The following is a 72089-nucleotide window of genomic DNA, read 5'->3' as shown; positions in this document are numbered from 1 at the left end:
CCTCTCCCATCTCTCCTTTACAGACATCTGTTTAAGCACAACCATGATCCCAAAGATCCTAGTGAACATCCAAGCACAGAGTCAGAGCATCACTTTTACAGGCTGCATCACCCAGATCTGCTTTGTTCTGACTTTTGTCTGTTGGGAAAATTTTCTCCTTTTAGTAATGGCCTATGACCGCTATGTGGCTATATGTCACCCACTGAAGTACACAGTCATCATGAACCCTTGCCTCTGTGTTCAGCTGATTCTACTCTCCTTGTTTATCAGCATTGCGGACGCCTTGCTCCACAGTCTGATGGTGTTGCGACTGTCCTTCTGCACAGACCTGGAAATCCCCCTCTTCTTCTGTGAAGTTGTTCAGGTCATCAAACTTGCCTGTTCTGACACCCTCATCAATAACATCCTGATATATTTTGTGGCTAGCTTATTTGCTGGTGTTCCTCTTTTTGGAATCATTTTCTCTTATATTCAAATTGTTTCCTCCATTTTGAAAATGTCATCATCAGGCAGAAAGTATAAAGCTTTTTCTACCTGTGGGTCTCACCTCTCAGTTGTCACCTTGTTCTATGGGACAGCTTTTGGGGTGTATATTAGTTCTGCAGTTACTGATTCTTCCAGGAAGACTGCAGTGGCTTCGTTGATGTACACTGTGGTCACTCCCGTGATGAACCCCTTCATCTACAGCCTGAGGAACAGAGACATGAAGGGAGCTTTGAGGAAACTCATTGGTAGGGTACATTCTGTTCTGTGATGTGTCATTGGGTTTGGGATGGGTTCACTATAATGAATCAAAGTAAAGGGAATGCTAATGAGATAGAAAGCCTGACTTTTTCATCACCAGGTTCTTAAATGAATAGATAATATGATAGCTAAGTGCATTTTAACTTAGGGTTAATACCCGACTTGCTCTTTTTTTTAGCACTGATTTTTTTAAAATTTATTTTGTATTTCAGTATAGCCGATTAACAATGTTGTGATAGTTTACAGTGAAGGGACTCAGCCATACATATACATGTATCCATTCTCCCCCACACTTCCTTCCCATCCAAGCTGCCACCTAACTAAGGAGAGTTCCATGTGCTATACAGTAGGTCCTTGTTGGTTACCCATTTTAAATATAGCAGTGTGTACGTGTCCATCCCAAACTCCCTAACTATCCCTTCTCCCCATCCTTTCCCCAGCAACCATAAGTTTGTTCTCTAAATGTAGCACTGTGATTTTTGACAGATGATTTCTATTCTCTAAGATAAATTTCTCCAGTTAGGGTACATGGAAGCTGAATCTGAGGCAGATATTCTTGGTATGGTCATTTCATGGGGAATGTTCTCAGCACAAAGAAAGTGGGGGAAAATATTAATTTATCTTTATTATAGAAAGTGGGAAAGGACTTAAATCTGTGGTCATGCAGAGATGTATCCTGCCTGATTCCATGGACAGCACCATATGAATTGAACCTTAGATGTAAGCCTACTGTGAGGCATAGTGGCTGATCTTTTATACCCCGGTTCAGGAGTTCCTGAGACTGTACTGGTATATTGGACATATGTGATCCAATATTTACATCCAGAATATTCAGCTTCATCAGTTGTAAAAAATTGCTATGGTTAGCTTATCTCAGTAGTTTGAAATGATGGTGAGGTTTTTGAACTTGATCTGTGGGGAAGCCTTTCTTTAAATAGGGAAAGAAATACTGACTCTAACATGCCCAAACTATAGTTATCTCTCATGACAAAAACTTCACAGGCAGAAAATGTGCAGGAGCAGAAAAGTAGAGATTCATTCATTCCTCCATGAAGTGGCTTCGTGCCAGGGTTGATTCCCATCATGGGCCCAGATGCCTGCATCAGATGCAGGCATCATATCTAGGCATGGTTCCCAGAGGAAGAACCCCACTGTCCTTCCCTGAGTCTGTTGTTGACCAAGGCTTTATTTATAATAGATACGTTGATGGCATCATCCACAAGATTGTGCATGCTAAGTTGCTTCAGTCGACCAAGTTGCTCTTGGTGACCCTATGGACTGTAGCCACCGAGCTCCTCTGTCCATGGGATTCTCCAGGGAAGGATACTGGAGTGGATTGCTATGCCCTCTTTGAGGGGATCTTCCCAACCAGGGATCAAACTCAAATCTCCTGCTTCTCCTGCATTGTAGGCAGATTATTTGCCGCTGAGCCACTGGGGAAACCCCCACAAGATATTACCTTCTATCTTATCACTGAGACTATGATCATAAGTCACCTCCTTAACTAATTCCTGATATGGGGAAAGTAATTCCATTGTATGTATACAATACATTTTGTTTATCTTTTCATCCTTTGATGGACACTGCTCCTACCTCTTGGTTATTGTAAATTGTGTTACTATGAATAAAAGTATGTAAAAACACCAGATGTTTTATTAAATTTGCTTTTAGAATTGTTATTATTATCATTATTTTTGGCTGCACTGCTTGGCTTGTAGGATCTTTGTTCCCTGATCAAGGATCAAATCCAGGCCCCCCACAGTTGAAGCTCAGAGTCCTAACCACTGGACCACCAGGGAATTCCCTAGAATTGTTCTTTTTTAACTACACACCTTCCTGTCTCTCTTTGAAAATGCTATCTATACTCACGACTTAATCTTTCAAAAATTTAGTTTTAAAATGATCATACAGCAGAATGCCCTTTTTGTGTGCTTCTCTCTGTATTATAAGACATTCTTTGATGCTTAAAACCACCGCCACAGTCAATATACAGAGAAGTTACATCATCTGCCAACAAATTGCCTTGGACTAGATGGTAGGCACACGGTCCTCTGTGTTTGAGAACCACTGTGAGCCACTAATCTGCTTTTTAGTCTGACTTTTCTGTGCTTTTCATGATATCATATAAATGAAATCATACATCACCTCAAGCATGAATACTTGGAGTAGTTCTACTCAGAATTGCCCAAGACAAAATCAACTCACATGTATTTCTTTGGATATGCATAAGTAAACTGTGGTTGCAGTTATATCATTATAATAGAAACATCAGTAAAGAAGAATGAATAACTGAGACAGGCAGCAACTTGGATGATTCTCAGTGGCATTATGCTGACTGAAAGAAGCCCCATGCAAAAATCAAACGTTTATTTAAAAAATCTTATCCTGGAGCAAATTGATGATCTGATTCTTGGTTTGGTAGGTTAAACATTTTAGGGTCATGTTCTTCCTGGTATTTAAAATTCGAATTGTAGATTCATTTTACTTGCTAGGTTTTTCCTCCCTCCCCTTCCATTTTTGTATTCGTACATGATCACCTAACAGATTCACAGTTGCCCTCGGCAATTACCAGCCCTCTAGCCTTGAATTCAGACTGATAACTAGTCCCTGATACTCAGTGATTTTGAGAACATCACCAAATTCAGCTACCAAACCACTGACTGACTTGATTCAGTTCTGCCCTGGGGGCTTCTTTTGAAACTTTCTGCTGTTCTAAGTCCAAAGTTGTAGTCCTAGAAAGAGTCCCCAACTCTTGTGTTCACTCCCATTTCTCAGTAACAAACCTCCACAAATGTCTTTGGCTTTTTAAATTCAATATTTCTAAGTCTTCTGTATTTTCTATTATTTTATGTGTTCAAAGCAAATGACATTAAGATAGTAAGGGATGACAATACAAGGCTAGCCTGTCTCATATTGGTTTTAAAATATCAAGAAACTTGTATATTCACAAGTTCATACAATAGCAGTGAACAGTGAAAGGAGTTAATTGACAAACAGATGAAAGAAGTACCATGCCAACCTGTTAGATAATAGATTAAATGTACTGAGATTATGCTTGACCACTGTTGTCTTGGGATGGCATTGTAACCCCTTACAGCTTTATGAAAAGTTAAGAGATGAACGTGAGCTGGTACACATGCAGAAAAGTCCACTTGGCCTCATGGGGTCAGAAAAGCAACTATCTTGAATTTCTCCCATGTAGAGTCTTGATCTTAAGGATTTGCACTGTCCTGGGATCACAGTGACAATGAATTGCCTGGCTAATGAGGAGCTTTGGAAATTGAATCTCCAGGGTTCAAGACTGTGATCTGCCTGTGACTACCTCAATCAACTATACCTTTTCTAGGAAAGTAGTAGCACACCTGAGACTCTTTCCCATAAATGATCTCTCCTGCCCAGGAGCTGGTGACTCACTCAGACCTTCTGTTCTTCCTAAGGACAGCTGTTCTGTATGGTACATAAGAGATGTCGAGCATCTTTCCACTGTGATACCAGCCAGGTAACCTATTCCTTTAGTGAATATTTGGTGTTTTGGTATAGGTTCATACAGGGGAAGCTGTGAAAACAGTATATACATCAGATGATTAGAACCAGGTCTCTCTGCCTAACATATGACATCTTTACCTTTTTTAAATTATATTTTGCACCAATATTTGTAAGCATTTTTGATTTACTAATATGAAACTCTCTATATGACCTTGCACTTCTTTCTGATTAGAAATCTTCCTGTTCAGATACAGGGTGACTCTTAAAGAATTGTCCAACATTTCTTTTTTTTTTTTTTTTTTTTAGTTGGAGGCTAATTACTTCACAACATTTCAGTGGGTTTTGTCATACATTGATATGAATCAGCCATAGAGTTACACGTATTCCCCATCCCGGTCCCCCCTCCCACCTACCTCTCCACCCGACTCCTCTGTGTCTTCCCAGTGCACCAGGCCCGAGCACTTGTCTCATGCATCCCACTTGGGCTGGTGATCTGTTTCACCATAGATAGTATACATGCTGTTCTTTTGAAACATCCCACCCTCACCTTCTCCCACAGAGTTCAAAAGTCTGTTCTGTATTTCTGTGTCTCTTTTTCTGTTTTGCATATAGGGTTATTGTTACCATCTTTCTAAATTCCATATATATGTGTTAGTATGCTGTAATGTTCTTTATCTTTCTGGCTTACTTCACTCTGTATAATGGGCTCCAGTTTCATCCATCTCATTAGGACTGATTCAAATGAATTCTTTTTAACGGCTGAGTAATATTCCATGGTGTATATGTACCACAGCTTCCTTATCCATTCATCTGCTGATGGGCATCTAGGTTGCTTCCATGTCCTGGCTATTATATTGTCCAACATTTCTTTGTACATCTGTCATTGTATGGGAGGGGAGAAAAGTTGATGAGCTTCATCCTGTCTTTCCATTCTTGGTTCTTGACATGTCTATGTATTATTTCTTTTCCCTGGCCCGGAGGTCACTGGGGATCCGGACAGAATTTTCAATGGCCTCCCTCATCTGTTTCTCTTTATAAAATTACTTTTTTTTTAATTTGGCTGCACCAGGTCTTAATTGTAGCATATGGGATCTAGTTCCCTGACCAGGGATCAAACCCAGGCTCTCTACATTGGAAACACAGTGTCTTAGCTACTGGACCATCAGGGAAGTCCCCTAATGTCTCAAATAATCAGAAGAGTACAGATAGTTTATAAAAGAACCATGTCTTTATCCTTTCTAGAATTAACTGCTCATGCTCTGAAATACCAACTCTGGATATTTTTTTTAAGAACAGAAAAATATGCATGCAGAAGGCATTGCTTTCCCCCTCCCTTCATTAATCTCCTTCCCTTTCCAAGATGGTGTGGATCTCTTGTGATACTCCTGATGCTCATCTAGGGACCACAGATTTCCATGTCTTTTTTAACCACATCTTTTTCATCAGATCATCAACAACATGGAATCCAGAAATCACACAGATGTTTCAGAATTCCTTCTCATGAGACTGACAGAGGACCCAGAACTGAAGACCATTTTCTTCAGCCTGTTCCTGTCCATGTACCTGGTCACTGTCCTGGGAAACCTGCTCATCATCCTGGCTGTCACCTATGACTCCCACCTCCACACCCCCATGTACTTCTTCCTCTCCAGTCTGTCCTTTACTGATATCTGTTTAAGCACCACCATGATCCCAAAGATTCTAGTGAATGTCCAGACACAGAATCAGAGCATCACTTACACAGGCTGCATCACCCAGATCTGCTTCGTCCTGATTTTTGTTAGCTGTGAAAATTTCCTCCTTGGAGCAATGCCCTACGACCGCTATGTGGCCATTTGTCACCCCCTGAGATACACTGTCATCATGAACCCCCACCTCTGTGCTGTGCTGATTCTCATCTCATTATCCATCAGCATTGTGGATGCCCTGCTCCACAGTCTGATGGTATTGCGACTGTCCTTCTGCACAGACTTGGAAATCTCCCTCTTCTTCTGTGAAGCTGTTCAGGTCATCAAGCTTGCCTGCTCTGACACCCTCATTAATAATATTGTTCTGTATTTTGCAGTTAGCATATTAGGTGGCATTCCTCTTTCTGGAATCCTTTTCTCTTATACTCAAATTATTTCCTCTATTTTGAGGATGCCATCATCAGGCAGAAAGTATAAAGCTTTTTCTACCTGTGGGTCTCACCTCTCAGTTGTTACCTTGCTCTATGGAACAGGTTTTGGACTGTATATTTGTTCAGCCATTTCTGAATCCTCTGGGAAAACTGCAGTGACTTCATTGATGTACACTGCGGTCACTCCCATGATGAACCCCTTCATCTATAGCCTGAGGAACAGAGACATGAAAGGAGCTTTGAGAAAACTCATTGATGACGTCCTTTCTTTTCTCCGATGTGTCATTGAATTTGAGATAAGGCTACTAGAATAAGGCCAAATTAGAAGATTACTGATGAGCTAGACTGCCTGACTCTTTCATCACCAGGTTCTTAAATGAATAACATAACATGATGGCTAAGTGCATTTTAATTTAGGGTTTAAACCCAACTTATTCTTTGTCTAGCTCTGTGATGTTTGACACAAAATCTCAGTTCCCTAAGATAAGGTTTTTGGTTAGGGCCAAGAGAAGCTGAGTCTGAGGCAGAGGTTTGTGGTATAGTAATTTCACTGGGGAATGTTCTCAGCATAAAGGATATCAGAGAAGGTGAAGGAAAGCATTTAAACAAGTTTGTGGTCATGCAAAGATAGATTCTGCCTGACTCCCTGTTTAGCACTATATGAACTGAACTCTAGAGTTAAGGCTATATGACACATGCTGGCTGATCTTTCACACCCCAGTTCAGGAGTTCCTGGGGTTGTTCACTGGTAAATGGGACATGTGTAAGCTGATATCTGCATCCACAATACTCAGCTTCATCATCTGTAAAGTTACCATGGTTAGATTATCTCAGTCATTTGAAAAGATTGTGAAGTATTTGAACTTGATTAGTGAGGAGGACTTTCTAATGGCAGGCTATAGTCCATAGGGTCGCACAGAGTCGGACATGACTGAATCAGCTTAGCACACAGCACATCCATCCTTGCTCTAATATGTTCAAACAATAAAGATAGTTATCCTCATTACAGGAATTTCAGAGGCAGAAAATGTGCAGGCACGAGAGAGTAGAGATTCATTCATTCCTCCATGGAGAGGCTTCATGCTACGGCTGATTCCTCTCGTGGATTCATACGGCTGCATTAGATGGAGGCATCATATCTAGAGGTGATTCCCAGAAGCCAAGACAACCGGCTGTCTTTCTCTGGGTCTGTTGTTAATTGAGGGTCTATTTTTAGTAGCTATTTCCATGGTGTCATATTACCTTCAGTTGGAAAAAGTTGGTACTGAAGTTCTACAAAAGAAATAATATGCCTCCTGTATTCTCGTTTTACTTTTTAAAAACTGTGGTAAAATGTAAAATGTAAGAATTGCAATTGTAATGTGTTTCAAATGTGCCATTTTGAGTCGTATTTGCCTCCACACTGCTGTGCAGTCATCACCACATTCTGTTTCCACCTATATTTTATTTTCTGGCTGTGCTGGGTCTTGGTTGCCGTGTGGGCTTTCTCTAGTTGCAGTGAGTGGAGGCTGCTTTTCCCTGTGGTGCTCATGCTCCTCATTGCAACGGCTTCTCTCTCTCTCTCTCTCTCTCTTTTTTTCCTCTGGCATGTTTTTTATTTATTTATTTAATTTTAATTGAAGGATAATTGCTCTACAGAATTTTGTGGCTTTCTCTCAAACGTCAACAAGAATCAGCCACAGGTACACCCATGTTCCCCCCTCCGGAACCTCCTCCCACCCCCGCACCCACTCCCTCCGCATCCCACCCTTCCAGATTGTCACCCAGCCCCTGTTTGTGTTCCCCGAGTCACACATTCCCGCTAGCTATCTGTACTGCGTATGGTGGTGTAAGTTTCCACGCTACTCTCTCCATACATCTCACCCTCTCCCTCCTCCCCATCCCCGTGTCCATCGGTCTGTTCTCTATGTCTGTTTCTCCATTGTTGACAGCGGCTTCTCTTGTCGCAGAGCACAGGCTCCAGGCACTTGGGCTTCAGTAGGTGTGGCATGCGGGCTTAGTTGTTCCACGGCATGTGGGATCTTCCCAGACCGGGAGTGGAACCTGTGTCCCCTGCGCTGGTAGGCAGATTCCTAACCACTGCACAACCAAAGAAGTCCTCCACCTAGTTTTCATCACCTCTGACTCTCCCCGTGCCTCAGTTCCTGGCAACCTCTGTTCCTTTTTCTGTCTCTATAAATGTTTCTAATCTAGAAAATTCTTACAATATATGTCATACAATTCATACAATATATGTCCTTTTTTCTTTTTCAATTTTTGGTTGTGAAAAACTAAAAATACAGCAAAAGTTGAAAGACTGAGACAATGAAAAACCATTTATGAACTGCTTACATTCAGCAGTTACTATTTCACAATATTTGTTTTATCAGTCTACATATACTAATTTTCTTCTTTCTTGTGGTGTTAAAATACACATTGTATAAAATTATACCATCCTAACTTTTTAAGTTCACAATTAAAAGTGTTCAGTATAGGAAATTTTTCATCTTGTAAATCTGAAATTCAGTTTCCTTTAAACAGTAACTCTCCTTTACCTCATCTTCCTAGCCCCTGTTTTACTTTCCTTTTCTATGAATTTCAGTATTTCAGATACTTCTTATGAGTGAAATTTGTCTTTTTCTGACTGGGTTGTTTCACTTAGTTTAATGTTCTCAAGCTCCATGCATGTTGTAGCATGCGGCAGGCTTTCCTCCGTTGCTAAGGATGAATAATATTCCATCATATGTATATAACACATTTTGTTTAGCAATTCATCCGCTGGTGGACACTTGGGAAGCTCCCACCTCTTGGCTATTGTATATAGTTCTCTTATGAATAAAGATGTATATATATTTCATTTTAATTTCTAATGCACAGGTTCCTTTATGTCTTTAAGAGTACTATCTGTGTGTGTGTGTGTGTGTGTGTGTGTGTGTGTGTGCGAGCTCAGTCATGTCTGACTCTTTGTGACCCCCAAGGACTGTAAGCCGCCAGGCTCCTCTATCCATGGGATTTTCCAGGCAAGAAGGCTGGAGTACTGAATACAGTACTGAATACAGAGTTTCAGAGTTTCCTACACCAGGGGATCTTCCTGACCCAAGGATCAAACCTGTGTCTCTTGCATCTCCTGCACTGGAAGTCGCATTCTTTAACTGCTCCACTATCTATACTTATGTTTTAATCTTTCCAAAATTTATTTTTAAAATATCATACAATTTAATGCACTTTTTTGTACTGTTCTTTATTTTGTTTTTAATTAATACTTGTTTTTATTTAGAAATTTTTCTTTGTGGAAAGCTTTTCACTGTTAGTTGAAGAGATCTTTAAAAAATATTTATTTATTTATTTGACTGTGTCAGATGTTAGTTGCATCATGTGGAATCTTTTGTTGTGGCACGCAGACTTTCCAGTTGTGGTAGATGGACTTACGAGCTCTGAGGCATTTGGAATCGTAGTTTCCCAACCAGGGATCAAGCCTTTGTCCCCTGCATTACAAGCTAGATTCCTAACTACCTAACCACTGGACCACCAGGGAAATGCCTATTTTTAATTTTTATCTTAAAAAATTATTCATTTATTTGGCTGGGCCAGGTCTTAGTTGGGGCATGTGGGATCTAGTTCCCTGAGCAGGGATCGAACCTGGGCCCCCTGCATTGGGAGTAGAGAGTCTTAGCTGCTGGACCGCCAGGGAAGTCCTTGTACTGCTCTTTATATTTCAGCTCATGTATCAATCCTTAGAGCCACCACTACACTCAGAATACAAGGCAGTTACTTCATTCATCGATAAACTATCTTGTGTTACACTGTAATCACACATTCCTTTGTCTTTGTGAATCACTATGAGCCACTGATCTCTTCTGCATCCTTACAGCTTTGTATTTCTCATAATACCATATAAATGAAATCATCTATCACCACACTGTTCATAAATACAGTGGCTCTTTTCATAACTGGCCTAAACAAAAAAACCCACATGTACTTCTCTGGATAATGCATAAATAATGTGCCGTATTATAATAGAAAGCAGCAATAAAAAGGAGTTAGGTATTGATACTCTCAAAAACTTGTATAATTCTCAAAGGCATGCTGAGTGAAAGAAGTCCCCTGTAAAAAGCAAACATTTATTTAAAAATTCTTATCCTGTACAGCCCTTATGGAAAACAGTATGGCGATTCCTTTAAAAACTAGGAGTGAATCGACCATATGACTCAGCAATCCCGCTACGGGGCATATACCCTGAGAAAACCACAATTCTAAAAGGTACATGTACCCCAGACTCATTGTAGCAATATTTACAGTAGCTAGGACATGGAACCAACTTAGATGTCCATCAACTGATGAATGGATAAAGAAGTTGTGGTATATTTATACAGTGGAATATTACTCAGCCATAAAACAGAATGAATTTGAGTCAGTTGTAGAAAAGTGGATGAACCTAGAGCCTGTCAGATAGAGTGAAGTAAAGTCAGATAAAGAAAAACAAATACTGTATATGAACATATATACATGGAATCTAGAAAAATGGTACTGATGAACCTAGTAGAGAGCGAGCTTGTGGACACAGCAGGGGAAGGTGAGGGCGGGATGAATTTAGAAAGTAGCATCGACATATATGCGCACATATGTGCAAAATAGTTAGGAGGAAGTTGCTAAACCATACAGGGAACCAAGCCTGGCGCTCTGTGATGACCTATAAGGGTGGGATGAGGGGAGGGGAGGGAGGGTCAGAGGGAAGGGATGTATATAATTATGACTGATTCGCATTGTTGTATGGCAGAAAGCAACACAAAACTGTAAAACAATTTTTCACCAATTAAAAAAATAAATAAAAAATTTAAAATCTTACCCTAGAGTGGATTGATGATCTGATTCTTGGTTTGATAGGTTGAGCTTTTTGGCATCTAGTTCTTCCAGGTTATTTTGAAGTTTGAACTGTAGATTTGTTTTAATTGCTATGTTTTTTCCCTGCCTCCGTTTCTCATGTTTTATCATGCAACAGCTTCACAGCTGCCCTTACCAAAAAGTAGCCTTGAATTCACTCTAATAACTAATTCCTGCTGCCCACTGATTTTGAGAGTATAAAAAATCCAGCCACCAATCCATCAGGTAGCTTGATTTGGTTTTGCATTTGAGGCTTCTTTTGAAACTTTCTCCTGTTTTTAAGTCTAGAGTTAAGGTCCCAGGCAGTGTCCAAGACTTCATGTTCACTCTAATTTCCCAATAACAAACCTCCCCTGAGCCCTTGGCTTTTAAATTTTTATACCTCTATGTCTTTTATACTTTTCTATTATTTTATGTGTTTGAAGCAAAAGAAGCTAAGATGGTAAGGAGTGACTTTACAATGCCATCTTGTCTTCTGTTGGTTTTGCTATATCATGACAGTTGTAGGTTAACAAAATTCATACAATAGCAGTGAAAAATAGAGGGAAGAAATGGATAGGCACATGAAAACATTGATATCCTTAAAGATGAGAAATATTTTAATTAATATTAATGTGGAATACCATGTCCAATTATTGGATAAAAATCTAAATAAATATAGTGAGATTAAATCTGCACACTAGTGTTTTGCCATGACATTGGAGCCTCTTACAATTCCATGAAAAAATTAAGAGATGGGCATGACCCTGCACAGACACAGAAAAGCGAATGATGTCCACTTGACCTCATAGAGTCAGAAAATCAACCATCTTGAATTTCTCTTCACCTTAAGAGTTTGCACTGTCCTGGGATCACAGTGACAATGAATTGGCTGGTTAATGAGGAACTTTGGAAATTGAATCTCCAGGGTTCAAGACAGTAATATGCTTGTGACCACCTCAGTCAGCAGTCTTTCTCAGGAAGGAAGAAGCGCAACTGAGACCCCTTTATAAAGGATTCCCCCTGCCCAGGACATGGTGACTCACTCAGATCTTTTGTTCTTCCTAAGGACAGCTCTTCTCTGTGGTACATCAGAGGTGTCAAGCCTTTTCCTATTGTGATCCCAGCCAGGTATCACAGGTGATATCCCTTTGTGAATGTTTGGAAATGAGGGCAAATATTTTGGTACAGGTTTATCCAGGGAAGGCTGTGAAGACAGTACCTACATCAGATGGCTAGAACCCAGTCTCTGCCTAACTTATGTCATCTTCACACTTTTTTTTTGCATTTTGTACCCATACTTGTAAACATCTGTTTTACTAATACCATACTCTTTGCTATGACCTTGAGCTTCTCTTCCTGAGTAGAAATCTGCTTGGTTCTACAACAGGATGACTTTTTTTCAGATTTTTTAAACTGAAGTGTAATTTTTTAAATTAATTTTTATTGGAGCATAGTTGTTTTACCATGTTGTATTAGTTTCTGATGTTCAGCAAAGCAAATCAGTTACAGATATACCCATGAAAAAGTGATCCCCTCTTTTTTAGATTTCCTTGCCATTTAGGTTACCATAGAGCATTAAGTAGAGTTTTTTGTGCTATATAGTAGGTTTGTATTAGTTATGTATTTTATGCATAGTGGTGTATATATGTCAATCCTTATCTCCCAATTAATCCCATTTCCTTTCCCCCCTTGGTATCTATTGTCTATTGGTTTATTCCCTACATCAAATAAGGTGACTTTTTTTTTCTGACATTTCTCTGTATTCCTGTGATGACGTGTGGGTGGGCAGAAAGGTTGGTAAGTTCACCTGATCTTTCCTGTTTCTTGATATATCTTTGTATTATTTCTGATGCATGGTACTGAAGTTGCTGGTTACATAGAATCTTCACTGCCTCCCTAGCCTACTGTTCCTCTTTACAAAGTCACCAAATGTTTTTAATAATCAGAAGAGCACAGATAGTATAACTTAAAAATGCAACCAAGTCTTAAAACTTTCTAGAATTAATTGTTTGTGCTATGAAATATCCACATCATTTTTTTTTAAAAAGGAACCCAGGAATAAAAATGCATAAAGAAGGCATTCCTTTTTTGTTCCCTCAGTTTGTCTCCTTCCATAACCCAAGTGGCATTTACCTCTTTTGATACCCCTGATTCTTCTTCAAGGACTACATATTTCATTGTCTGTTTACCACGTCTTTTTAAAAGAATATTTATTTGGCTGCACCGGGTCTTAGTTGTGGCATGCAGAATCTTTTAGTTGTGGGATCTAGTTCCCTGACAAGGGATTGAACCCAAGCCCCTTGCATTGGGAGTGTGGGGTCTTAGCCACTGAATCACCAGGGAAGTTTCCTGGTTATCATATCTTTTTAATCAGCCTCATCAACAGCATGGAACCCAGAAACCACACAGATGTTTCAGAATTCCATCTTATGAGACTGTCAGAGGACCCAGAACTGAAGACCATCTTCTTCAGCCTGTTCCTGTCCATGTACCTGGTCACTGTCCTGGGAAACCTGCTCATCCTCCTGGCTGTCATCTCTGACCCCCACCTCCACACCCCCATGTACTTCTTCCTCTCCCATCTCTCCTTTACAGACATCTGTTTAAGCACCACCATGATCCCAAAGATCCTAGTGAACATCCAAGCACAGAGTCAGAGCATCACTTTTACAGGCTGCATCACCCAGATCTGCTTTGCCCTGACTTTTGTTTTGTGGGAAAATTTTCTCCTTTTAGTAATGGCCTATGACCGCTATGTGGCTATTTGTCACCCACTGAGATACACAGTCATCATGAACCCTTGCCTCTGTGTTCAGCTGATTCTACTCTCCTTGTTCATCAGCATTGCGGACGCCTTGCTCCACGGTCTGATGGTGTTGCGACTGTCCTTCTGCACAGACCTGGAAATCCCCCTCTTCTTCTGTGAAGTTGTTCAGGTCATCAAACTTGCCTGTTCTGACACCCTCATCAATAACATCCTGATATATTTAGCAGCTGGTGTATTTGGTGGCATTCCTCTTTTTGGAATCATTTTCTCTTATATTCAAATTGTTTCTTCCATTCTGAGAATGCCATCATCAAGCAGAAAGTACAAAGCTTTTTCCACTTGTGGGTCTCACCTCTCAGTCGTGTCCTTGTTCTATGGGACAGCTTTTGGGGTGTATATTAGTTCTGCAGTTACTGACTCTTCTAGGAAGATTGCAGTGGCTTCGTTGATGTACACTGTGGTCACTCCCATGATGAACCCCTTCATCTACAGCCTGAGGAACAAAGACATGAAGGGAGCCTTGAGGAAGCTCTTTGGAAGAATATCTTTACTGTGATTGTATCTCCTGATTTTGGCTGGGTACTCTAGAATAAATCAAAATTAAAATAATATGAATGAACTACTCTGCCTGACACTTTCATCACCAAGGTTTTTTTTTATTTTATTGAAGTATAGTTGATTTGCAATGTTGTGTTACCAAATTCTTAAGTGAATAGATAACATGAATGCCAAGTACATTTTAACTTAGCATTGAAACCTGACTTGTTTTTCTAGCTCTGTGGTTTTTTCTTTTCTCTCTTTTTTTTTTAAATTATTTGGCTGTGCAAGGTCTTAGTTATGGTATGCGAGGTCTTTAGCTGCAACATGTGAACTCTTAGTTGCAGAAAGTGGGATCCAGTTCCCTGACCAGAGATCAAACTTGGGTCCCTTGCATTGGGAGCATGGAGTAGCCACTGGACCACCAAGGAAGTCTCTAGCTCTGTGATGTTTGCCACAGATTACTTTTCTCTAAGGTTTTTTGTTATAGCAAACAGAAGCTGAATCTGAGGCAGATCTTCTCGGTATGATAATTTTGGGTGGAATGTTCTCAGCACAAGAGAAGTGGGAAAAGTTGGATAGGTCAAGGTTTAAAGAAGTCTGTGGTCATACAGAGGTAGAAATGTGGATTGCACCATGTGGATTGCACCCCAGAGTTAAGCCTGCTATGAGACATGGCGGCCGATCTTTCTTACCACAGTTCAGGAATTCTTAAGACTGGTCACTCACTGGTAATCAGACATATGTGGGGCAACATTAACATCCACAACACTCAACTTCATCATCTATAAAAATTTATGATTAGATTATTACCGTGGTTTGAAATGATAGCATGATATTTGAAATTGTTTAATAAGGAATCCTTTCTAATAAGGTTAAGATATCCTTCCTCTAATATGTTCAAACAATGAAGATAGTTATCCTCATTACAAGGATTTCAGAGGTACAGAATGTGCACGAGTGGGAGAGCAGAGATTCACTCATTCCTCCGTGAAGTAGCTTCAACCCAGGACTGACTCCCCTCATGGACTCAGATGGCTGAATCAGATGCAGCCATCATATCTAGATATGAATCCCAGAGGCCAGTACAATCAACTGTCCTTCTCTGGGTCTGTTGTTAATTGAGGTCTATTAACAATAGATGTTTCCCCTGCATCATCCATAAGATATTACCTTCAATCCTATCACTGAGAATAGGATCATATGCCAGTGACTTAATCCAGTCCCAGATAAAGAACAAATGATTACTGTGGAAGCCTTACACTTTTCGTGTGTGATGCTCAGTCACTCAGTGGTGTCCAACTCTATAACCTGCCAGACTCCTCTGTCCGTGGAATTTTCCAGGCAAGAATACTGGTGCCAGTTGTCATCTCTTACTCCAGGGGGTCTTCCCAACCCAGGGATCGAATCTGGAGTCTCCTGTGTCTCCTGCATTGGCAGGCAGATTCTTTGCTACTGAGCCACCTGAGTGCAATTATTCCTGCAAAGTTAATCTCCATAAGGACTATAAACACTTAGACCAATGCCCTAGTAAAATTTAACAGTATTATCATGTTCCACAAATTTCCTCTAACCTTGAGTCTTATAATGTTATTGATCCCATGTATTTCTCCACTTGCTTTAACAATTTGATTTGTTTTCTTTTATTGTTATATTTATCAGTCTTTCTCTTCTGGTCTGAGTAATATAATAAAATACATAATAAAAATAAATAATTATTAGTCAGGCAAGGCAAATGTTGGTAATTTTCCTCTGGCATCTTATTTGCTTTGAAACCTTCTTTCTCATTGGCTTATTTACAAGAATGTACCTGAATTTTCACTTCTCTCCTTAGCCATCTTATATCATTGTTTCTTACACATTGCGGGTGGAGTCCATACAGAAGCATCGTGAAATAAAATCAATTGTATCATGAAAGTCTTAGCAATTGGGTGTAATCTTAGGACTGTAATGGAAAACTTAAAAAAAATTCTTTTTTTTTTTTTTTGGCTATGCTGGGTCTTTGTTGAGGTGTGCAGGCTGTTCATTGTGGTGTATGGGCTTTTCTCTAGTTGTGGTGCATGGGGCAGTGGGCAGGTTTAGTTACCCAAGGCATGTGGAATCTGTTTTCCCAACCAGGGACTGAACCTGAGTCCCCTGCACTGGGAGGTAGATTCTTAACCATTGGACTGCCAGGGAAGTCCCTCATGGAAAACTTTTTAATATGTCTTTGTGAAGAGAGCTGTTCTATGGAGAACTACTTTCATTTGACAGAGAAGGGCTGAGAGTAAGACAAGGAAAAAGGGAAGTGGACAAGATTAGCTGGATCAGTTTCCCCAGAAGCACAAAAATGTATGGTCATCAGTCAGAATCACTTCTGTGGTGAGTTGGTGAAAACAGTGGAGCTGTCAAGGGAGAATCAAGGGTGTGGATGAAGAACCTTCTAGTCACTGAAAAGTGAGGGGTGGTTTTACTTTAAGCACCAAATCTAGGGAACAGCTCCCTGGCTGGCACTCCTCTTCACTCCAGCGCAGAGGTTCCTCCATTGTTGTCATTAGAGCAGCTGCAGAAATTAATTACCTGAGACCTTTGTTCATACTGAGGTATCCCTGACCTCCAGCAAGAACCACTGATTTTGAACTTCAGAAGTGGGGGTATGTGCGTGCCTGCTAAGTTGCCTCAGTCATGTCCACACTTTGCGACCCTATGGACTGTGGCCCACCAGGCTCCTCTATCCATGGGATTCTCCAGACAAGAATACTGGAGTGGATTGCCATTCCCTTCTCCAAGGGATCTTCCCCACCCAGGGATTGAACCTGCATCTCCTGTGTCTTCTGCATTGCAAGCAGACTCTTTACCAGCCACCAGGGAAGCCCCAAGGGGCATGTGCTGTTCTGCAAAAGTAGTAACATAATAAAATGCATGTAACTGACCTGAAATTTAAAATAAACAATGCCATTGTTATTGTTTTTCTCGTATTGCACTTTAGAGATTTCATTGTGCTTTGAGATATAATAGTAACTGATTAATTTCCAATATTCTGTATATCTACATTATGTTTGATGACTACAAAATAGATATCCTTTATGATACTGAGGGAAATTTTGTTTGCTTTTCTTGTTATATTTATCAGCCTTTTTCTTCTGATCTGAGTAACATAATGAAATAAATAGCTATTCGTTTTTGTAGCTAGGTTTCTGCCATTATGAGTAAATCTGAGGGTTTTTTTTAATATTTCTTGGTAGAATGAGCGAGGGGATCCATATCATCATCAACACTTTTCATTATAGTAACAACTTACTGGGTGTAAAAACTATTTCTTCAAGTGGCATACCTCTTATTAATACATGGTTGAGAGTCTTTTGATCATCCTTTCTGTTAAATGTCTAATTGTGATACATCTACTGAGTTGTTTATCCTTTTCTCACTCATTCACATGAGTTATTTACATAATCAAAACATTAGTGCTAGTCATGCACATTGCAGATTTCAAGTATATGACTTCTATTTGGATATCCTCTACAGTTTTTCTTCAGATGAATACAAGTGCTTCATTTTAATTACATAGTTGTAGTTTGTCAATACTTTCCATAATGGCCTGTACCCAATATGTCTTGTCTATGAAATCCATAGGTCTTGCATTTATGTATTTTTAATATGCAATAGTTCATTTATTTCCAATTGTTACCTCCCTATTATGATACTTCAATTTCAAATCTTCTCTATTCTCTTCATTTATAAAACTCACATTTCTATGAACATCTTAATTAGACCTCAAGTGACCTAGATTACTAATCTGATAAAAAAGAAAATTGTTTGAATAGTTAGTACCATGTTCATTTTTTGTTTGTTTTGTTTTTTGCTTTACATCTGATTTGTTTTTTGTTGTTGTTTATATATCTTACTGTAATATAGTTGATTTACAATATTGTGTTAGTCTCAGGTGTATAGCAGAGTGATTTAAGTTATACACATACATTTATTCATTATTAGATTTTTTTCTCATACAGATTGTCACAGAATGTTGAGCAGACATCCCTGTGCTGTACAGTAGGTCATTGTTGGTTGTCTCTCTTATATATAGTAGTGGTGTGTGTATGTTCATCCCTATCTCCTGATTTGTCCTTCACCCCCATGTTTTCCCTTTGGTAACCATAAATTTGTTTTCAATATTGAAAGTGTGTTGGTAAGAATATTGTAAGTCTGTTTCTGCTTGTAACTAAGTTAATTTGTATCATTTAAAAAAATTATATTCCATATATGAGTGATATCATATTTGTCTTTGACTTACTTCACTTAGTATGATAATCTCTAGATCCATCCACGTTGCTACAAATTGCATTATTTTATTCTTTTTTATGGCTGACTAATAGTCCTTTGTATATATGTACCAAATCTTTTTTAAAAAATTTTTGAAGTATAGTTGATTTTTAATGTTGCATTAGTTTCAGGTATACAGAGAAGTATCAGTTATACATATACATATGTTCATCCTTTTTTAATGATTATTTTCCCATATAGACTGTTGCAGAGTATTGAGTAGAGTTCCTTGTGTTATAAAGCAGGTTCTTGTTAGTTATCTGTGAACCACATCTTCTTTATCCACTCCTAGGTCAATGGACATTTAGTTGCTTCCATGTCCTGGCTATTATAAATAGTGCTGCAGTGAACATTGCGGGGCATGTATCTTTCCAGATTATAGTTTCCTCCAGATATATGCCCGGGAGTGGATTGCTGAATCATACAATAGTTCTAGTTTTAGTCTTCTAAGGAACCTCTATATACAGTTTATACCAACAAGCATTCCTACCAACAGTGTAAGGGTGGTGTCATCTGCACATCTGAGGTTATTGATATTCCTCCCGGCAATCTTGATTCCAGCTTGTGCTTCCTCCAGCACAGCATTTCTCATGATGTACTCTGCATATAAGTTAAATAAGCAGGGTGACAGTATACAGCCTTGACGTACTCCTTTTCCTATTTGGAACCAGTCCGTTGTTCCATGTCCAGTTCTAACTTCTTGCTTCCTGACCTGCAAACAGATTTCTCAAGAGGCAGGTCAGCCATCTGTATGTCTTCTTTGGAGAAATGTCTGTTTAGTTCTTTGGCCCATTTTTTGATTGGGTCATTTATTTTTCTGGAATTGAGCTGCAGGAGTTGCTTGTAAATTTTTGAGATTAATCCTTTGTCTGTTGCTTTGTTTGCTATTATTTTCTCCCATTCTGAAGGCTGTCTTTTCACCTTGCTTATAGTTTCCTTTGTTGTGCAAAAGCTTTTAAGTTTCATTAGGTCCCATTTGTTTATTTTTGCTTTTATTTCCAATATTCTGGGAGGTGGGTCATAGAGGATCCTGCTGTGATTTATGTCAGAGAGTGTTTTGCCTATGTTCTCCTCTAGCAGTTTTATAGTTTCTGGTCTTACATTTAGATCTTTAATCCGTTTTGAGTTTATTTTTGTGTATGGTGTTAGAAAGTGTTCTAGTTTCATTCTTTTACAAGTGGTTGACCAGTTTTCCCAGCACAACTTGTTAAAGAGGTTGTCTTTTTTCCATTGTATATCCTTGCCTCCTTTGTCGAAGATAAGGTGTCCATAGGTACGTGGATTTATCTCTGGGCTTTCTATTCTGTCCCATTGATCTATATTGCACAACAAAGGAAACTATAAGCAAGGTGAAAAGACAGCCCTCAGAGTGGAGGAAAATAATAGCAAATGAAGCAACAGACGAAGGATTAATCTCAAAAATATACAAGCAACACCTGCAGCTCAATTCCAGAAAAATAAATGACCCAATCAAAAAATGGGGCAAAGAACTAAACAGACATTTCTCCAAAAAGACATACAGATGGCTAACAAACACATGAAAAGATGCTCAACATCACTCATTATCAGAGAAATGCAAATCAAAACCATAATGAGGTACCATTACACACCAGTCAGGATGGCTGCTATCCAAAAGTCTACAAGCAATAAATGCTGGAGAGGGTGTGGAGAAAAGGGAACCCTCTTACACTGTTGGTGGGAATGCAAACTAGTACAGCCACTATGGAGAACAGTGTGGAGATTTCTTAAAAAACTTGAAATAGAACTGCCATATGACCCAGCAATCCCACTGCTGGGCATACACACCGAGGAAACTAGATCTGAAAGAGATACATGCACCCCAATGTTCATCACATCACTGTTTATAATAGCCAGGGCATGGAAGCAACCCAGATGCCCATCAGCAGATGAATGGATAAGGAAGCTGTGGTACATATACACCATGGAATATTACTCAGCCGTTAAAAAGAATTCATTTGAACCAGTCCTAATGAGATGGATGAAACTGGAGCCCCTTATACAGAGTGAAGTAAGCCAGAAAGATAAAGAACATTACAGCATACTAACACATATATATGGAATTTAGAAAGATGGTAACGATAACCCTATATGCAAAACAGAAAAAGAGACACAGAAATACAGAACAGACTTTTGAACTCTGTGGGAGAAGGTGAGGGTGGGATGTTTCAAAAGAATAGCATGTATACTATCTATGGTGAAACAGATCACCAGCCCAAGTGGGATGCATGAGACAAGTGCTCGGGCCTGGTGCACTGGGAAGACCCAGAGGAATCGGGTGGAGAGGGAGGTGGGAGGGGGGACCGGGATGGGGAATATGTGTAACTCTATGGCTGATTCATATCAATGTATGACAAAACCCACTGAAATGTTGTGAAGTAATTAGCCTCCAACTAATAAAATAAATAAATAAATAAATAAAATTAAAAAAAAAAAAATAGCCAGGGCATGGAAGCAACCTAGATGCCCATCAGCAGATGAATGGATAAGGAAGCTGTGGTACATATACACCATGGAATATTACTCAGCCATTAAAAAGAATTCATTTGAATCAGTTCTAATGAGATGGATGAAACTGGAGCCCATTATACAGAGTGAAGTAAGCCAGATAGATAAAGACCAATACAGTATACTAATGCAATATATATGGAATTTAGAAAGATGATAATGATAACCTTATATGCAAAACAGAAAAAGAGACACAGATGTACAGAACAGACTTTTGGACTCTGTGGGAGAAGGCAAGGGTGGGATGTTCTGAGAGAACAGCATCGAAACATGTATATTATCAAGGGTGAAACAGATCACCAGCCCAGGTTGGATGCATGAGTCAAGTGCTCAGGGCTAGTGCATCAGGAAGACCTAGAGGGATGGGGTGGGGAGAGACGCGGGAGAGGGGATCGGGATGGGGAACACATGTAAACCCATGGCTGATTCATGTCAATGTATGGCAAAAACCACTACAATATTGTAAAGTAATTAGCCTCCAACTAATAAAAAAAATAAAATTAAATTGAAAAATAAAAAATAATAAATAAAAGGCTGAACTAGGGAAAAAAAAGAGGCAGGTCAGGTGGTCTAGTATTCCCTTCTCTTTCAGAATTTTCCACAGTTTATTGTGATCCACACAGTCAAAGGCTTTGGCATAATCAATAAGGCAAAAATAGATGTTTTTCTGGAACTCTCTTGCTTTTTTGATGATTTCCAGTGGATGTTGGCAATTTGATCTCTGGTTCCTCTGCCTTTTCTAAAACCAACTTGGACATCTGGAAGTTCATGGTTCACATATTGCTGAAGCCTGGCTTGGAGAATTTGAGCATTACTTTACTAGTGTGTGAGATGAGTGCAATTGTGCAGTAGTTTGAGCATTCTTTGGCATTGCCTTTCTTTGGGATTGGAATGAAAACTGACCTTTTCCAGTCCTGTGGCCACTGCTGAGTTTTCCAAATTTGTTGGCATATTGAGTGCAGCACTTTCACAGCATCATCTTTCAGGACTTGAAATAGCTCAACTGGAATTCCATCACCTCCACTAGTTTTGTTCATAGTGATGTTTTCTAAGGCTCTCTTGACTTCACATTCCAGGATGTCTGGCTGTAGGTGAGTGATCACACCATTGTGATCATGGCATCTGGTTCCATCACTTCATGGGAAATAGATGGGGAAACAGTGGAAACGGTGGCTGACTTTATTTTTGGGGGCTCCAAAATCACTGCAGATGGTGATTGCAGCCATGAAATTAAAAGACACTTACTCCTTGGAAGGAAAGTTATGACCAACCTAGATAGCATATTAAAAAGCAGAGACATTACTTTGTAGCAAAGGTCCATCCAGTCAAGGCTGTGGTTTTTCCAGTGGTCATGTATGGATGTAAGAGTTGGACTGTGAAGAAAGCTGAGCACTGAAGAATTGATGCTTTTGAACTGTGGCGTTGGAGAAGACTCTTGAGAGTCCCGTGGACTGCAAGGAGATCCAGCCAGTCCATCCTAAAGGAGATCAGTCCTGGGTGTTCACTGGAAGGACTGATGCTGAAGCTGAAACTCCAATACACTGGCCACCTCATGTGAAGAGTTGACTCATTGGAAAAGACCCTAATGCTGGGAAGGATTGGGGGCAGGAAGCAAAGGGGACGACAGAGGATGAGATGGCTGGATGGCATCACCGACTCGATGGACATGAGTTTGAGTAAACTCAGGAAGTTAGTGATGCACAGGGAAGCCTGGCGTGCTGCGATTCATTGGGTCACAAAGAGTCGGACACAACTGAGCGACTGAGCTAAACTGAACTGAACCAACAGTGTAAGAGCGTTCTCTTTTCTCCATACCCTAGCCAACAGCTATTGCTTGTAGATTTGTTTTTTTTTTTTTTATGATGACCCTTTTTTTTGGCTAATAGCTTTTTAAATTTTTTTAATTTAATTTTTATTGGAGTACAGTTGCTTTACAATGCTGTGAGTTTCTACTGTACATCAAAGTGAATCAGCTATGCATATACATATATCCCTTCTTTTTTGGGTTCCCTTTCCATGTAGATCACCACAGAGCATGGATAGAGTTCCCGGAGCTATACAGTAGGTTCTGACTAGGTTCTATTCTACACACAGTGCCAATAGTGTACATATATCAATCCCATCCCCTTTCCCACCCCACTGTGCCCATATGTTTGTTCTCTATGTCTGTGTCTCTATTTCTGCCTTGCAAATAAGACCATCTATACCATTTTTCTAGATTTCACATATATGCATTAATATACAATCCTTTTTTTTCTTTCTGACTTACTTCACCCTGTATGATAATCTGTAGGTCCATCCATATCTCTACAAATGACCCTGTTTCATTTCTTTTTATGGTTGAGTAATATTCAAGTGTATCCATGGACCACATCTTCTCTAGTCCCTCATCTGTCAATAGACACTTCAATGGTTTCCATGTTCTGGCTATTGTAAACAGTGTTGCAATGAACATTGGGATGCATATGTCTTTTTAAAATATTTTTTTTTTAGATTTTATTTATATTTTTAATTGAAGGATAATTGCTTTACAGAATTTTGTTGTTTTCTGTCAAACAGTTTTCGCTGGGTATAAGCCCAGTAGTAGGATTTCAGGGTCATATGATAGTTCTATTTTTAGTTTTTTAAGGAACCTCCATACTGAACTTCACAGTGGCTGTATTAATTTACGTTCCCACCACAGTGCATGTAGGTTTCCTTTTATCCACACCCTATCCAGCATGTATTGTTTGTAGATTATTTGATGATGGCCATTGAGGTGATATTTCATTGTGGTTTTTATTTGCGTTTACTTAATAATCAGTATTGTTAAGCATCTTTTCGAGTGCTTTTTTGGCCATTTGCTTCTCTTCCTTGGAGAAACGTCTATTTAGATCTTCTGCCCATTTTTTGAGTGGATATTTTTTTATATTGAGCTGCATGAAATGTTTGTATATTTTAGAGGTTAATCTCTTGCCAATTGCTTTATTTGCAAATATTTTCTCCCATCCTGAGGGTTGCCTTTTTGTTTCATATTGACACCTTCCTGTATTCTCTTTTTAGATGTCCAATTGAGAAATTTCTATCTTCATTTTTATCCATTTGTTGTTTGTGAAACTTATTTTGTTTTAGTTTCTATTATTATTTTTATTTTTTTTCATTTATTTTTATTAGTTGGAGGCTAATTACTTCACAACATTGCAGTGGGTTTTGTCATACATTGACATGAATCAGATTTGTGAAACTTATAACCCCCCTTTTATTTTGTGACTTAATGTTTTACATACTATTAGATGGACAAAAATATATCTTACTGAATGTTGCTTCTAATAGAAATAGAAGCCCTTGGTGGCTCAGTGGTAAAGAATCTGCCTGCAATGCAGGAGACACTAATTTGATCCCTATGTCAGAAAGATCCCCTGAAGAAGGCAATGGCAACCCACTCCATTATTCTTGCCTGGAAAATCCCATGAACGGAAGAGCCTGATGGGCTACAGTCCATGGGGTCACAAAAGAGCCCAACATGACTAAGAGACCAAACAACAACAACAGAAATAAATGAACTGTTGCTTGCCTCAGGAGTTTATAGAGCTCTCTATGTAAGGTCTGGTGGTCCAGGGAGGAAGGGAAATGGTGGAAGTGTGTGTTGCAAAACGTCTTCAATTTTTCAAAACTTATGCAAGGGCAGAAGTGTAGTATGGAATTTGGCCCCACCCAGAGAGATACCACCTTTGCCCCAGCACCTGGCAGGTAATCATTAAATGCTGGAAATTTCCTTAGTGATAGGAGTGATGTTATTCATCCTGGTTATTCATAGTGGGTAATGTGGACAATACCTGATAGTTTATGCTGATGAGATCACTGAAGATGGGGTATAGCCGTGCTAACCATTGAATGAATAGAGCTTTGGGCAAAATGACATCAACTCAACCTGGAAGCTGGAAATTGAGTTCAACCATATGGGCAATAATTTAACTAATTGTGTTTATGTTATAAAGGCTCTATAAAAATTCTAGACACTGAAGCTCAAGTCAGCTACCTAGTTAGCAATATTGTTTTCATATATTATCACACCCTTTAGCCAGGAAGAGATAATGGGTCTGGACTCTGCAGAGAGCGGATAACAAGAACCTCCATCTATGGGACTTCTAGGTCCAACCCTATGTGTATCTTCCTTTGGTTCTAATTTGTATCCTTTGCTATAATAAAACTAATATTATAAGTATAGAATTCTCCTGAGTTTTGTGAGTCATTCTAACACATTACTGAACCCGAGGGATTCCCCTTAATTTGACTATTCTAGAAAATTATTGAATGTGAGGAAGTCCCTGATTTGTATAAGTAAGGGCGGTACCGGGAACCCTTGAACTTTTAGCTGGTGTCTGAAGTGAAGGCAATCCCATGAGGAGTGTTCCCTTAAGCTTTGTGGCTTGGCAAACTCTTTGCAGCAAGGCAGGGGGTGAAAAAAAATTAAGCCAAGTTGAAGCCCCTCAAAGGTCTCTGAAAACCACCAGAGAGCTCTGGAGCTAGAATGATCCCTTAGAGTTGGCTGGAGTTGGGACAGTGGAGATAAATGCTTACATCTCCACATCATATAGGCATTGGATATGGGCTGCCTGGTGGCTCTCAGTAGCTGAGGCAGATTGCTTTAGGAGTTGATTGCAGAGAGCTGAGACAACATTGGAGAAATATGTCCCTCATTCTAACAGTAGATATTTTTTTATTGTGGTAAAATAACATAAAATTTACTGTCTTAATGATTTCCAAGTAAACGTAACATGGTTTTACAACCATCACCACCATCCGTCTGAAGAACTTCTCATTTTCCCCCATCTGAAACTCTGTCTGCACTAAACACTGACTCCCCATTCCTCCTCCCAAAGCCTCTGGTAACCAACATTCTAATCTCTGTCTGCATGTGTCTGACTACTTTAGGTACCTTATATAAGTGGAATCTTTCCATTTTTGTTCTTTGTGTCTGGATACATAATATGATTGGGGATATGGTGGTTGGAATTGGAAGAATTATCAGAAAAGTTGGTAATTGACTTTGGTAGATACTCTTCCATCTACTCCTTGGGAAGCATACATGTCAGGTTTCCTAGGAAAGTCCCAGTTGATAACTCAGTATTAATCATGTCTCATTTCAATTTCAAAATACCCTAGTTTGAACAGGAAATTAGTCATCCTATTTGCTCAAAAATCTGGCCAAGACTATTAAACAAAAATGCACTAAATATTTTGGTCCTTAAGGTAGAGTCTAGATCCTCAAATCAAGGTGTAGGCCAAAAAAATCATAGGAAAAGTATAGAAACAATAAATAAGAAGAAAGCAAGAGCTATGATTATTTTGCAGTGCTAGAAATAAAACTCCCTGTGAACAGAGGTCCTGGATAATGTATAAAGAGAGTGAGAAGGGTATACTGATGTGCTTCACGAAGTCCAGATGAGCTATGACTTGTGTGGGAAGTCCAAAATAACTTATTATTTCCATTAAAGCTATTCTAAGAGGAAAAATGGGGCTTCCCTGGTGGCTCAGTGGTAAAGAATCCACCTACCAATGCAGGAGATGCCAGTTCGATCCCTGGGTCAGGAAGAAACCTTGGAGAAGGAAATGGCAACCCATTGCAGCATTCTTGCCTGGGAAATCCCATGGACAGAGGAACCTGGCAGACTCCAGTCCATGGGGTCACAAAGAGTCAGACATGACTGAGCGACTAAACAACAATTTCAACAACAAAAGGAAAACTTGTGTAAACAGAAAGCAGAATGCTAAATAGGTACAAATCACTATGGGACTGCAGATTCAGAATTTCTTGTTGCACATATTTGAATTTACTGCCTTTCCCAGTATTTTTTTCCCAGGAAAAAAAATGTTGACACAGGTATTAAAATTAGGCCATTCTGATGATAATCCCCCATAGGGCACTCTTGATGTCCCTGTTCCTTAGACTGTAGATGAAGGGGTTCAGCATAGGGGTGACCACAGTGTACATCACCGAGACCACTGCACTCTTCCTGTGGGAAGAAGAAACAGTGGAGCTGAGATATACCCCAAGGGCTGCTCCATAAAATAAGCAAACAACTGACAGATGAGAACCACAGGTGGAGAAGGCTTTGTACTTCCCATCTGATGAGGAGACTCTCAGAATGGAGGATATAATCCTAATATAAGAGTAAAGTATCCCCGAGAGTGGAACTCCAGCCAAGATGGCACCAATGAAATAGATTAATATGTTACTGGTGGAGATGTCAGAACAGGCAAGGTTGAGAAGTTGAGAAAGCTCACAAAAGAAATGAGGGATTTCCACATCTGCACAGAAGGTAAGCCTTGACATCATCAAGTAGTGAAGCTGAGAGTTCAAAAGGCTGATGGAGAATGACACCAGGACCAACAAGCCACAGAGGCGGGGGTTCATGATGACCAGGTAGTGCAGAGGGTGACAGATGGCCACCAACCGGTCATAGGCCATCACTGTCAGAAGGAGACTCTCCAAACATGCAAAAAGAGAAAAGACGGTCACCTGAGCTAGGCATCCTGCGTAAGGGATGGATTTGCTCTGTGTTTGGAGGTTCACTAGCATGTTGGGAACAGTCGTGGTGCTTATACCAATGTCAGCCAAGGACAGATGGGACAGGAAGAAGTACATGGGGGTGTGGAGGTGAGAATCAGAACTGACAACCAGGATGAGGAGCAGGTTCCCGAGCACAGTGACCAGGTACGTGGACAGGAAGAGTCCAAAGAGGAGGGTCTGCAGGTCTGGATCATCTGAGAGCCTCAGGAGGAAGAACTGTGAGACACGCGTACGATTGTGTGGTTCCATGAAGAAGGGACACCTTTTTAAAGAGAAGAAGATGTTGAATAAACAACAGAAATATAGAGACACAGATATAAGTGTACAGAGTTTGGATTTGAACAATTCAGAATTCAGAAATAGTATGCATGCATGCATGAGGACCATACAGTACAATTCATTGAGCAATATTTCTCAGTGTGAACACATCTTTACTAATGCTGAAGACATTCATTTTTTTCTTCATGCATCTATTTTAGAAGCATGGGACCAAAGAATATTAGAGAAGAAAGGACATTTTGAGATCACAAGGCCATGAACACAGTAATATATCTGTACCCTAACTTTGAGAGAAAGATATAGAATAAAAAGTATTCTTCTCTTTTAACAGATTATTATAATTAAAGTACAAGAAACAGCAGTCAAAAGTACTATATCTTATTCAAAAGCAGTACAAGAAATTCCCTTGATTTGCACTGTAGTCCCAGAGAGCTAAAAAGCACTGTCTCTGGATTCTAAATTAAAATCAAATGTTCACAATCAGATAGCATTTGTACAGGCTAATTAATTTCAAGGGCTTTTCATCTTTATTTATATTTATTTATCTCATCTTTATTTCATCTTTATGATATTCATCTTCCATGGAAGTAACTGCTCATTCAAATATGTGGGTTGTCTGGTCAATGTCTCTTTAAATATAACTCAAATATAAATATTTGACCTTGATGGACTCCACATTTTGATAAGTATATTTTTGTTAAAAGTGTAAAATCATATGGCATCCACGATCCTGAAGATAGCATTAATGTATGATGCACCAATTATTAAGTAATAATTAAATTTTAATAAATACTTTGAAGTTTTTTTTCATTGTTGTAGTGTTTTTCTCAGTGCTATATACTCTCAGAGAAAGGTTTGAGGTTGAGTTTGCATTTTACTGTTTTTGTTTGTAGGGCTAGGAAAACTTCTTAATTGTGTCTTTACTCCTAAGCGTTTGTAAAGGGTTGACTTCTCATCAAATCCAGTCCTCTTAAGAATAGTTGAAAAATTTAAGAACAAAGCCCAGTCTCAAACCCTAAATTGGTCTTCTTATGCCAGATTAAGAGCTGTTCAAGTAGTTCTTTCTTATGGAGGAATCAAGTTTCAATCAACATTGAACGCCCTGAAGGCAACTCAAGTCTTCATTTCTCCCGACAGGTCAAAATATGAGTGTAATTGGGAAAAATCAAAATGGGAAAAAATAGTAATATCACAAACAGTTGGGTAGTTTGTGCATCTGTAAAATGGGTACATTAATTGAACTGAACTTACAGGTTTGCTATAAGCAATTAAAGTACTCACAGTTACAAGCAACTGGTCACCATAGTCCAGCCTAGCTAACATATAAAATTAGCTTTCACATGCCCTTTTAACCTCCCAACTTCTGTCAGCTATACTTTGGAGGCTTGTTTTAATATCCAGGATAAGTTTAATTTAAAAGTTGAGAAACCAAAAACTATGTATGTATCTCAATTTAATTGAACTTGCAGTCATTATAATGTTGATGTAGCTATCACAAAAAGGAAGCTGTGCCTTACTTGTCTAATTAAAAAAAAAAAAAAAAAAAAACTAGCTGCGCGCGGCACCCAGGAGACTTGGTCGGACTGAGAAATTGCGGCCTCCGTGTTCCACAGCCGGCTCTTGGCTGCCGCCACCCTGAGGAGCCACCGACCCGGACCGCGCTGCCGGCCGCCGCCCAGGTCCTAGGAAGCTCTGGATTGTTTGACAACCATGGAGTCCAAATACAGCATCAACAGCAAAGGAATCTCTCGCTGCATGAATACCTGAGTATGGAATTGTTGCAGGAAGCTGACGTCTCCATTCCCAAAGGACACGTGGCTAAGTCACCAGATGAAGCTTATGCAATCGCCAAAAAATTAGGTTCAAAAGATGTTGTGATAAAGGCGCAAGTTTTGGCTGGTGGCAGAGGAAAAGGAACATTTGAAAGTGGCCTCAAAGGAGGAGTGAAGATAGTTTTCTCTCCAGAAGAAGCAAAAGCTGTTTCCTCACAAATGATTGGGAGAAAGTTGTTTACCAAGCAAACAGGAGAAAAGGGCAGGATATGCAATCAAGTATTGGTTTGTGAATGAAGATATCCCAGGAGAGAATACTACTTTGCAATCACAATGGAAAGGTCATTTCAAGGCCCTGTATTAATCAGAAGTTCTCACGGTGGTGTCAACATTGAAGATGTTGCTGCTGAGACTCCCAGGGCCGTAGTTAAAGAGCCTATTGATTTCATAGAAGGCATCAAAAAGTTCCTCAGTACCTCTGAGGAACTGATTTGTACATTGTGTACTAGGCATGATATTTGCATATAATAAAGTGATCTAAAGATTAAAAAAAAAAAAAAACTAGAGGGAATTTTGCTCTCCCTGCATGATCTTATTCCCTAGCACTTCAGTTATTTCTCAAGTTAAACACATCATAAGTTGGGTAAATGTGTTTTCTTTCAGTGTTTCCATAACATTTATATTGATTTATATATTCATAAGAAGTTTTCTTGAAAACTTTACTACATACTATCTATCATAGATGAGTTCCTATTTACCACTCTATGAAATACGTGTATTTCAACACATAATATAATGTATGATGTTACCTGAGGGATAAATTTTATTTTCCTTTTCAATTTTTTATTATGACACAGCTAAGAAAATTCTTGCACCCCTATCTATATTACACAAATAGAAATCCCAAAAGACATACGCATCTAAGATTATTGTTTGAGTTTTAAAAATTGAAACATGTGCAGTTTTCCTATTCCTATCTTGTTTTCCTTGTGTGATAAAAAAAAAAAAAAATCACACCAAAGCAAGTGCATGCTCTGATTATCAAGGTATAAAATTAGAAAGATCTCTGAAATCTCACTGGCAATGGTCTTTTCATGATAAAATCACAGGAAAATTCCCATTTGTATAGGGAATAATATTTCTGTAACTCAAATGTTCTAGATGGGCTGGAAAATGCATTCCTATTCACAGAAAACCCTATCTTCCATAGTATTCATACAATAAAAGCCCCTGAAAACCACTTAGTCGATTTGTTGATTCACAGATCCAAATTCCCAGCAGAAGAAGTCCATGGTTTTATTTCCATTTGATCATCTGGGACTAAAGCAGGTTTCAGAAGAAAACAAGCAATCCACTCTGGTGGGACAGAGTCCTGGGACTGGAATTGGGAGCCCTTGTCTGAGGCCCACACCTTTCACACACTAAATATGGAGTGTGCGTAAATCTCCCTACCTGTCTGCACAGGTATTCTTTACATTTTGAAGTTGGGCCAATAACACCCATTTGTAGGACATGTGGGGTGTCAAGGAAGGGCTAATTTCCCCTTCTACCCTTCTGGAGTTCTTGTGGCTGGACTAATAATAAAATTAACACAGGGCACATTAACAGGAGAAAAGGGAATCAGATGTTAATTTGTGTACTTGGAGGTCACATAAAAATGGAACCTAAGAAGTGGCCAAAGCAGGCGGCTTTCATCTTCTTTAGAAAAAGAAACAAAACATTTGTAAGAAATTGACAGGACAAAGAAACTTAGGCTTTGAGTATTTCATTAGTGAAGAATCTAAACAGTTTGAGCTTGAGGTAGTATATTGAAGAAATAATGAGTTTTGTTTAAACAGCTTTCTGGGCCCTAAATTCCCTATGTCTGACAATAAGGATATCCTCCCCCTAGCTAGGGCTTCCCAGGTGGCTCAGTGGTAAAGAATCCATCTGCCAAGGTAAGAAGATGCAGGAGACACGGGTTTGATCCCTGAGTCTAGAAGATCCCCTGGTGAAGGAAACAGCAACTCACTCCAGTATTCTTGCCTGGGAAATCTCTGATGGGCTACCGTCCGAGTTACAAAGAGTCAGACACGACTGAACAACTGAGCACTCATATCTCCCTCTAGATATAGGGAGTGCCCCTTTCGTATGAGAGATTTTCCTCCTTCTCAAGGAGACAGAGGAGAATCAGAATTTCCTTTTTGCACTGGCTGCTTCGGAAGCAACTTCATTTCAAACTGATCAATAGATCATTGCGGTATGCTTTGTGGTAACCCATCCTGATCCCCAGTAGAGGTATCTGACGAGGTCAGCACTTAAAAAATATTCTGTCATAGGTTTTGAATCAGACTTTGAATCATTACTGGAGTCGTTGGGTATTGATGAAGCACAATCCTAATAAAATTTAATGATCTTATATTCTATTTTATGTAGGAGAGGTAGAAGCCTATTATATCCCAAGAAATTTATTTGCAGAATGAATGGAAATCCAAAAATGTGTCTTAGTCCACATGATCAGATTGACTTCCCTCCTTTCTTTCTTTTTAAATATTTATTTGTTTATTTTTGGCTGTGCTAGGTCTTGGTTGCTGTGCACAGGCTTTTCCAGTTGCAATAAACAGGGATTACTGTCTAGTTGCGGTAGACAGTTTCTCACTGGGGTGGCTTCTCTTGTTTCAGAGCACGGGGCTCTAGGGCATGTGGGCTTCAGCGGCTGCAGCACACGGGCTCAGCAGTTGTGGCATGGGCTTAGTTGCCCTGTGGTATGTGGGATCCTCCTACACCAGGGATCAAACCCGCGTCCCCTGCATTGGCAAACAGACTCTTGTCCACTGCATCACCAGGAAAGCCTTCTTCTTTCTTTCATTGTCTCTCTCTTTCTTTCCCTCTCTCTCTTTTTAATTTTTGTGAGTCACAATTTTTTTAAAATAATTGAACGTTGTAGATTCTATTAAATGGAAACTGACGAGCCCCTTAGAAAGTGACACAGAGGCATACAAGCACTGTTTCATCTTTTGTCTCGTCCAGCAAGACATTGCTGGAAGGAATGAAAAAACAATCAGGAAAATGCCCAGTGCCTGGAAGTTTTATAGCCCACACTCTGTTTCTGAGAACTAAGGTCTATCAGTATCCAACAGAGATTTTTGTTCTTGTACCCTATTCTGTGTAAGAAAGGAAACGCTCAGAGGAACCTAAAATAGATAAGTATCAGTTGTTTCCCTATAGACAGTCAGAATCCACTAGCATTAAAAAAAAAAAAAAAGTAAAATGTTATCTCTGGCTTCTCTGGTGGCTCAGTGGTAAATAATCTGCCTGCAATACAGAAGACAATCGATCCCTGAGTTGGGAAGATCCCCTGGAGAAGGAAATGGCAACCCACTCCAATTTTTTTGCCTGGAGAATTCCATGGACAGTGGAGCCTGGCGGCTACAGTCCATAGGGTTGGAAAAGTCAGACAAGACTGAGCAACTAAACAACAACAAAATGTACTCTTAGAATCTAGGGAAAACCAAATATCAGATCACTGGTTATTTTAGTTAAGTAACAGGGACTTAGACTTAAGGATAATATTAATAATAAAACTACCTAAAATTTACTTTGCTTTAACTGTAATGCCTCCTTCACACATCTAGGCACATGTTAGAATCCATCTTCTTTCATGCTTTGTCAACACAGTTGTATCAACTGGATATCAATTTAGATGGCAACATTGAGGATCAGAGATGCTAAGGACTTGCTCAGTGTCATTCAGATAATAAATAGATAAGATTCAAAATTAGACTGTGGGTCTCTGAGGTCCATGCACTGAACTTGTTTACTCTGTTTCCCCACACTTCAGGGAGTTTAAGCAGAGGATCCCAAGGCTCTTCCAATCTTTCTACAGGACACAGTTCTTGTTTCCTGCCTAAGAATACAAACCAACACCCTGACACTATACTCCCTTAGTGATCAAGAAGAAAATTACAAGAATAAAAGAGCAAGTGGACAGGGAAGCAAAATCAAAGAGCAGGGACAAGAGAGAGAACTGCCTTGAAGTGCATGAGCTCATTCTTCCTGGAATCCCCACCTCTACCTTCCTTCCTTAGTTGTTAAGCAGGTACCACCACTGCTTTCCACTGTGTCTACCATGAACCCCTAAAGGAAGAGCCCAGTGAGCAGAACGTCTCTGCCTGGGATGAAAGGGAAGAGAGTTTGCTTTTTGTTGTTTTTGTTTATAGTGGCTAGGAAAATCATCTTAAAGATGTCTCAAATCCTAAAACATTTTAAAAGGTTGATTTCTCATCAAATTCAATCCTCTTAAGAACAGTTGAGAAATTTAGGACCAAAGTCAGGTACCAAACTCTAAACTGGTCTTCTTGTGCTGGCTTAGGAGTTTTTCAACTCCATATTTCTTTATAGAGAGTTTGCATTTCTCCTACATTCAGTCCTGGAATACAGGCTGTATTAGCAGGGGAGGATATTTTCTAGGTGCCTTATGTATAGTTTCACCGTCTTCATTCAAATCTGACTTTACGCTCTTTTCCACTCCAGGGCCTGATAAAAATTTCATAAAAATATCGTGTTCCTATCCTCAACTGTAAAATGATGCTCAAGCATGTTGTAGGAGAGGTAACACAGATAAAAGGAAACAAGCAACAGAAAAATTTAGCTTGGCTCCTGGCAGCTGGAATCCAAAGTAAAGGTTTGTGATACTATGGTTCCTGATATCATTTTCATCACTAGCATCTTCATGATCATCTCGAGTGCTTAAGCCCAGTTTGCTGCTGCTAAGCTGCTAAGTCACTTCAGTCGTGTCCGATTCTGTGCGACCCCTTAGACGGCAGCCCACCAGGCTCCCACGTCCCTGGGATTCTCCAGGCAAGAACACTGGAGTGGGTTGCCATTTCCTTCTCCAATGCATGAAAGTGAAGTCGCTCAGTTGTGTCTGACTCTTAGCGACCCCATGGACCGCAGCCTACCAGGCTCCTCCATCCATGGGATTTTCCAGGCAAGATTACTGGAGTGGGGTGCCATTGCCTTCTCCGAAGCACAGTTTAGAAGGACCTATTTCTTTGTCAGGTAGAACAGATGGGGATGGAAGACAGTAAGTGTGGGATGAAATAGAATTTTAAATAAACAATATTATAGAGCAATTGTCCTTCAATTTAAAAAAATAGAAATAAAAAGAGAATTTTAAATAAGGTCCTATGATCCCCCAACACACACAACAAATCAACTTCATAAGCCTTTGACCTTATCTATGTATTTTGGTGCCCTCCCACTGGCTGTCTCAACTGTCCCACTGCCTTGACGGTGGTCAAACATGCTCCCCCATCCCTCCTGCCTTCAGTGTCTTCCACTGCACTTGGCACTCTCTGGGCTGTGGCTGTGTTTCTGCTGGACCAAGACAGGATTACAGACGGGCTGCCCCTCTCCTACCTGCTGTTGGATGAGGGCTGAGGCTGTGTCCTGAGAACTGGCAGCAAAGCAGACTCAGGAATGGAACTCCTGGTGCAGACCACAGCTCTGGGAAGCTGAGATACACAGGTATGGGACTCACTGGAATGGAGCTGGCTATTTGAAGGGCTGGGAAGCACAGGTTAATTATTTACAGTGGTGCAGGCTCGAGGTCTCCATGCACATTGCAGATAATTAGACAAATTGGTCCATGGTCTCTCAAACTCTAAGGATTTGCTAATTTAATGAAGGATGAAAATTTCAAGAGTAAGTACTAGTAAGGATCTTGATCCTTCCTCTCTTCACAAGGAGACTGACCTCTCTCCTTATCTCTGATGTCCAAGTTGTTTATCTGATGTCCAAGTTGTTTATCAAAAATGTCAACATTTCCTTTTTAAATATATATATATATATATAATTTTTCAGATTCTTTCTCATTATAGATTTTTATACATTGAATATATATATTGAATATAGCTCCTATGCTATACAGTAGGTTCTTGTTTATTTTATATACAATAGCATGTATATGTTAATCCCAAACTTCCAATGTATCTCTCCCCTTCCTTACCCGTTTAGTAACCATCACTTTGTTTTTTGTGTCTGTGAGTCCGTTTCTGTTTAGTAAGTAAATCCATTTGCATCATTTTTTTAGATCCTGCATATAAGTGATGTCATATGATACTTGTCTTTCTGTAACTAGCATACTTCACTTAGCATGGTAATCTCTAGGTTCATCCATGTTACCGTGAATGGCATTATTGCATCCTTTTCTTTGACCGAGTAATATTCCATTGTACATATGTACCACATGTTCTTTATCCATTCATCTATTGATCAATATTTAGGCTGTTTCCATGTTTTGGCTAGTGTAAATAGTGCTGCAATGACTATTTGAGTGCATGTATCTTTGGAACCATGATTTTCTCTGAATATAGGCCCAGAAGCAGAATAGCTGAATCACACATTAGCTCCATTTTTAGATTTTCTAAAAAAATAATTTTGGAGTATAATTGACTTATAATACTGTGTTCATTTCTGCTCTCCAACAAAGTGAATCAGTTATACATATGCATTTATCCACTTTTTAAAAGATTTTTACCTATTTCCAAAGCAGGCATAGAGAAGCAGGTGGACACAGAGGGGGAGGGGAGGGAGGGACAAACTGGGAGGTTGGGACTGACATATATACACTATCATGTGTAAAATTGATAGCAGATGGGACCCTGCTATAAAGCACAGGAAGCTCAGCTCCGTGTGACCTAGATGGGTGGGATGGGGGCGGTCGGGAGGAAGATCCAAGAGGGAGGCAATATATGTATATATATATAACTGATTTACTTCATTGTACAGAAGAATCACAACACTGTAAAGCAATTATACTTCAATAAAAATAAAATAAAATTGATTACAACATTTTATTGATATTTTCTTATGCCATATGAGAGACAACTTTTTAAAAAATTTATTTCTGACTGTGCTGGATCTTCATCGCTGTGTGGGCTTTTCCCTAGCTGCAGCAAGCAGGGGCGACTCTCCAGCTGCGGGGCCCCGGCTTCCGTTTCTGTGGCTCCTCTTGTTACAGAGCACAGGCTCATTGCGCCTGGGCTTCAATAGTAGTTGCAGCGCTCGGGCTCAGCAGTTGTGGTATGTGGGCTCTAGGGTGTGCTAGCTTCAATAATTGTGGCACACAGGCTTAATAATTGTGGCTCATGACCCCTAGAGCACGCGGGCTTCCGTAGTTGCAGTTCACAGGCTCTAGCTCATGAGATCAGTAGTTTTGGCTCATGAGCTTCGTTTTCCGGCAGCACATGGAACCTTCCCAGAACAGGGATCGAACCTGTGTCCCTTGCACTGGCAGGTGGCTTCTCGTCCACTGTGCCACTAGCGGAGTCCTCTACTTCTGTTTTGTAAATAAGTTCACTCGTACCCATTTTTTTTAGATTCCACATATAAGCGTTATCACATGATATTTTTGTCTTTCTGTGTCTGACTTACTTCACTCAGTATGACAAACTCTAGAGCCATCCATGTTATTGCAAATGGCTTTATATTGTTCTTTTTTATGGCTGACTAACACTCCAATGTATATATATTCCACATCTTTGTCCATTCCTCTGTTGATGGACAATTAGGTTACTTCCGTCCAACCAGTCCATCCTAAAGGAGATCAGTCCTGGGTGTTCATTAGAAGGACTGATGCTGAAGCTGAAACTCCAGTACTTTGGCCACCTCATGCGAAGAGTTGACTCATTGGAAAAGACCCTGATGCTCGGAGGGATTGGGGGCAGGAGGAGAAGGGGACGACAGGGGATAAGATGGCTGGATGGCATCACCGACTCGATGGGCATGGGTTTGGGTAGACTCCGGGAGTTGGTGATGGACAGGGAGGCCTGGCGTGCTGCGATTCATGGGGTTGCAAAGAGTCGGACATGACTGAGTGACTGAACTGAACTGAACTGATGTCCTGGAAGGTGTGCTTCCCTGGTAGCTCAGTCAGTAAAGAATCTGCCTGCAGTGCAGGAGACCTGAGTTCGATCCCTGGGTTGGGAAGGTCCCCTGGAGAAGGAAATGGCAACCCACTCCAGTATTCTTGTCTGGAAGATTCTATGGACAGAGGAGCCTGGTGGGCTACAGTTCGTGGGGTCACAAGAGTCAGACACAACTTAGCAACTAAACCACCACCACCATATCCTGGCTATTGTAAATAGTGTTGCAATGAATATTGGGGTGCTTCTATCTTTTTGAATTATGGTTTATCCAGGAATATGCCCAGGAGTGAGATTGCTGGGTCATATGGTAGTTTTATTTTTTCGTGTTTAAAGGACACTTTATACTTTTCTCTACAGTGGCTGTAAATAGTACCTGAGGTTTCCTTTATCTCCACGCCCTCTCTGGCATTTATTGTTCATAAATTTTGTTGATGATGACCATTCTGACCTGTGTGAAGTGATAACTCACTGTAGTTTTGACTTGCATTCCTCTAATAATTAGTGATGATGAGCATCTTTTCATGTGCCTTTCAACCATTGAGCTGTTGTTATATTTTGGAGATTAATCCCTTGTCTGTTGCTTCATTTGCAAATGTTTTCTCCCATTTTGAGGATTGTCTTACTGTTTTGTTTATTATTTCCTTAGATATGAAAAATCTTTTGAATTTAATTAGATCCTACTTATTTTTTTATTTGCATTACTCTAGGAGGTGGATGACAAAAGATCTTGCTGAAATTTCTGTCAAAGGACGTTCTGCCTATATTTTCCCCTAAAGAATTTTATAGTTCCTGCCTTACATTTAGGTCTTTAATCCGTTTTAGTTTATTCTTGTGTATGATATTAGGAAGTGTCCTAATATCATTCTTTACATGTAGCTGTCTAGTTTTCCCAGAACCACTCATTGAAGAGACTTTCCTCCACTGTATATTCTTGCCTCCTTTGTCATAAGTTAGGTGACTACAGAGGGTGTGGGTTTATCTCTGGGCTTTCTATCTTATTCCCTTGATTTATAGTTCTATTTTTGTGCCAGTAACATACTGTCTTGATTACTGTAGCTTTACAGTATAGTCTGAACTCAGAGATCCCAATTCTTCCAGCTCCAGTTTTCTTTCTGCAGATTGCTTTAGCTATTCGGGGTCATTTGTGTTTCCATAAAAATTGTAAAATAATTTGTTCTGGTACTATGAAAAGTACTATTGATAATTTGATAAGGATTGCATTGAAACTATAGATGACTTTGAGGAGTATAGTCATTTTCACAATATTGATTCAAGCCACAGAAAACAGCCAAAAAGAAAGAGCAAAAAAAGATGTGGGGTGGGGACACAAACAGACAAACAAAACCTAAGATAAATAGCAAAGACAAAAACAAATAAACAACAGCAAAAGAGTTAAAAAAAGAAAACGAAAACAAATGGGCAAGCAAAGCCCAAGACAAATGGTAAAAGCAAAAGTAAATAAATAAAAGCAAAACCATATGCTACTACTATGCGTATACCCTGAGGAAACCAGAATTGAAAAAGCCACATGTACCCCAGTGTTCACTGCAACACTATTTACAAAATCTAGGACATGGAGTAACCTAGAAGTCCATCAGCTGATGAATGAATAAGGAAGTTGTGGTACATATACACAATTGAATATTACTCAGCTATAAAAAAAGAATATATTTGAATCAGTTCTAATGAGGTGGATGAACCTAGGGCCTATTTTACAGGGTGAAGTAAGTCATAAAGGGAAAGACAAATATTGTATATTAACACTTATATATGGAATCTAGAAGGATAGTACCAATGATCTTACATGCAAGGCAGCAAAGGAGACACAGACATAAAGAACAAACTTTTGGACTCAGTGGGAGAAGGAGAGAGTAGGATGATTTAAGAGAATAGCATTGAAACGTATAAATTACCATATGGAAAATGGTCAGTAGGAGTTTGGTGTATGATGCACGGCATCCTAAGCTGGTGCTCTGTGACAACCTGGAGGGATGGGGTGGGGAGGGAGGTGGGAGAGAGGTTCAGGATGGAAGGGACACATGTATGCCTATGGCTAATTCATACTGATGTATGGCAAAAACCATCTCAGTATTGTAAAGTAATTATTCTCCAATTAAAATAATTAAAATATACAAATACAAGCAACGCCTGCAGCTCAATTCCAGAAAAATAAATGACCCAATCAAAAAATGGGCCAAAGAACTAAACAGACATTTCTCCAAAGAAGACATACAGATGGCTAACAAACACATGAAAAGATGCTCAACATCACTCATTAGCAGAGAAATGCAAATCAAAACCACAATGAGGTACCATCTCACGCCAGGCAGAATGGCTGCTATCCAAAAATCTACAAGCAACAAATGCTGGAAAGGGTGTGGAGAAAAGGGAACCATCTTACACTGTCGGCGGGAATACAAACTAGTACAGCCACTATGGAAAACAGTGTGGAGATTCCTTAAAAAACTGGAAATAGAACTGCCATATGACCCAGCAATCCCACAGCTGGGCATACATACAGAGGAAACCAGAACTGAAAGAGACACGTGTACCCCAATGTTCATCGCAGCACTGTTTACAATAGCCAGGACATGGAAGCAACCTAGATGCCCATTAGCAGACGAATGGATAAGGAAGCTGTGGTACATATACACTATGGAATATTACTCAGCCATTAAAAAGAATGCATTTGAATCAGTTCTAATGAGGTGGATGAAACTGGAGCCTATTATACAGAGTGAAGTAAGCCAGAAAGAAAAACACCAATACAGAATACTAATGCATATATATGGAATTTAGAAAGATGGTAACAATAACCCTGTATGAGAGACAGCAAAAGAGACACAGATGTGTAGAACAGTCTTTTGGACTCTGTGAGAGAGGGGGAGGGTGGGATGGTTTGGGAGAATGGCATTGAAGCATGTATATTATCATATGTGAAATGGATCACCAGTGCAGTTTCCATGCATGATACAGGGTGCTCGGGGCTGGTGCACTGGGATGACCCAGAGGGATGGGATGGGGAGGGAGGTGGGGGGGTTTCGGGATGGGGAACACATGTGCACCCATGGCAGATTCATGTCAGTGTACGGCAAAACCACTACAATGTTGTAAAGTAATTAGCCTACAAAAATAAATAAATAAACAAATTTATTTTAAAAACAAGGAAGCAAAGAATATATTAATTAACATAATTAATTAATAAAATTAATTAAGAAAAACAAAGAAAATGAAAAAAAAAGCAAGAGAACAATAGACAAAAGAACCCTAAAACAAAAACAAGGAAAAAGCAACAAAGAAAAGTAAAAATAGAAAAAATTAAAAATATTTTTTAAATTTTTTAGTTAAATAAATAAAAATATAACAATAAGAGAAACGACAGAACAAAGCAAAATAATAATATTTTCCTGGCATCTCAGCTGTCAGTGTCTTTGCCCCCACCAGGAGCCACAGCCAACCTCTGCCTCCCCTGGAGACTTTCTAACATCTCTAAGTAGGTCTCTGGACCCGCTGCGGGCACTGTGGGGGCAGCTTAGACTCTGACCTGGCCCAGCTCCCACATGTACTTGCCCCCAGAGTCCACAGCTGCTCCCGCTACACAGGTCTCAGTTGCAGGAACACTCAGTCTACTCAGACTTTTCATAGATGACCACAGGAATTTAACCTGCAATTGCAAGGAAAGATTTTTGTTCCTCTTCCTTAGTTGCCACACCGCTGGGGCTCAGCTGTGGTTTTAGCCTGACCTCTGTGTATTTTCTCCTGAGGCTGCCCTGGAGCTCAAATCTGCCTGTGAGGACAGGGCGTGGTGGGGGCAGCATAGCTGCCCGGGGCTGTGGGAGCCGCAGCTACGCCAAGCGCGTGGGGAAGCCGGCAGCCACAGGCATGGACGATCCAGCCCTGCTGGGGGCCTTTACTAGCACCTGGTGGCCGGCATGATAGAGTCCCCCCAACCCTGGTCAGAAAACATACCTTTTAATTCAATTTTTTAAAAGCTCAAGCCTCAGCAAAATTAATCTATAACTTTTTCAGATTTAGGCATAGTAGAGAAATTACCAAGAAAATCCACGAAATTCTGCTTTACAAATCAGAATACAAAATTTTTCTTGGGGGAGAAGCAGATCACTATTAAAATAGAATATTGCAGACGCTATTAAAATAGAATATTATTGCAGAATAATATTATCCTTATTAAATAATAAGGACAATAAGGATAATATTATTCTTATTAAAATAGAATAATGTGTTGGTATTATTATTTTTTCCCAACTAAATTGATATACAATTGACCAATAATGGGCTTCCCTGGTGCTTCAGATGGTAAGAATCTCCCTGCAATGCAAGAGACCTGGGTTCAATCCCTGGGTTGGGCAGATGCCCTGGAGAAGGAGATGGCAACCCACTCCAGTATTCTTGATTCTTGCCTGGAGAATCCCATGGACCGAGGAGCTTGGTGGGCTATAGTCCACAGGGTCACAAAAAGTCGTACACCACTGAGCAACTAACACTTTCACTTTCACTTTGACCAATGATATTGTGTAAGTTTAAAGTTCAGAATGTGATGATTTGATACAGTAAGAAACTTTCAGTTATAAAATACAGTACGGTTAACTAAAGTCACAGCGCTGCACATTAGATCCCTGGAACTTATCATCTTATAACTGAAAGTTTGTATGCTTTGACCAGCATCTCTCTATTTCTCCAACCCCATTGCCTCTGGTAGCCACCATTCTACTCTGTTTCTGTGAATTAAGTTTTTTAGATTCCACGTGTAAATGAGATCATGCAATACTTGTCTTTCTTTGACTTATGGAAAATATGCATACTACTGCCTTTCACTGACATTGTATTTTGTCAAAACAATTAAAATGAAGAACCATAATTTAATTCAAAGTCCCCCTAAAGTGAAGCAAAAGATACATGTAATCTATTGTGGAGAAATTGGAAAAGATGGTTATGAGTCTAATAAAAGAGCATGAACTCTCTCTCATTGAGAATAGTCACAACTGATTCTAGAAAATACAACAGTCTACTGTGCAAAATGTATAAAACAGAAATTAAGGTATGGTAAACATTCAATGACTCTAAAGGTGAAATGCCCTCAAGTGCTTGAATTTTACATTTAACTATAAATACATTATTTGTACCCAATAGATAAACTATGTTTCACACCTAAAATTGGAATCAAGTTTTCTAATATCAGCTAGAGCTATTTTTTCTTGTAACTTTAAAAATGTCTGAAATTAATTAGAAAAGGAGTGTGTATATATGTGTGCAAGATATATGGAAGGGAGTTGAGATGGAACAGGTGAGAGAGCTGGATGATAATACCTGGTCTAACAGTGTCAGTATCATTATTAATTTTTCTCCTCTATAATCTTGGTCTTTAAGGGTTTGCACAGCCCAGGGATAAGAATGACACGAAAAATATTTGTCTAATGAGAAGCTCTGGATATTGATTCCCAGGGATATAGCTCTTGTAAGCAGTCAGCCTGTGAAACCTCATTCAACAGCCCTTGACTACTCAGGAAAGGCACACCTGAACCTCCTCCTAGAGATGAACCTTCTTGACCAAAAGCCCATTGTTTCACTTGTTCTCCCTGCCCTTCTTGATGACAGAACTGTCTCCAATATCCAGGTGTCCTGTCAAGCATCATTCCACAATGATGCCAGCCAGGTAACTTAAAGTTCCTTCTTTAATATTTTTGTAATGAGATCAGGTGTTCTATGAAAAATTTATCTACAGGAAGCAATGAGCAGAGTACATGCATGAAATGACCAGAACCAAGTGTCCTACGAGACTCCAGCCTGACTGTTTCCTTGTTGACAAGTTCTCATGTATATATCAATACCCACCCAGTTCTCAATCTTCTGGTCTCCTATTTTCTCTAAAAAAGATGAAAAAAATTCATTATCTTCCTGGGCAGAAATCTGCCCCTTCTGAAACAAGGTAACTATTGTACGATTTTCTGACATTTAAATGGCTTGGTGGTCATAGGGCAAAAGGTTTGATTGACTTCTTTAATTTCCTTTCATACACAGGAGTGTGTTTCATGCACAGGAGTGTGTTTATATTATCCCTGTAGCTGGGCTGTGAAGATGCAGGGAAGAAAGTGTAGATACAGATACTCTTAGCTCACTGCCTTCTTAGTACATCTGTTTCCCTTTATAGAATTACCAGTTTTTTCATATAAGAACCACAGAAGTAGCATGACAAATGGAAAAATAAATGACCATACTTCAACTCATTCCAGAAGCAACTGGTGTGGACATTTTTTTTTTAATATTTGTTAGGCTGCATCAGGTTTTAATTGTGGCATGTGGGATTTTCATTGAGTCATAGAGGATCTTTCTTTGCAGCGCATAGAAAGATGTGGCTCACAGGTTTAGTTGCCTCCCAGAATGTGGGATCTTAGTTCCCCAACTGGAGATTGTACCTGCATCCCCTGCCTTGCAAGACATTCTTAACCACTGGACCACCATGGAAGTCCCAGATATTCTGATATGTTAACTTCAAGTCTTTTTAAAATATACACAGTAAAAAAAAAATAATACATATACAAAAGGTATCGTTCTTGTCCCCTCTTCCTAGAGACAATACCACCTTGAATGTGATGGTATCTCCCATGCATTGCTTTATATTGCATATGCGTTCATAAACATTTGTAAGATAAAGGCATTCATCATAATACCTATCAGTTAGGAAATAAAGAAATAAAACATGATGAAACAATATAGTGAAATACTCTCTGGTATTTAAAATTAATGAAGAGGGATTAACTATATCAACAATAAAGAAAAGATAAATTACACAAGAGTACCAATTGTAAATGACATGGTCCTGATTATACAAAGCTTTCAAAATAAAAACAATGTGTTTTTGGAGCAGTAACACTAGTTGTAATAAAAATTGCTGAAAATTAACGTATATGACATTCATGCAGTGGTTCCCTTGGGAAGGAAAATAACATTGTGCCAACACATGATGTGGGTTATTCACATATATCTGCATTATTTATTGCAATAAAAACACCTTGAATGAGAACCATTAAGTGTGTGAGTTTGGTACTATTGACTGGGTGGATACTAAGCTCTTCATATTTGTATTTTTTTTTTTTTTGCTCTACAGGTTTATCTTTATTATGGATTGTCACTTGTAATAATTCAATATATAAATATAAAATTTTCAAATGCCATAGTTTGTCATTCAAATTCTTTTTTATAGGTTTCCACTACTTGTATTGATTTATTATGCATTGATCATTCATTTATCATTAATATATTTAATGGTCATATATTTCATCATGTGTTCATGGCAAATGAATAGTTATATCATGGACATTTCCTTCATTCCTTATCTACATGATAAAGGTTCTCAGCTGGAGTTTCATCTCATAAACACTTCCCTGAAATTTGCAGCTGTCATGCTAGGGATATTCTCTCTTTCTATTGTTGTCTTTCTTCGACTTGCTCCATCCCACTGCTTCCTTCTGAGGAATGAAACTTGTCAGGTGTCATTGTTTTATGACAGAAAAAGAAAACGATAACAGGAAATGCCAGTATGAGGGTCCCATGTGCCGAATACTATGTTGGCTGCTCTTTTTTATTCATTTCTATTCTATTCATTGCAATATCCAGATACAGTTTTCTGATAGTTTTCATTGTACAATGAGAACCTGGAAGCTTATCATATAGTCGAATTACTTTCAGCATTCTCAAAGAAAGTACTAGTCTTGGATTAAATTCAGAGTGTTTGAGTCTAAGTAATACACTAAATAATAAAGGCTGTCTTGGCCACTTCTGTCTCCCCCAGGTGAGGGGGGACCACTGCTTTATAGAAACAGTCCTGTTTGGATGCCTGATTATTTTGTATCATATCTTGTCTTGTCTTCTAATCTTGTCACTTCAAATGTCCAAAAACTGTTGCTACTGGATATTCTCTTGGGTTCAAAATATACATAGAATTACTTCTTTTATTCCTGCACTGTTTTAAAAATTATGACATCTATCAAATTCATCTGGAGGGTCTGTTAAAACTTAGATTTCTGGATGTCCCCTCCAGAGTTTATCAGTACTACATCTGGAGTGACTCCTACAATTTGCATTTCTAACAAGTTCCCTGTTGATGCTGGTGCTTCTCATCTGGGGACCATTCATTTTCTTTTCTTTTCATGTCATTTTCCCTTCAGATTCATCAACAACGTGGAGCCCAGAAATCAAACAGATATTTCAGAATTTTTTCTCCTGGGACTGACAGATAAACCAGAACTACAGCCCCTCCTCTTCTGTCTGTTCCTGTCCATGTCCTTGATCACTGTCTTGGGAAACCTGCTTATCATCCTGGCTGTCATCTCTGACTCGCATCTCCACACCCACATGTAATTCTTTCTTTCCAACCTCTCCTTTATTGATATCTGTATAAGCACTGCCACAATCCCAAAGATGCTGGTCAACATCCAAGCACAGATACAGCGCATCACTCATACAGGCTGCCTCACCCAGATTGGTTTTGTTCAGGTTTTTGGTGGTGTGGAGAATGTTCTCCTTGCAGCAATGGCCTATGATTGCTATGTGGCCATTTGTCACCCCTTGAGGTACACGGTTATCATGAACCCCAACTCTGTGTTCTGCTGATGTTACTTTCACCATTTATTAGCACTATGGTTGGCTTACTCCATTGTCTGATGTTATTGAGACTGTCCTTCTGCAAGGACCTCTCACTTCCTCTGTGAACTTGCTCAGGTCATCAAGCTGGCTTGTTCTGATACCCTCATCAATAACATCCTGATATATTCTGTAGCTAGCCTGTTTGGTGGTGTTCCTCTTTTGGGGATCATTATCTCTTACACTCAAATTGTCTCCTCTGTTCTGAGAATACCATCAGCAGGAGAAAAGCTTAAAACTTTTTCCACCTGTGGGTCTCACCTCTCAGTTGTGTTCTTATTCTATCAGACAGTTTTTGGAGTTTACATTAGTTCTGTGGTTACTGACTCATCTAGGAAGATGGAAGCAGTGGGTCCAGTTATGTACATTGTGGTTCCTCAAATGATGAACCCTTTTATCTACAGCCTGAGAAACAGTGACATGAAGTGAGCCTTAAGAAAACTCATCGGTGATGTACCTTCTTTTTTATGATTGTGCCATATACACTTTGGACTTGTGTTTCTATTTTGAAGCAGAGGGATAGAAATCTTGGGTGAGCCATAGTACCCAATTCCTTCATCACCAAATTCTTCCGAAATAGCCGGACAACAGAATGGCCAGATTAATTTTAATTTAGGATTGAAACTTCCTGTCTAGCCTATTATATTTGACACATGATTTAAATTCTATAAATTTAATTTTTTTGCTCAGGTTCTATAGAAGCAGAGCCTGATGCCATATGACCCAGCAATCCCACTTCTGGGCATACACACCGAGGAAACCAGGTCTGAAAGAGACACGTGCACCCCAATGTTCATCGCAGCACTGTTTATAATAGCCAGGACATGGAAGCAACCTAGATGCCCATCAGCAGACGAATGGATAAGGAAGCTGTGGTACATATACACCATGGAATATTACTCAGCCGTTAAAAAGAATTCATTTGAATCAGTTCTAATGAGATGGATGAAACTGGAGCCCATTATACAGTGTGAAGTAAGCCAGAAAGATAAAGAACATTACAGCATACTAACACATATATATGGAATTTAGAAAGATGGTAATGATAACCCTACATGCAAAACAGAAAAAGAGACACAGAAGTACAGAACAGACTTTTGGACTCTGTGGGAGAAGACGAGGGTGGGATGTTTCCAGAGAACAGCATGTATATTATCTATAGGGAAACAGATCACCAGCCCAGGCTGGATGCATGAGACAAGTGCTCAGGCCTGGTGCACTGGGAAGACTCAGAGGAATCGGGTGGAGAGGGAGGTGGGAGGGGGGATCGGGATGGAGAATACATGTAACTCCAAGGTTGATTCATGTCAATGTATGACAAAACCCACTGCAATTTTGTGAAGTAATTAGCCACCAACTAATAAAAATAAATGAAAAAAAAAGAAGCAGAGCCTGAGACAAGGGTTCTAGTTTTAGTGATATTTTGGGGAGGAGATCATTCTTATTAGAAGTCATATTCCAGAAATTATGTAGGACAAGGGCATATTGAAGCAAGGCTGTGGTCTCTTCTGAAGACCAGCTTCCATTTGATCAATGTTAGGACCATGTCAGTTGTACCCCAGACTTAGGATAATAGTGGAATAAGAAATGTGACATTTCAGTCACTGACTTCTTAATGAATTAGATTGGTCACTGGTAAACCAGAACTGTCTGAAGAAATTTGGTATCTACCAAACTCAATTTCATTAGCAAAATTAGACTATATTAGTAGTTTGAGATGACTGAGAGATATTTGAACTTCATTAGTGAGGAAACATTCAGTTCCAATAAGGAAAAAGAATCTCTAACTCTAATATACCCAAACAATAGAGTTATCTTTCACTTCAAGGACTTCAGAGGAAAGAGATATATAAAAAGAAGAAGTAGGGATTCATTCAGTCCTTCACATTTTGTCTTGTCCTGGGACTAGTTCTCCTCAGTGGTAGCACCAGATGAAGACGTCATATACGGACATGATTTCCAAAGGCAGAACCATAACTGTTCTTCTTTGAATCAGATGATTATAGGGTTTTCCATGGAGCCAACTAGAAGATATTTCTATAACGGATTGAATAGTGATCCTCAAGATAATTCGGTCACATTCTAAATAAAAGCGTGAATGTTACTAACTTGGAATTGGAATCTTGGTAGAGGAAATATTGTGCCAAATATTGTGGGCAGGTCCTAAATGTAATCACATGAATCCTTATAAGCTATACAGAAATGGAAATGGCACAGAAAAAAGAAGGAGGTTATGTAATCATTGCAACAGGAATTGAATTTTTGCAGCCAGTGTTTGATTTTCAGTGTTTGATACTTTTTCTTCAGCTTTATTGAGATATAACTGACATGTAAAATTATATAATATTAAGTGTATATCATGTTGATTTGATACTTATAAACTGCAAAATGATTGCCACCATGAGTTCAGTTCAGTCGCTCAGTCATGTCCAACTCTTTGCAACCCCATGAATCGCAGCACGCCAGGCCTCCCTGTCCATCACCAGCTCCCAGAGTCCACCCCAACCCATGTCCATCGAGTCGGTGATGCCATCCTGCCATCTCATCCTCTGGCATCCCCTTCTCCTCCTGCCCCAATCCCTCCCAGCATCAGGGTCTTTCCCAATGAATCAACTCTCCACATGAAGTGGCCAAAGTACTGGAGTTTCAGCTTCAACATCAGTCCTTCCAATGAACACCCAGGACTGATCTCCTTTAGGATGGACTGGTTGGATCTCCTTGCAGTCCAAGGGACTCTCAAGAGTCTTCTCCAACACCACAGTTCAAAAGCATCAATTCTTTGGCGCTCAGCTTTCTTCACTGTCCAACTCTTACATCCATACATGACCACTGGAAAAACCATAGACTAGACGGACCTTTGTTGGCAAAGTAATGTCTCTGCTTTTAAATATGCTATCTAGGTTGGTCATAACTTTCCTTCTAAGGAGCAAGCGTCTTTTAATTTCATGGCTGCAATCACCGTCTGCAGTGGTTTTGGAGTCCAAAAAAATAAAGTCTGACACTGTCTCCACATCTATTTCCCATGAAGTGATGGAACCAGATGCCATGATCTTAGTTAGAATTAGCTGAAACCTCCATCTGGTCACATAACTAATATGTCTATTTGTGGTGAAAATATTTGAGGTTTACTCTCTTACCAGTATTCAAGCATATAAATAGCACTATTAGCTATAATCATCGTGTTGTATATCAGCGTCTCAGAACTTAATCTTTTAACTGAAAGTTTGTACCTTTAACCAGTATCTCCCCATTTCTCCCAACTGTTTGGCAACCACCATTTTTCTCTCTTTCAATGATGTTTATTTTTTTCATTTGTAAAGTCCTATTCATTGATTTTTGAATTTATTGTTTGTGCTTTTTATGTCATATCCAATAAATCATTGCCAATGCCATATGAAAGATTTTTCCTCAACATTTTCTTCTAAAAGTTTTATGGATTCAGGTCTTTTGTTTAAGTTTTTAACCCATTTTGAAATAATTTTTGTAAGTGGTGTAAGATAGAGGTCCAAATTAATTTTGCTGCATGTGTTTCCCAAAACCATTTATTGAAGTCTATTCTATCACCATTGAGTATTATTGGTGCCCTTGGGGTGTATTAATTGACCATATTTATGTGGGTTTATTTCTGGGCTCTTGGTTCTGTTGTTTTGGTCTATGTGTGTTTTTATGCCAGTATAATTCTGTTTTGATTACTGTAACTTTGTAATATAGTTTGAAGTCAGGAAGTGAATGTCCCCCTGCAGCATTGTTCTCTTTCAAGAATGCTTTGGAAATTGTCCAAATGAATTATTTTTTTCCAAATGAATTATTTTTAAGTGTAGAGTTTGCTAGCATCAAGTACATTCACATTGTTGTATTTTCATCACCACTATCCATCCATAGAACTCTTCATCTCACAAAACTGAAATGTGTACCTATTGATAATAACACATTGTTGCCTCTTGTCCCCAGGCCCTGGCAACCTCATTCTAATTTGTGTGTCTTTGAATTTGACTACTCTAGGTACCTCATGTAAGTAGAATCATGCATTATTTTTCCTTTTGTGATTGGCTTATTTCCCTTAGCATAATGTCCTCGGCTTCCCTGGTAGCTCAGACGGTAAAGCGTCTGCCTACAATGCGGGAGACGTGGGTTCGATCCCTGGGTCGGGAAGATCCCCTGGAGAAGGAAATGGCAACCCACTCCAGTATTCTTGCCTGGAAAATCCCATGGACTGAGGTTCCTGGTAGGCTACAGTCCATGGGGTCGCAAAGAGTCGGACATGACTGAGCGACTTCACTTTCACTTTCATAATGTCCTCAAGATTCATCCATGTTGTAGTATGCATTAGAATTTCCATTCTTTTTAAGGCTGAATAATGTCCCTGGTGGTTCAGACAGTAAAGAATCCGCCTGCTTTGCAAGAGACCTGGGTTCTATTCCTGGGTTGGGAAGATCACCTGGAGAAGGGCATGGCAACATACTCCACTATTCTTGCCTAGAGAATCCCCATGGACAGAGAAGCCTGGTGGGCTACAGTCCACAGGGTCGCAAAGAGTCAGACATGACTGAGAAGTTAAGCACAGCACGATGTGCTTCTTTGATGTGCTTGATCCACAGCCTGGCTTGGAGAATTTGAGCATTACTTTGCTAGCATGTGAAATGAGTGCAACTGGGCAGTAGTTTCAACATTCTTTGGCATTGCCTGTCTTAGGGGTTGGAATGAAAACTGACCTTTTCCAGTCCTGTGGCCACTGCTGCGTTTTCCAAATTTGCTGGCATATTGAGTGCAGCACTTTCACAGCATCATCTTTTAGGATCTGAAATAGCTCAACTAGAATTCCATCACCTCCACTAGCTTTGTTCGTAGTAATGCTTCCTAAGGCCCACCTGACTTCGCATTCCAGGGTGTCTGGCCCTAGTACAGCGATCACACCATTGTAGTTATCTGGGTCTTCTATACAAAGAAGATCTTCTTTGTATAGTTCTTCTGTGCATTTTTGCCACCTCTTCTGCTTCTGTTAGGTCCATACCATTTCTGTCCTTTATTGAGCCCATCTTTGCATGAAATATTCCCTTGGTATCTCCGATTTTCTTGAAGAGATCTCTAGTCTTTCCCATTCTATTGTTTTCCTCTATTTCTTTGCTTTGATCACTGAGGAATGCTTTCTTATCACTCCTTGCTATTCTTTGGAACTCTGCATTCAAATGCTAATCCTACTTTTAATATTTGAGGAAACGCCATACTGTCTTCAATAGTAGCCACACTGTTTTACATTACCGACATTCCACGTGGGTTCAAATTTCTCTGTATTATGGCCAACACTTATTCTCTTCCTCTTCTTCTTTTTTTTTTTTTTTGCCAAGCAGCTTGCAGAATCTTTGCCCAACCAGAGATTGAACTTGGGTGCATGGCAGTGAAAACATGGAGTCCTAACCACTGCACTGCCAAAGAATTCCTTTTTTCTTCCACTTCTCTGCTTCTTCTTCCTCCCCCACCTTCCTTCTCCTTATTCTTCTTTTTAGAGATAATAATAATTCTGCCTATCAGGTGGTATCTCATTGTGGTTTTGTTTTGCGCTTTCTTAATGACTAGTAATGTTGAACATCTTTTTATGTGCTTGTGGCCATTTGTATATCTTCTCTGGAGAAAATCTGTTCAAGCCCTTTCCCCATTATTGAGTCATGGTTTTGTTTATATTTTTACTGTTGAGCTGTAGGAGTTCATTATAATTGTAGGATATTAAACCATTATCATCTAATTATAAACTGGCTGAATCAATCACATTTTTCATCATTGGATTGCATTTATTTTATTTAAGAGATGATTAAGTCTGCAAATTTATAAAGATATCTTCCTGTATTATTTTTTAAACATTTAATCATTGTGTCTTTCATGTTTAAGGCTTTGGCACTTTGAAGTGATTACTGACTATGCTGTAAGAGAATCAAATTTCATCCAAAGATATGAATGACTATCATTTCTATTGTCATTTCTACTGTTATTCTATAGATTCAATAATTTCTATTCTCAGCACTATTTATTGAAAGGCCAGATCCTTTCTCTGCAATGCGACATTGTTTTTAAGAGAGTGTTCAATGCCTCCCCTGTCCTCAATAAAATTTTGATACAAGTGAGAGTTTAATTGGTCCTCTCTTTCTATCTGTTCCAGAACCATGCCATTTTAGTTACTATTACTCCATATCTTGATATTTGGTAAGGCAAGTACTTCACTTTTTTCCCATATGCTAGTAAATCGAATATTCTTTCTCTATTGCTTTTTAATATAAAATTTCATATAAATTTTCATAAAATAAGCCTTTCCAATAATAATAAAATTTCAGGATTTACTTTGAATCTATAAGGAAATTTGAGGAAAATTGACATGTCTATGATATATACTGTGTATAGCTATCCAAAATTAGAATATTCTTTCCATTTTTTAGGTTTACTTTAATATTCTATAAAATGTTACAGACTTTTGTATAATATGCTTTCACATCTTTTCTTAGAATATTTCCATGTATTTATCTGATGTTTTCTCAAAGATGTCTTTTAGAAATCATGCTTTCTAAATAAATTTTACTTTGTAAAACATGTGATTAATATTTGTATAGTCATTTTGATTCCAGCAAAGTTCCTACATTCTATTGTTCTTTCTAATAAATTACCTATAGGTTTTTTTACATTCTCTACTTAGATGCTAATATTATTTGCTAATGGTTGCACATTTATTTGTCCTCAATAACTCAAACCTACACTATGTTTTTTGAATGAAAGTAGCATTTGTTGGCACCTATTCTTGATTTTTAAGGGAATGTTTTGGCAGAAATAGATTCATAGATACAGAGAACAAACTGGTGGTTGTTAGAAAGGAAGGGATATGGGGTTGGCCAAAAAAGATGAAAGGGATTAAGTGGTACAAACTTCCAGTCATAAAATATGTCACAGGGATGTCATATACAGCATGGAGAAAATAGTCAATAATATTGTAATAAACTTGTGACAGATAATAACTAAGACTTATCATGGTGATCATCTCATATGTACAAAAATATTGAATCACTGTATTTTGGACTGGAACTAATGCTGCATTGTATGTCAGTTATAATCAAATAAAACAATAGTAAAGGAAATGTTTTGAATATTTGACCATAAAGTATTTCGTTTACTGCCAATTATCTGAAATACCCTTTTTTGAGTTAAGGCCATTTCTTCTATACTTGTTTCACTATTTTTTTAATCATCATGGAGGGAAATTTCATTCGAATGCTTTTTATCCATGTATAGAAAATAATTCTATGTCTTTCTCTTTATAAGTGTGTCAAATCATATTCAAGAATTCTAATACACATATTTTTTCACTTATTCATTTTTTCACTTATTCACTTATTCATATTTTTCACTTTTTCATTCATTCCTTCATCAAATGTTAATTTAGAACACACTGTTGCCAGACCCTGTTGTCATGGTGATGTAGAACAGTGCACAAACAGGTGGAAGTTCCAATGCTCAGAGAGTGTTCATCCATGAAGGGAAGGTGAAATTTAATAAAATAAAGCCCCCCTAAAACAGAATCAGGAGTCCAGAAAGGGGAGCTCTCACACAATACCACTCATGGACCATTACCCAAAGGTCTGTCAATTATAGACCCTAGCAGAATAATCATCAGCAGTAAAGAATCAGCAATAACTGGCCCCCAAAGAAAAGATGTACCTTGGATCTCCACAAGGAACTGACCACCCCACCAACTCAGCCAATGAGATGCTGTCATCACCCTGAAATTTTGCTTTTCTCCAGTGGACTTTCATTCAAAACAACTGCTCCTAACTTCTTCCTTTTTGTCTGCAAAACAAACTTTTTTTCCTGTGTTTGTTGGTCTTGCCTGTTGCTTTTTGCTATAACGTGCTTGCCATAATTGCAGTGCTCTGCTATTCTCAAGCAAACTACTTTTTGCTAGTAAAATAACTCTTTTATTTTTAAGCTCAAAAGAGGAAACAGGTAACATACAAGAGATATTGTGGAGGACAATGTGATGTATTGATCTTATCATCTTTTAGGAAGGAAGTAATCATTGCTCCAGTGGCAGAGTGTGCTGCTGGCAGACTGTCAACTCCCTTTGGGGCAAACTTCAGAAGAAAGCCATTCCACCCAAAGTCATTCTCTTTTCCAGGGTTGCATCTAATAGCTGACTAGTATAGTTATTAAAGGTGTTTAAAGTCCTTGCTCTCTTGCATCAACTTGGAATAGCTCTGAAGGGACAGTCCAGGCTTAAGCTTCCTCTAGGGTCTCTGGAGTCTGACTCTCGGACTCCATTGCACCTCACTCACTTTCTCTGCCCACTCTCATTTTCTTCCCTTCTCTTCCACAAGAGTTATATCTAGGAGCACTCCCCCAAGACTCCTGCATGTTAATCTCTTCTCTGTGTCTACCTCTCATTAACCTAATTCAATGCCATAAGAAAAATATCAACTGACAGATGGTGAAGGGTGCTATGGAGAATAGACACTTGGAAGGAAAGTTATGACAAACCTAGACAGCATACTAAAAAGTAGAGACATCATTTTGCTGACAAAGGAGCATATAGTCAAAGCTATGGTCTTCCCAGTAGTCTTGTATGCATGTGAGAATTGGACCATAAAGAAGGTTGAGTGCCGAAGAATTGATGCTTTCAAATTGCGGAGTTGGAGAAGACTCTTGAGAATCCCTTGGATTTCAAGAAGATCAAACCCGCCAATTCTAAAGGAAATCAACCCTAAATATTCATTGGAAGGACTGATGCTGAACCTGAAGCTCCAATACTTGGCCACCTGATGGGAAGAGCTGACTCATTGGAAAAGACCCTGGTGCTGGGAAAGACTGAAGGCAAAAGGAAAAGGGCGATGGGACAGAGGATGAGATGGTTAGATAGCATCACTGACTGGACATGAATTTGAGCAGAATCCAGGAAGTGGTGAAGGACAGGGAAGCCTGATGTGCTGCAATCCATGGGGTTGCAAAGTGTCAGACATAACTTATTGACTGCACAACAACAAACAATGATAAAAAGACAAGAATAAGTAAATGTGTGCAATTTTACACAGAAGGGCAAGAAGGCTTGCTGAGAAATTGGCTTTTTAATAAAGGCTTAAAAGAGGCATGGGAGAAAACAACATGTCTTTGTGGAGCAAAAATCAACCTGTGTTACTGGAGGAAAATTGGATTTTTCAGAATGCACTATCCATTTTTATTCTTTGTTAGATTTAATTTTGAATAAAAGCATGTTAGTAATTTTGCAGGAGTGATTTTGCCTTGTGATTTTCCTTTCTTCTAAACTTGTGTGCTTCAGGTATCCAGGTTGTTTTGGCCTTATGAAATGAGATAGAGGGTATCTTTTTCTATATTTTCTAAAACCGTACCTTTATTCTATTTTATTTTGTTTTTCATTGTGTGCAGTCTTTCTCTAGTTGCGGTGAGCAGGGGCTAGTTTTTGTTGCAGGGCATAGGCTGCTCATTGCCATTAGCTTCTCCCTAGGTGCACAGGCTTCAGTAGCTGCGGCACTCAGGCTCGGTAAATGGGGCTCACGGGCTTAGTCCTCTGTGACAAGTGAAATCTTTCCAGACCAGGGATCAAATTTTATGTCCTCAGCATTGGCAAGGGGGATTCTTATCCAATGGACCACCAGAAAAGTCCTTACTTTTATTCTTAATATTAGCTCTTCCTTGATTGCTTAGAAGAGCTTGCCTCAATTCTGCTTGCTTAAGATTGTATTTCCTCATTAGTTACGCTATTGCACAATTTAATTTGCACAGTGCTTCCTAGTAATCATTTTCCATTTTTATTCCCATGATTGATATCTAGTTTCATACCTGGTTGTAAAAGATGCTTGGTATAGTTTCTACCTTCTTAAATTTGTTGAGACATCTCTTGTGGCCTGGCTGGTGATACATCCTGGAGAATGTTCTATGTGCCCTTGAAAAGAATATGTATTGTATCACTATGTATAAAATAGACAAACAATAAAGACCCACTGTATAGCACAGGGAACAGCAGTCAATATTCTGCAATAACTTGTATGGGAAAAGATCTGATAAAAAATGGATATATATGTATAAGTGTAAATAAATCAGCTTGCAATACACCTGAAACTAACACATTGTAAAACAACTATATCCCAATATAAAATTTAAAAAATTTTGAAGAATGTGTATTCTGTTGTTTTTGGATAGAATATCTTATAGATATATATTGATTGCCACTAGTCTAATATGTCATTTAAGGCCACTATTTCCTAATTGATTTTTTTGTGTGGGTAATCTGTCCACTGATGTATGTGAAGTGTTAAATTCATGTACTATTATTGTTTTATAGTGAAATTTTCCCTTTATCTGTTATTGTTTGCTTCATATATTTAGCTTCTTAAGTATTAGGTACATAGATGTTAATGAATATTATATCCTCTTCTTTATTGATTTTTTTGTCTTTATGTCCTTATTTGTCTTTTATTATAGACTTACTTTACTTTACATTGTCTGATATGAATATTGCTATACTAGCTTTCTTTTCAATTCTATTTTTATGAATATCTTTTCCATTTCCTCACTTTCAGTCTGTGTTCTTTAGCTCTGAAGTGAGTCTCTTGTAAGCATCATATAGGTGGGTCTTGTTATTTTATCTAATAAGCCACCCTATGTCTTTCGATTGGTGTATTTAGTTCATTGACATTTAAAGCTATTGATAGGTATGTTGCTATTGTTTAGTAGCTAAGTCATGTCTGAGTCTTTCATAACCCCATGGACAGTAGCCTGCCAGGATCCTCCATCCAAGAGATTTCCCCGGCAAGAATACTGGAGTGGGTTCCCATTCCTTCTCCAGGGGATCTTCCTAAGCTACTTGGGAAGCCCTTTGATAGGTATGTACTTATTGCCATTTTGTTACTTGCTTTCTGGTTTTTTTGTAGTTCTCTGTCCTTTTCATGTTCTCTAAGTTTCTTCCCTTTTGGTGTGATGTTTTCATTTAGTGATATGCTTGTGTTCCTGTCTCTCTATTTTTTTGGTATCAATAATCTATCCATCAAGTAGCTTGGTTCAGTTCTGTCTGGGAGGCTTCTTTTGAACCTTTCTGTTGCTCTAAGCTCGTAGTCCTGGTTTCAAACAGTATCCACAACTCTTATGTTCACTCTCATTTCTCAGTAACAAATCTCCACTTCTGCTTTAGTTTTGTTTGTTTGTTTTAGTTATTTATTATTTTACTTTACAACATTGTATTGGTTTTTGCCACACATTGACCTGAATCCGCCGTGGGTGTGCATGTGTTCCCCATCCTGAACCCCCCTCCCAACTCCCTCCCCATCCCATCCCTCTGCTTTAGTTTTTAAAATTTTATATCTCTTTTGTTTTTCTGTTATTTTATGTGTTTGAAGCAAGTGAGGTTAAAGTAGTAAGGGATGAAGTTGCAACACTATTTTGTTTCCTGTTGGTTTTACTATATCCAGAAAATTGTGGGTTAACACATTTCAAACAATAGCAGTGAACAATAGAGGAAATAAACTGATGCCTGCGTGTTAAGTTGCTTCACTCCTGTCTGATTATTTTCACCCTGTGAACTGTAGTTTGCCGGTTCCTTTGTCCATGGGATTCCCCAAGCAAGAATACTGGAGTGGGTTGCCATGCCCTCCTCCAGGGGATCTTTCTGACCCAGGGATTGAACCCACATCTCCTATATCTCCTGCATTGGCAGGCAGGTTCACAGGCACATGAAAATGTTGAATTCTTTAAAGACGAAGATGGTTTAATTAATATTAATGTGGGATACCAACCCCACTTATTAGATAATGGGTAAAATCTAACTAAATGAACTGAGAGTGTGCTTAAACACTAGTGTTTTGCCTTGATCCTGTAACCTCTTACAACTCTATGAAAAACTTAGAAATGGACACGAGCAGAAAAGTAGACAGTGTACACTTGGCCTCACAGAGTCAGGAAAGCAGCCATCCTGAATTTTCCCATGTAGAATCTTGCACTCTCATGGGATCACAGCAACATTAAATTGCTTGGTTAACAAGGAGCTTTGGAAGTTGAATCTCTAGGGTTCAAGACTGCAATCTATCTGTTACCATTTCTATCCACAGTCCTTTCCTTGGATATAAGCAGCACACAGACTCCTACCATAGATGACCCTTCCTGCCCAGGAGCTGGTAACTCACTTAGACCCTTCTCTCCTGAAGGACAGATCTTTGGTTTGAGATATCACAGATGTCAGACATCATTCCACTGCAATGCCAGCCAGGTAACCTAATGATCCTGAGTGAATGTTTGGAAATCAGGACAGGTGATTGGGTACAAGTTTATTCTGAGAAAGCTATAAAAAGAGTACACACATCAGATGATTAGAACCAAGTCACTGTTCATAACTTATGTCATCTTCACACTTCTTTTTTTATTTTGCACCAATAATTAAGCATCTCTGATTTATGAATACCAATAAATATTTTCAAAAACCAACCAGTTTCTAGAACTGTTTATGCTCTGCTGTCATCAACCTTGGATTTTTTTATTGTTACTCAGGCACTTAGTCATGTCTGACTCTGCAACCCCATGGACTGCATCATGCCAGTTTCCTCTGTCCTCCACTATCTCCTGAAGTTTGCTCAAATTCATGTCCATTGAGTCAGTGATGCTATCTAACCATCTCATCCTCTGCCACCCTCTTCTCCTTTAGTCTTCAGTCTTTCCCAGCATCAGGTTCTTTTCCAATGAGTCAGCTCTTTGCATCACGTGGCCAAAGCATTGGAGCTTCAGCATCTGTCCTTCCAGTGAATATTCAGGATTGATTTCTTTTAGGATTTTTTTTTTTTGACATAACAGATAAATATGCATGCTTTCCTTCCCCTCCCACTCCTTTAGTCTCTTTCCATTCCCAAGATGGTTTATGCTTCTTGTGACTCTACTGCTGCTTCCCTAGTAACCACACATTTTATTGTCTTGTTACCACATCTTGTTCATCAGATTCATCAACATCATGGAACCCAGAAACCAAACAGCTGTTTCTGAATTTCTTCTCACGAGACTGACAGAGGATGAAAAACTGAAGACCATCTTATTCAACCTGTTCCTGTCCATGTACCTGGTCACTGTCCTGGGAAACCTGCTCATCATCCTGGCTGTCATCACTGACTCCCACCTCCACACCCCCATGTACTTCTTCCTCTCCCATCTGTCCTTTACAGACATTGGTTTAAGCACAACCTTGATCCCAAAGATCCTGGTGAACATGCAAGCACAGAGTCAGAGCATCACTTACACGGGTTGCCTCACTCAGATCTGCTTTGTCCTGGTTTTGGTTTGTTGGGAAAGTTTTCTCCTTGGAGCAATGGCCTATGACCGCTATGTGGCCATTTGTCACCCACTGAGGTACACAGTCATCATGAACCCCCACCTCTGTGTCATGCTGACCCTACTCTCCTTGCTCATTAGCACTGGGAATGCCCTGCTCCACACTCTGATGGTGCTGCCACTATCCTTCTGCAAGGACCTGGAAATCTCCCTCTTCTTCTGTGAAGTTGTTCAGGTCATCAAGCTTGCCTGCTCTGATACCCTCATTAATAATACTCTTCTTTATTTTGCAATTAGCCTATTAGGTGGCATTCCTGTTTCTGGAATCATTTTCTCTTATACTCAGATAGTCTCCTCTATTTTGAGAAAGTCATCAGTAGGTGGAAAGTATAAAACTTATTCTACCTGTGGGTCTCACCTCTCAGTTGTGTTTTTATTCTATGGGACAGGTTTTGGAGTGTACATTTGTTCTGCAATTCCTGACTCTCCCAGGAAGACTGCAGTGGCTTCATTGATGTACACCGTGGTCACTCCCACGATGAACCCCTTCATCTACAGCCTGAGGAACAGAGACATGAAGGGAGCTTTGTGGAAACTCTTTAGTAGAGTACTTTCTATTCTATGATTGTGTCGTTTTCTAGTTCTCTGATGTTTGACATAAACTTTCCGTTCTCTATTATAAGGTTTTGGTTAGAGCCAATAAAAGCTGAATCTGAGGCAAAGGTTCATGGTATAGTAATTTTGTGGGGAATGTTCCCAGCCCAAGGGAAGTAGGAAAAGGTGGGTAGGTCAAGGAAAGAATTTAAACAAGTCTATGGTCATGGAGAAAGAGATTCTGCCTGATTCCTTGGATGACACCATGTAAATCATACTCCAGAGTAAAGCCTATTTACAAGACATTGTGGTTGATCTTTCATATCTCAGTTCAGGAATCTTTAAGACCGGTCACTGGCAAGTTGGACGTATGTTAGGTAACATTAGTATCCATAACACTCGACTTCATGATCCATAAAATTTTGTGATTAGATTATCTCAGCAGTTTGAAATGATTGTGGAATATTTGAAATTGATCAGTGAGGAAAATTTTCTTTCTAATAAAAGAAAGAAATCCTGACTCTTTATATGCTCAAACAATAAAGATAATTATCTTTCATCACAAGGACTTCAGAGGCAGGAAATGTGCAGGAGCAGGAAATTAGAGATTTATTCATTCCTCCATGAAGAGGCTTCATGTTAGGCTGATTCCCCTCATGGACTCAGATGGCTGATATAGATGCAGACATATCTAGACATGATTACCGGAGACAAATAAAACTGACTGAACTTCAATAAGTCTGTTGCTAATTGAAGTTCTATTTATAAAAGATATTTACATGGCATCACCCATAAGGTACAACCTTCAATCTTACCACTGAGAAACGGATTGTATGCCACCTGCTTAATCCAATGCCTGATATTGGGAATTGATTACTCTTAGAGCCTTATGCTTGCCATTTGTAGTGTAATTACTGCTGGAAAGTTAATTTCTATAAGAACAATAAACACTTCGGACAATGCCTTAATAAAATTTAAGTAGTATTATTGTGTTTCATAAGTTTCCTATACCCTTGAGTCCATGTATTTTTTCCATTGCTTCAGCAATTTAATTTTTTTAATTTTTACTTTTTTGTGGACCACTTTTAAAGTTTTTATTGAATTCATTACGATATTTCTTCTGTTTTATGTTTTGGTTTTTTTGGCCATGATGCATTTGGGATCTTAGCTCCCCAAGCAAGTATTGAATCCCCATTGCCTGCATTGGAAGGTGAAGTCTTAACCACTGGGCTGCCAGGGAAGTCTTTGATTTGTTTTCTTTTATTGCTATATTTATCAGGTTTTCCCCCACTGGTTTGAGTAATATAATAAAATAAACCATTGTTTTGTAGGCAGGGCAAATGTTTTTAATCTTCCTCTGGCATCTTATTTGCTTTGAAACTTTCTCATTGGCTTATTCATAAGAATGTATCTGTTTTCACTTCTGTTCTTAGTCATCTTTTTTATTTTTAGTTTTTTAAATTTCTAATTAATTAATTAACTTTTTTCTTAGCTCTTTTTTTATTTTTTTATATTGTAGTGGTTTTTGCCATACATTGACATGAATCAGCCATGGATTTACATCTGTTCCCCTTCCCGATCCCCTCTCCCACCTCCCTCTCCATCCCATCCCTCTGGGATTTTTTAAAATTTATTTTAATTAATTTATTTTTTAATTGAAGTATAATTGCTTTTCAGAATTTTGTTGTTTTCTCTCAAACATCAGTAAGAATCAGTCAAAGGTATACATATGTCCCCTGCCTCTTGAATCTCTCCCCCATCTCCATCCCACAGCTCTAAATTGTTACAGAGCCCCTGTCTGAGTTTTTGCTGTGTTTCTTACACATTCCGGTGGAGTCAATGCAGAGAAACATCATTGAATAAAATTAACTATGTCATGGATGTCTTAGTGTATTAGGTTTAGTCTTAGGACTCTCATGGAAAACTTTTTCATGTGTCTTTAGGAGGAAAGTTACTCTACTTTCCTTTGACAAGGAGATGTTGAAAGTAAGACAAGGGAGGAGAAAAGGGGAGTAGATAAGATTAGTGAGATCACCTTCCCAGAAGGACAAACATTTGAGGCCATCAGTCAGAACCACATGTGGGCGAGGGGGCAGAAACAGTGGAACTGTCAAGGGAGAGTCCAGGGAGTGGAGAAGAACTTTAAAAGGTGAAGAACCTTGTTCATTGTAGATTGTGCTTCATTGCATCTGACTCTTTGTAACCCTTCGGATTGTAGTGCGCCAATCTCCTCTGTCCTTGGGATTTTTCAGGCGAGAATACTGGAGTGGGTTGCTATTCCTCCTCCAGAGGAATATTCCCCACCCAGGGATCAAGCCTGCATTGCAGGCAGATACCTTTACCCACTGAACCACTGGGGAAGCCAGAGGAGTAGTTTTACTTTCAGCACCACATCTGGGAAACAGCTCCCTGCTTGGCTCTTGTTAACTCCAGAGCTTCCTTCATTGAGATCCACCAAACAACTGCAGATTTGAATAATGTAGACCTTAGTTCATACTGAGAGTTCCCTGATCTTTAGCAAGAACTGTGGATTTCTCACCTCAGGGGAATTGGGCATGTGAAGGATGAGAGAATTTTTAATAAACACTTTGTGAGACTATGATGACCTGAGATGCCTAACTTTTGTATGAGGACATGAAGAAATATATTATCATTACATTTAGAATTAGGAATGTGGAAGGATCTTTCCTCAATTTTACTCATTAAAGTAGCATATGCAAAGTGGTGCTTAAAGTCTATGTGTACTTCCGTGAGAATGGTAACACAATAGCCATGCATGTACCTACCCTATCCTGAAGTTAAATAAATAAAACAATCCCTTAATTATAGAACGCAATTTTTCTCCCACCTGCATCACACTCTCCCCTCCCAGTGACAAACAAAATCTTGACTTTTTAATTTTTTTTTTATTTGATCTTCTGCTAGGTTGACGCCCATGAATTTGCCATTATTTGATCATGTTTGCACCATGAAACTGACAATAGGATGAAATATCACTGTCTTATCACCTCTGTATGTATTCCTTTGCAATTTATAACTTAATGAGATCATTAAAATTTAATTGTTATGTTTTAATCTTTTATCCTGATCTTTTCTCATTATTGCACTTTGGAGATTTCATCATTATCTTAGGGTGTATCAGTAAATAATTAATTTGCAATATTCTGTATATTTACATTGTGTTTGGAGACTTCAAAATAGATATTTTTTATTATATTGATGGAAATTTTGTTTGTAGCTAATTTTATGCTGTTATGAGTAAATCTGAGTATTCTTTTCTATTTCTCTTGGTAGCATGAGGGGATCCATATCGTCGTCAACACCTTTTCATTTATAGTAAAAATGTAAAAATTATTTCATCAACAGACATACCTCTTATTATTACATAACTGAGAGGCTTTTGATGCATTTATTTTCTTTTAAATATCTAATTGTGATAGACCTACTGAGTTGTTCATAATTTTCTCATTAATTCATATGAGCTTTTTTTTTTACATAATCAAGATATTAGTGTTAGTTATACAAAATCAACCCTGAATATTCATTGGAAGGACTGAGCTGAAGCTCCAATGCTTTGGCCACCTGATGCAAATAGCCAACTCACTGGAAAAGACCCCTGATTCTGGGAAAGATTGAAGGCAAAGGGAGAAAAGTGAGGCAGAGGATGAGATTGTTAGATGGCATCACCAACTCAATGGACAAGAATTTGGGCAAACTCCAGGAGACAGTGGAAGACAGAGGAGGCTGGCGTGCTGCAGTCCTTGGGGTCGCAAAGGGTCGAACAACAAAACAGCTGAACAACAAAAACAATATACCCACGGTAAAATTATTTCTTAAGTGTGTGACTTCTTTTTGGATATCCTGTACAGTTTTGTTTTGTATGAACACAAGTGCTTCGTTTTAGTTACGTAGCTAATAGCTGTTAATACTTTACATAATGGTATTACTTATCAGGTCTTATTTATGAAAACAATAGGGTTTCCCTGGTAGTTCAGCTGGTAAAGAATCCAACTGCAATGCGGGAGACCCCTGTTCGATTCATGAGTCAGTAAGATCCCCTGGAGAAGGGGGGGACCCAGTATTCTTGGGCTTCCCTGATGGCTCAGCTGGTAAAGAATCCACCTGCAATGCAGGAGACCTGGGTTCGAATGAAAACAATAGTACTTCAGTCTGAAGAATTCCCAGTATTGGCTCTTACATTTGAAATGTGAATTTAGTTTTCCCTTTGATGTTAAGCACGATCCAAATTCATTTTTATGTACCTATATAAATTGCGCACTTATGTATAGACTTCTTTATGGATGCTATCTTCTGGTCAATAGGTCTTCTATTTACCCCTGAGCCAATATAAAACATTTTAACTATTCTAGCTCACCAGACTACTAAAATTAAATTTACTGTGGTAACAGAAAAGCTTCGGGCTCTGTAAATTACAATCACAAGGTACATTGTGTCATAACTTGAGTGCTTCTCTGATAACTTAGGATGCAATGTAAAAATACTGGTAATCAAGGGGCAGAATTTCAATGAATGGTCCATTATAATGAGGTCAGAATATTCAATCTACTACTTTGAAATTGGGAAAATTGATACTGAAATTCTATAAAGGGAATGGAAAATGCCTATCACATGCTCAGTCTATTGTTAAAATTTTAGTAAAATATATAACATAAAATTTCCTATCTTAATGATTTTTAAGTGTGCAGTTTTGTGGCATAATTGCATTCACCATGTTATGCAGTCATCACCAAGATTTGTTTCCATGTGTTTTTCCTCACCTCAAACTCTCCCCCAACCTCAGTCCCTGGCAAACTGCAGTCTAATTTCTGTTTCTATAAATGTTTCTACTCTAGCCATTGCATATAAATGGAATGATGCAATAAATGTCTTTTTTTTCCAATTTCTTCTTGTTAAGAAACTATTTTTTAAAGTCTTTTTTAATTTGTTGCAATATTGTTTCTCTTTTTTTAATGTTTTGGTTTTTTGGCTGCAAGGCATGTAGGATCTTAGCTTGCCAACCAAGGATTGAACCCACACCCCCTGCACTGATGGATGAAGTCATAACCACTGGACCATCAGGAAAGTCCATCTTTTTCAATTTCTTACTGTGAAGTTTTTCAAACATCCAGAAAAGTTGAAAGAATAATATAGTAAACACCCGAAAAGTTGAAAGAATAATATAGTAAACACCCATTTACCCACTACCTACATTCATAGTTAACTTTTTGTGATATTTGCTTTACTGATCTATGAATACTACTTTTTCTTTTTTGTTGTGTTAAAATACACATAACATAAAATTTACCACCTGAACCATTTCTGAGTTCACAGTTTAGTAGTGTTAAGTATAAGAACATTTTCATCTTGCAAATCAGAAACTCTATTCTCTTAAAACAAGAATTCTCCTTTTCTGCCTCTTCACAGCCCTAGATAACTACTATTCTATTTTCCACTTATATGAATTTCAATACTTTAGATGGTTCATATAAATGAAATCTGTTTTTTTGTGACTGACTTGTTCCACTTAGCCTAATGTTCTCAATTCTCACCCATATTGTTGCATATGGCAAAATTTCTTTCCTTTCCAAGACTGAATAATATTCCATTGTCTGTATACAGCACATTTTGTTTATCCTTTCATCCACTGGGTCGCTCCCACCTCCTGATTATTATAAATTGTGCTACTATGAACGCTCAGCTGGTAAAGAATCTGATTGCAATGCAAGAGACCCCGGTTCAATTCCTGGGTCGGGAAGATCTGCTGGAAAAGGGACAGGCCATCCACTCCAGTATTCTTGGGCTTTCCTGATGGTAAAGGTGGTAGAGCTGGTAAAGCTGCTAAAGAATCTGCCTGCAATGTGGGAGACTTGAGTTCGATCCCTGGATTGGGAAGATCCCCTGGAGAAGGAAACGGCTACCCACTCCAGTATCCTGGCCTGGAGAATTCCATGGACTGTACAGTCCAGGGGGTCACAAAGACATGGACATGACTGAGCCACTTTCACTTTCATGAACAAGTTCAGTTCAGTTCAGTCACTAAGTTGTGTCTGACTCTTTGTGTGTGTATGTGTGTGAGTTAAGGTTTATTTGGGACAAAATGAGAAGTATAGCCCAAAAGACAGCATTTCAAAAGACAGCAGCTGAGAAACTGCTCCAAAGAGGCAGAGGGGAAGGTCAATGTTACATATGATTTTAGTGAAGAGGGTGCATGCAGTCAAGCACACATTTTGGCAGAGGCTTGCTGCTAATCTCATGTCTGACTTTACAACCCCATGGACTGCAGCACGCTGGGCTTCCCTGTCCATCACCAACTGCCAGAGCTTGTTCAAACTCATGTCCAACGTTGTGGAAATATCCCTTAGAATCTTAATTCAAAATTTTTAAAGAATCATTATTTTTTAAGTCTTTATTGAGTTTGTTACAGTATTGCTTCTGTTTTATGTTTTGGTTGTTTTTTTTGTTTTTTTTTTTTTGCCCATGAGGCATGTTGGATCTCCATGAGAGATGGAGATCATGAGGTCTATGGAGGAGATAAGGATTTGATCCCTGTGGTAAGATCCCTGGTCGGGGAGCTAAGATCCCACCATGGCTTGCAGCCAAAAGAACAAAAACAAAAAAACAGAAGCAATATTGTATCAATAGCAAATTTCCACCTGGGCCCTTGGCAGCTAAAACTTTAAATCTTTATATCATTTGTATTTTTCTGTTATTTTATGTGTTTGGAGCCAATGATGTTAAGAAGGTAAGAGATGACATTACCAATGCCATCTTTTCTCTTGCTTGTTTTATTTTTTTTCCATTTATTTTTATTAGTTGGAGGCTAATTACTTTACAATACTGTAGTGGTTTTTGCCATACATTGACATGAATCAGCCATGGATTTACATGTATTCCCCATCCCGATCCCACCTCCCACCTCCCTCTCCATCCCATCCCTCTGGGTCTTCCCAGTGCACCAGCCCTGAGCACTTGTCTCATGCATCCAACCTGGGCTGGTGATCTGTTTCACCCTTGGTAGTATACTTGTTTCAATGCTATTCTCTCAGAACATCCCACCCTCACCTTCTCCCACAGAGTCTAAAAGTCTATTCTGTACATCTGTGTCTCTTTTTCTGTTTTGCATATAGGGTTATCATTACCATCTTTTTAAATTCCATATATATGTGTTAGTATACTGTATTGGTCTTTATCTTTCTGGCTTACTTCACTCTGTATAATGGGCTCCAGTTTCATCCATCTCATTAGAACTGATTCAAATGAATTCTTTTTAATGACTGAGTAATACTCCATAGTGTATATGTTTGTTTTAATATATCAAGAAAATTGTAGGTTAGCATAGTCCATACTGTAGCAGTGAACAATAGAGGGAATAAATCCATAGATACATGAAAATATTGAATTCCTTAAAGATGAAAAATATTTTCATCAATATTAATGTGGATTACCACCTCCACCTATTAGATAATGGATAAATCTAAATAAGTGTGCTCAGATTATACTTGCCCACTATTGTTTTACCATGACTTTTTAACTGCTTATGAGTCTATGAAAAATTAAAGAATGGACATGAGCAGGTACAGATGTCGAAAAGTGGATAGTGTGTACTTGGCCTCATGGAGTTGGAAAAACATCCTGAATTTCTCCAGTGTAGACTTTTTATTTATTTGTTTGTTTGTTTATGATTTCACTGTATATTCATTGCTGCCCATGATCTTTCTCTAGTTGTGGCAAGCAGGAGCTCTTCTTCATTGTGGTGCACAGGCTTCTCATTGCAGGGGCTTCTCTTGTTGCAGACACAGTCTCTAGGCGCATGGGTTTCAGTAATTATGACTCATGGGCTCTAGAGCACAGGTTCAGTAGTTGTGCATGGACTTAGTTGCTCAGCACCATGTGGGACTGTCCCAGATCAGAGATGGAACCCAAGTCCCCTGTGCTGGCAGACAGATTATGCATTGCACCACCAGGGAAGTCCCAGTGTAGAGTCTTGACCTACAGGTTTGCACTGTCCTGGGATCACAATGACAATAAATTGACTGATTAATGAGGAGCTTTGGAAATTGAATCTCCAGAGTTCCAGACTGCAATCTGCCTATGACCATCTCAATCAACAGTTCATTCTCAGAGAAGAAACAGCACACCTGAGACTCCTCATAACAGATCCCTCCTGTCCATGAGCTGGTGACTCACTCAGACCATCTCTTCTTTCTAAGGACAGCTCTTCTGTACCAGGCACGTGAAGCATCATTCCACTGTGATGTTAGGCAGGTAACTTAACCTCCCTCTGTAAATGTTTGGAAATTATAGCAAGTATTTTGCAATGGGTTCATCCAGGGGAAGCTGTGAAGAGCGTACATATATTAGATGATCACAACTAAGTCATCCGTGGGTCTCCTGCCTGTCCATCATCTTCTTCAATATTTCCTTGTACTTTGCACCAGTACTCAAAAACCTTTCATTTATTAATATTTTACTGACTCTATGCTATGACAAGGACCATTTCTTCCTGAGTAGAAAGTTGCCCATTCTAAATCATGGTGATTTTGAAGAATTGTCAGACATTTCTTTGTGTTTCTTGAACATGGCAGGTATGCAAAAAAATTGATAGATTTCACCTTATCATCCCATTCCTGGTCCTTGACACACCTAGGAATTATCTCCGTTGTTTGAGTCTGAGGTCACTGGGGATTCAGACAGAATCTTCAACTGCCTCCCTAGTCTGTTTCTCCTTATAAAATGACCAAATGTTTTAAATAATCAGAGCAGCATAGATATCAATAGAATGTTCTTGTTCAGTTGATAAGTTGTGTCCAACTCTTTTGCAACCCCATGGACTATAGCCTGCCAGGCTCCTCTGTCCATGTGATCTCCCAGGCAAGAATACTGGAGTGGGTTGCCATTTCCTTCTCCAGGGGATCTTCCCAAAGCAGGGATCGAACTTGTATCTCCTAGCATTGCAGGTGGGTTCTTTACTGGTAAGCCACCAGAGAAATCCCATAGATAGACTAATACGTTTTAAAAAGCAGTCACCTCTTAACCATTTCCAGGTTTAATTTTGATTATTGACTGTTATATCAGCTTTGGGTTCTTTTTACAGTAACAGAAAATTATGCATCAGAAGACTTTCCTTTTTTACCACCCTCCATTAGTCCCCTTCCCTTCCCAGGGTGGTTTCGTCCTCTTGTGATACACCTGCTGCTTGTCTAGGGGTGATATATTTCATTTTCTATTTCATCTTTTTCATCAGATTTATCAATAACATGGAGCTCAGAAACAAAACAGGTATTTCAGGATTTCTTCTCATGGAAGTGACAGAGGATCCAAAACTGCAGACCCTTGTCTTCAGCCTGTTCCTGTCCATGTACCTGGTCACCGTGCTGGGAAACCTGCTCATCATTCTGGCCATCAACTTTGACCCCCGCCTCCACACTCCCATGTACTTCTTCCTCTCCAACCTGTCCTTTACTGACATCTGTTTAAGCACAACCACGATCCCAAAGATGCTGATGAACATCCACACACGGAATCAGAGCATCACTTACGCAGGCTGCCTTATGCAGGTCTGCTTTGTCCTGGTGTTTGCAAGTCTGGATAGTTGTATTCTTTCAGCAATGGCCTACGATCGCTATGTGGCCATTTGTCATCCACTGAAGTACACTGTCATCATGAACTCTCGTCTCTGTTGCTTGTTGATTCTTCTTTCTCTGTTTACTAGCATCGTGGATGCCCTGCTCCACAGTCTGATGCTCTTGCAGCTGTCCTTCTGTACAGATCTTGAAATCCCCCTCCTCTTCTGTGAAGTTGTTCAGGTCATCAAGCTTGCATGCTCTGATAACCTCATCAACAATATCCTGATATATTTTGCATCTAGCATATTAGGTGGTATTCCTGTGTGTGGAATCATTTTCTCTTATATTCAGATAATGTCCTCTGTCTTGAGAATAGCATCAGTAAGCGGAAAGTATAAAGCTTTTTCCACCTGTGTGTCTCACCTCTCAGTTGTGTCCTTATTTTATGGGACAGCTTTTGGTGTGTACATTAGCTCTGCTTTTACTATTTCTCCCAGAAACACTGCAGTGCTTTCAATGATGTACACTGTGGTCCCTCAAATGATGAACCCCTTCATCTATAGCCTGAGAAACAGGGATGTGAAAAGTGCCTTGAAGAAACTTGTCAGTATCTAGGACACCTTTTCTTCTGGGTTGTCTCATTTGCTTTGCACTGGGGTTTCTGGAATGAGTCAAAGTGATAGAAAAAGTGGGCAAGCCAGAATGTTTGCCTCCTTCTTCCACCACCAAATTCTTTGAAAATAACAAGGTAACATAATGAAAAGTTCATTTTAACTTTGGGTTTTGATTACTATGAGAACCTTAGCTTGACTATATGGAGTATGACTCCTGATAGGAAGTTCACCCTTATAAACACTGCTTAGGGCAATGCCTTGTGCCTAGTAAGTACACAATAAAATTAACTAGTATCACTGTGTTCCATACTTGCCTGTATTCATCAGTTTTGTAAACTTAGTGTTCTCACATATTTTTACCACTTGCCTCAGCAACAAGATTAGTTTTCGTTCATGTTATGTTTATCAGCTGCTTTTTCTAGTTGGCATAATGCAATAAAATAATGTGTTCAGGTATTCAGGGCAATTACTGATAATCTTCTCTTTTCTTCCATTTATTTTTATTAGTTGGAGGCTAATTACTTTACAATATTGTAGTGGTTTTTGTCAAGCATTGACATGAATCAGCCATGGATTTATATGTGTTCCCCATCCTGATACCCCCTCCTGCCTCCCTCTCCATCCCATCCCTCTGGGTCTTCCCAGTGCACCAGCCCTGAGCACTTGTCTCATGCATCCAACCTGGACTGGTGATCTGTTTCACCCTTGGTAGTATACTTGTTTCAGTGCTATTCTCTCAGAACATCCCACCCTCGCCTTCTCCCACAGAGTCTAAAATTCTGTTCTGTACATCTGTGTCTCTTTTTCTGTTTTGCATATAGGGTTATCATTACCATCTTTTAAAATTCTGTATATATGCGTTAGTATACTGTATTGGTCTTTATCTTTCTGGCTTACTTCACTCTGTATAATGGGCTCCAGTTTCATCCATCTCATTAGAACTGATTCAAATGAATTCTTTTTAATGGCTGAGTAATATTCCATGGTGTATATGTACCACAGCTTCCTTATCCATTCGTCTGCTGATGGGCATCTAGGTTGCTTCCATGTCCTGGCTATTATAAACAGCGCTTTGATGAACATTGGGGTACACGTGTCTCTTTCAGATCTGGTTTCCTCGGTGTGTATGCCCAGGAGTGGGATTGCTGGGCCATATGGCAGTTCTATTTCCAGTTTTTAAGGAATCTCCACACTGTTCTACATAGTGGCTGTACTAGTTTGCATTCCCACCAACAGTGTAAGAACATTCCCTTTTCTCCACACCCTCTCCAGCATTTATTGCTTGTAGATTTTTGGATAGCAGCCATTCTGACTGGCGTGTAATGGCACCTCATTGTGGTTTTGATTTGCATTTCTCTGATAATGAGTGATGTTGAGCATCTTTTCATGTGTTTGTTAGCCATCTGTTGATAATCTTCTAGCATCTTATTTGCTTTGAGCTTTCTCATTGGCCTATTAATTCTCTCCTTGGTCATCTTATATTGCTGTACTTGTTACACATCCCTGGTGGAGTCTGAAAAAAAAAAA

The 72089-nt window shown here is 39.1% G+C and overlaps 5 protein-coding genes and 3 pseudogenes across 5 annotated transcripts; 7 read left to right on the top strand and 1 right to left on the bottom strand.

Moving 5' to 3' along the window:
* The window catches only part of LOC133061239 (olfactory receptor 7G1-like), a 939-nt pseudogene extending 185 nt beyond the window's left edge, over nt 1–754 (top strand).
* Nucleotides 755–5688: 4934 nt separating this feature from the next.
* Nucleotides 5689–6663, top strand: LOC133062748 (olfactory receptor 7G1-like). Its single transcript, XM_061152147.1, has one exon. The coding sequence runs from the start codon at nt 5689–5691 to the stop codon at nt 6661–6663; it is 975 nt and encodes a 324-aa protein (XP_061008130.1).
* Nucleotides 6664–13578: 6915 nt separating this feature from the next.
* On the top strand, nt 13579–14514 carry LOC133061238 (olfactory receptor 7G1-like). Its single transcript, XM_061149228.1, has one exon. The coding sequence runs from the start codon at nt 13579–13581 to the stop codon at nt 14512–14514; it is 936 nt and encodes a 311-aa protein (XP_061005211.1).
* Nucleotides 14515–27192: 12678 nt separating this feature from the next.
* Nucleotides 27193–28146, bottom strand: LOC133061237 (olfactory receptor 7E178-like). The gene has a single exon (XM_061149227.1). It carries the CDS (start codon nt 28120–28122, stop codon nt 27193–27195), a length of 930 nt encoding a protein of 309 aa, XP_061005210.1. The 5' UTR covers nt 28123–28146.
* Nucleotides 28147–29375: 1229 nt separating this feature from the next.
* Nucleotides 29376–30335, top strand: LOC133062747 (succinate--CoA ligase [ADP-forming] subunit beta, mitochondrial-like; annotated as a pseudogene).
* A 15938-nt stretch (nt 30336–46273) lies between these two features.
* On the top strand, nt 46274–46924 carry LOC133062746 (olfactory receptor 7G2-like; annotated as a pseudogene).
* A 12550-nt stretch (nt 46925–59474) lies between these two features.
* Nucleotides 59475–60413, top strand: LOC133061236 (olfactory receptor 7G1-like). The gene has a single exon (XM_061149226.1). The coding sequence runs from the start codon at nt 59475–59477 to the stop codon at nt 60411–60413; it is 939 nt and encodes a 312-aa protein (XP_061005209.1).
* A 9226-nt stretch (nt 60414–69639) lies between these two features.
* LOC133061235 (olfactory receptor 7G2-like) lies at nt 69640–70563 on the top strand. The gene has a single exon (XM_061149225.1). The coding sequence runs from the start codon at nt 69640–69642 to the stop codon at nt 70561–70563; it is 924 nt and encodes a 307-aa protein (XP_061005208.1).
* The last annotated feature ends 1526 nt before the right edge of the window (nt 70564–72089 follow it).

The sequence above is a fragment of the Dama dama genome, chromosome 9 (assembly GCF_033118175.1).
Source record: "Dama dama isolate Ldn47 chromosome 9, ASM3311817v1, whole genome shotgun sequence".
NCBI lineage: Eukaryota > Metazoa > Chordata > Mammalia > Artiodactyla > Cervidae > Dama > Dama dama.
This window is presented reverse-complemented; position numbering and strand designations above follow the sequence as displayed.

Excerpts from the sequence above, each read along its gene's own strand:
- LOC133062748 (XM_061152147.1), top strand. The coding sequence starts at position 5,689 with ATGGAATCCAGAAATCACACAGATGTTTCAGAATTCCTTCTCATGAGA.
- LOC133061238 (XM_061149228.1), top strand. The coding sequence starts at position 13,579 with ATGGAACCCAGAAACCACACAGATGTTTCAGAATTCCATCTTATGAGA.
- LOC133061237 (XM_061149227.1), bottom strand. The coding sequence starts at position 28,122 with ATGGAACCACACAATCGTACGCGTGTCTCACAGTTCTTCCTCCTGAGG.
- LOC133061236 (XM_061149226.1), top strand. The coding sequence starts at position 59,475 with ATGGAACCCAGAAACCAAACAGCTGTTTCTGAATTTCTTCTCACGAGA.
- LOC133061235 (XM_061149225.1), top strand. The coding sequence starts at position 69,640 with ATGGAGCTCAGAAACAAAACAGGTATTTCAGGATTTCTTCTCATGGAA.